At 42.4% G+C, this 72089-nt stretch overlaps 1 protein-coding gene across 1 annotated transcript; it reads right to left on the minus strand.

The window, feature by feature from the left end:
* Positions 1-16902: 16902 nt before the first annotated feature.
* GPR37 (G protein-coupled receptor 37) lies at positions 16903-44505 on the minus strand. Its single transcript, XM_061640173.1, has 2 exons — positions 42062-44505; positions 16903-19452 (listed from the first exon to the last, which is right to left on the minus strand). Exons 1-2 carry the CDS (start codon positions 43145-43147, stop codon positions 18634-18636), a joined length of 1905 nt encoding a protein of 634 aa, XP_061496157.1. The 5' UTR covers positions 43148-44505; the 3' UTR covers positions 16903-18633.
* Positions 44506-72089: the final 27584 nt, after the last annotated feature.

The following is a 72089-nucleotide window of genomic DNA, read 5'->3' on the forward strand; positions in this document are numbered from 1 at the left end:
AGGGACTATCATATGCATTTCTGTATATGTTAGTTGGAGAACTGTATCGTAAAATTTGGAGAAATGCAAATTTCAAAGGATAGCTGTGTATCGGTTTGCATGTTGATACGAGAAATGCAAACTAGGTAGTTCCTCATTAAAATGCAAACAAAATTGATTTTCTTCCCTTTCCCTAGGCTTAAGTAAAGAGTAGCAACTGGAGATGGCTCTGCCATGAAGAAGAGGCAGCTGCATCAGGTAGCAAATTCTGAGGCCATTATGGGATGGCACCAGTGCTGATTTATGGGATACAAAACCCACAAGAAAGTTCTCCTGCATGAGACCCAGAGAAATGACTGGAAGCAATCCAAGAGCACCAGAGCACTTTTCATTCATTCATTCATCTCCCATTTATTTCCAGGAGGCTTGCATAGCAGATCCTCCAAGTAGATTGTGCTCCATCTTAATTAGGAGAAGTAGTACAGAATTCACTGGCCAGGGTACTTAGTAGAGTTTCAAGCCATGCACACAGTATATCTATGTAGAAAGAACTGCATTGGCAGCCTTTAGCTACTGAGCCATCTTACAATTATATTTCTACTGTGTAGCTGTCCATTTTTAATACCACATTTTTGCTCTTGGTTACCAGGCATTGAGGTGGGGGGAGGAGGTTGTTTGTATTCCCCAATGCTGACAAATGTCAGGCAATCTGTAGAAAGAACATAACTGCTCAAACAGCACAGCTCTTTAAAGACGATCTCATCTGGCACCTGGGAGGCTGAAAGCAATTTTAAAAAGTGCTTTATCTGTAGAAATGGGTTTACATTCCTGGTAGACTGCTTGGGGGAGGGGGATTGCATCCACACCATGGCTATTAGAATAAATGTGGATCTAAGCGCTTATCTGTGTCTTTTTGAGTGGGAATCTTATTTTGTTTGGTATGCACCTGATGTATTCTCTGCTTATGTAAATGCTTTGAAATATACCTATATCTTTTCCACGTCTTCCATTTTATATTAGAATTCCACAGTCAAAAAGCTGGTTGGTTAATCAAGTATGTGTATATGAAATACAGTGCATCTTTCTTCAACCTCACCCTGGCTAGTGCTTCTTTGCCCTCATTGAGATTAAGATTCTACAATGTTATTGCAGACACATCATGTATCAGGGATAGCCAACATTATATCCTCCATATTCAGATCAGCTAAACTCCCATCAGCTCCAGCCAGCATGGCCAATGGTCAGGGATGATGAGAACAGTAGTCCAACAACATCTGGAGAACATGTATCTATTCCTGATCTTCAGTGCTGTTGGTGTCTCTCCCTTCTGCCTCACTTGTTCCAGTGGGCACCAGCCACCTATGCACTGCACCCTTCCTAGAGTCACCTTGCCTCTGGGGATCTCCATCTCTTTGCATTCCCACTAGGAAAAAGGTGCACAAAAATGCATATGAATATTTATGCAGAGTTGTTTCAAAAAATCACAAACCCATATGGAAGGGTGGTGGAATGAATTTAATATTGGAAAAACAATAGTTGGAGAAAAACCAAGCTTAACAAAATTCATTCCTGGTGATAGACAGATTGAGTAACTTTATATTTGCAGTGAAGCAGTTCAGAGGTTGTTTTTTAAAAACACTATTTTAAAATATATGATCAAGGAAAAGTATATATTCAAAAGTCTGATGAAACTGAAACCTAAGAAGAATAAGGAGAATGATCAGGAAGTGGCAAATGTATGACATTTATTCATCTTCAGGACATTAGTTAGTTTTCAATTACTCCAGCTCTTTCCATTGCAGTGCATAAAAATGTGAAGAAAACAGGATTTCCAAACATAGCACAGAAATAGGAGGGCAGGAAAGGAGGTAGAAGAGGCTCAGTATGGAAGTTTGAGTTCAGTTCCTTTCAACCACATGAGAAGTACATGAATAATTCCTTAAGTGTAGAATCAAAGCAGTGCAGAATCTTGTAACCTTTGGATATGACCAGCATTTATTTTCTACCCCGTAAGACCAGGAGATTTTCCAATATTTATTCATTTATTTACTATATTTGTGCTCTTGAATGTTTCAACAAAGATTGGCTTTCAAAGTAGTTTACAAAATGCATACAAAGATGCCATTATAAAATTAACTACCTGGCTTAGTTCCAGGTCTTGGTACTGGGACCAGGATACCTAAAATATTGTTTCACCCTTTATATATCCAACTGGTCACTGTGCTCTGTAACTTGCTTAGCAGTGGTTAAGTCTGCTGTACTACAGTAACTGCTAGAGCAGGGGTGGGTGACCTGTGGCTCTCCAGACGACTCCCATTATCCCTGACTATTGGCCTTGCTGGCTGGGGCTAATGGGAGCTGGAATCCAACAACTTCTGGAGGGCTAGAGGTTCCACATCCTTGTACTAGAGATATGCAGGAATTTTTTATCGTAAGGCCTCAAAGGAAGCATCTATCTGGAAGAGGATGCAGGAGCAAAACATTTACATTTCCTTCCTATAACTCACAGGCCTTGCAAATTTCTACCTTCTAATTTCCTATGTCAATTTTGATGGATGCATTTAAATTAGGATTCTTCCCTCCATATTGATAAAGCAATGTGTTTATTTTCTCCACAGATTATTTCTCCTAGTTACCTACGAATCTCCAAAATAAACTACTTGGTACTGGTAGCCGTGGCTTCCATTTATTCTACGTTTGGCTGCCTTTGAGAAGCAGTAATTGAAGGTTACAGTGAGAGACATCCACTTCTTTGCAACTCAAGAATCTCCCACAGGACTGGCACACAAAACAACAAAAAGAAATTCAGTTGTTTTGTTATACTGGTCAAATAACCTGAATGTGTGAACTGTTAAGGGAAATGAAAACAAAACCAAAAGAAAGGAGCTGTGACAATATGCCACAGAAATGAAATGGTGAAATTGCCTGAAGCGTAGTGGGGGGGGAAACTGACAAGAGTTGACTTTGACAGTTTTATGCCAGGAAGTATTTGCGTGTCTTAAAATTATTCCACACTAACAAAACATAGAAATGTTTCCATGGGAAAACAGAAAATAAAATGGATTTTTTTTCAGAAAGGGGGAACGACTCAAAATCAAAATAACCTGCTGACCCAGCAGGTTGAATCAGCGGGAAAAGAACCAGACTTCCATCATTGTTCAATATAGGATTAAAAATGTAATCATCAATAACACAAGTGAACAGCGTCCCATATATTTCACTGAGTCCATGCATTCATAGCTTGAAGGGGTCAAAGAGGCAAGCAGCAAAATCAGCCACAGCAAACAAATGCAAAGCGATGAGCCCAGTAGCTTAGCTCAAGGAAGAAATAGATTTGTGTCAAGGCACCTAAACTTCCCCTAAGGTTATCCAAGATAACAAAAATTGAGAGATAGTGAACTGTGTAATAATAGTCTCAAAAAGATTATTTAAAATCAATCTAATAGGCAGTTTGATAGTTGAAGCACACAGTGCCAGATTAAAGAGCCTAGGGGTAGTTTACTGAACCATATGCTAGGGCAGCAATGATACAATTAAAACAATTTTAAAAGTCAGATCCTAAAGGGAGAGAGCTTGCATGGCAACGGGATGAGATCTTAGACTCCTACACAGTGGGGAACAGTGTGCATGGGTGAGGGATGAAAACAAGCCGTGTGAAAGACAGTTGTGTGAAATGCAGTTGTATCGGCTGAAAAAGTTGCTGTTCCTTAACGCAACAGGTACTGCAGTGTGAAAGGGATTTTAGAAATCGGGAAAGAAGCACTACCTTTTTAATCTGTTAAACTAACACAATCAGCCTCATGTGTGAAAGCAGCCTTTTATAGTTGTTTTATCATGATATATTTCATTGTTATGGGATCTTATGGTGGAGGGAAAGTAAGTAATAAATAAATAAATATGTGTGCACATGTGTCTGGGCTATCTAATATTTCTCCCTAAATATTGGAAGTATTTCAATTCAACTTCAAAGTGGCTTACAGATACCAGAAATTAATACAAGAAAAAAATTAAACAGGAAATACATAATAAAAAATAAGGATAAAATGTCAGAAGCTGGATCAGCAATGCAGACAAAATAAATAAGCAAAAGCTCTATTGTCCACTGAAGGTTCCCCTCCCCCTGCAAGTAACATAGTCTTTAAAAGAGATCAAAATACTAACAGAGAAGGGACCAAATGAGCTTCCTGGGCTAGGGAGTTCTTTGATCTGGGTACCATGACCCAAAAAAGATCCTGCCTTACGTAGACATCAGGTGTAGCTCCAATGCCCATGTAAGGCTGACCAGGGCCTCTGTCAGTTACACCAGTGGGTGATCCTTCAATCTGCCTATCTAGTATCTAAGGGGAAAGCTGCAGCACTAGGGGGACTGAAGAAGATCTGTCCTGGGAGGATCTGAGCCTGCTCACTCTAACCCCGGGACAACGGCTAGAGCGCAAGTGGCAAAAGACATGCTGTGAGGCTGATCGAGCACGAGTAAAACATCATAACCATGCCTACTGTGTGGCGCTGTCAGGCCCAGGATGTGACTCAGGAACCAGACCAGCGGTTGTAGTTAATTCGTGTTTTATTAGGGTAATGTCCAAACAAAGACTGCGTTTTCTCATGAAGCAATACAGGGATACAGGTCCTGCGGCATTGGGAGAAAGTTGACAGAGCAAGGGACTTCTTCCCGCCTGTTCTTTAAGAAGGGGCCAAACAGGCGCGCAATCTTTCGCTCCTCCTTAACTGCCCCTCAGGTACTGCCCGCCTTCCCCCCCTTCTCTCCTGTCTTTTCAGCTGTCTGCGTGTGCGCGGTGAGGGGGGAAGCATCACCCCCTCCTCTTCTGAAGTTTCCGATTCCAGGATGGGGGATAGGGGAGGAGCTGATGGTAAACTGCCTCCCTGCTTTTCTGCTGTGAGCAGCCCTCCCTCTTCCCCCTCTTGCTCTGAGCCTGAAAGAGGGGGAGGCGTGAGAATGTCCAGGGAGGGCTCAGGCTCCCCGTTGCTAAGCGACCTTATCACTGGCAGTTCCTCTGTTTCGTCTTCGCTCCAAAGGGGGGAAGTTCCTCCCCCTTCCCTCTGCCATCCATCCGAATACTCTTCTCCCAACTCTCCGGGATCCAGCTCCCCGGGATTGGGACCCCAGCTCTGCCTTCCGACAGGCGCTGAGGGCGGTGAAGAAGGCCCACTTCTCTGTCTCCATCACATGCTGAAGTAGCCGTCCAGTGGAGCTTTTCCATATTGTCAGGGGTCTGTTGACATCAGCTCCAGGAAATGAAGTTTTAGACCCTTCCGAGGCCCACTGTGAATTGTTTGCAAGGCACTTTGAGGATAAAGTTCTTGCCTCCATTGCAGTCTTGCCCCATCCACATCTACTGTAGTCCCCAGTGAGGTGTCCAGTGCAACATCTGCTGCCACGTCTTGGGAACGGTTTCAGTTGATGTGGCCTGATGACACAGACAAGGTGCTTGCGATGATGCAGGCAGCAATGTGACCTCTCGACCCTTGTCCTTCTTGGCTTATTAAAGTTTGCCGAGGGGGTTTGACCAAGTGGATCCAGAGTGTGGTCAATGCATCATTGCAGGAGTGAGTGGTTCCAGCCACCCTGAAAGAGGCGGTGATCCGACCACTCCTGAAAAAGCCCACCCTGGACCCATTGGTCTGCGTCAATTAGTGACCAGTTGCAAATACCCCCTTCTTAGGGAAGGTGATTGAGAGGGTTGTGGTGCAGCAATTGCAAGTACTCTTGGATGAAACAGATTATCTTGACTTGTTCCAGTCTGCGTTCAGGCCTGGTTATGAGACTGAATCGGCCTTGGTTGCCCTGATGGATGATGGATGGCTTTTGATACAATTAAGCATGGTATCTTTCTGCGCCGACTTGGTGAGATGGGTATTGGAGGCACTGTTTTACAGTGGTTCCGATCCTATCTCCAAGGCCTTTTTCAGAGACTAGCATTGGGTGATTTTCTTTCTGCCCCCTGGCTGTTGTGCTGTGGGTGCCGCAGGGTACCATCTTGTCTCCCATGCTGTTTAACATCATAGTCTGGGGGTGCTCATGGATCCATCTTTGTTGCTAGAGTCCCAGGTGACTTCAGTGGCTAGGAGTGCCTTTTACCAGCTTCGGCTGGTAAGACAGCTGTGGCCGTTTCTGGATTGGGATAGCCTGACCACTGTTGTCCATGCACTGGTAACCTCCAAGTTGGATTACTGTAATGCGCTCTATGTGGGGCTGCCCTTGAGGTTGGTCCAGAAGTTGCAGCTGGTGCAAAATGCGGCGGTGAGACTGCTCACTGGGGCAGAGTATCACCAACATGTCAGCCGGCTGCTGAAAGAACTGCATTGGCTGCTCAGTTGCTACTGGGCCAAGGTCAAGGTTCTAGTTTTGCTGTACAAAACCTTATACAGCTTGGGAGCAGGATACCTGAAAGACCATCTTATCCCTTATATACCCAGTCGATCACTGTGCTCTGCAGGTAAGGGCCTCCTGCAGATACCATCTTATCAGGAGGTCCGTTCTGCACAACACAGGATACGGACGTTTAGTGTGGCGGCACCTACCCTGTAGAATTCCCTCCCCTTAAATATTAGACAGGCGCCATCTCTATTATCTTTTTGGCGCCTATTGAAGACCTTCCTCTTTCAACAAGCTTGTCTGAGTCTGTGTTGGAATTGCTTTTTAATATGTTTTTTAAACCTTTTTTTTAAAACTATGTTTTAAACTTTTTTCTTTTTTAAGATGTCTTCAAAGGTTTTTAAAAAATGGTTTTAAAGATGTTTTGTTTTAATGTATTTTAAAATTTGCTTTTATGGTGTTTTAAAGTGTTTTTAGTGCTTTTGTTTACTGCCCTGGGCTCCTGCTGGGAGGAAGGGCAGGATTTAAATCAAATAATAAATAAACAAACAAATAAATAAATAAATAAATAAATAAAAATAGTATCCAGGAATTCCATGCATGGACAAGCGTACTTGTTCCTTTCTCACCCCGAATGAAACTTTGTCAGATGGCACAATGTCAGCAGAAACATGCACTTTTCCAGTGCTTATATCCTCCAGTATATAATTTATACACTCTAAAAAAGCTATGAAGTCTTTGGATAAAATAGTCACCATTCAAGAGCAAACATCTATCCATAATTCTTTCCTTGGGGTCAGCCAATAATCATGGAGTGTTTTTTTTAAGTAAGATTTACACCTGCATTATCAAGAGCCCATAATGTCCAATGTTTCCAGTTCTGAACAATGTTTTCCATTTGAAACAGATACACATTTACATTTTAAAAGCTATTTAAGATAGAAATGAATTTCTAAAGATATTAAATGTATATGATGTATTTAACTTGTTTATTGACAGATGGATTTTTATGCCAGGAGCCTTCAGGAAAATAATCTTACTAAAGAAAAATGGTTATATTTTACATTTAAGCTATTACTAGAAATAAGACTGCAGTCCTAACCCCACTTACCTGGAAGTAAGCATCATTGAATTCAACAGGAATGACCAGACAAGGTTAGGATTGTTTAAATTGCCATCTTACATACAACACAAAGACTAACAGCATGATGTTGTATATATCTATTCAGAAGTAAGTTCCACTTATTTCAATAGGTTTCACTCCCAGGCCATGTAAATAAGTGCAGGATTTAAGCCTTGGATTTCACACAGAGCAATCCAAAGAGGGGCTGGGGAGGTGCAGAGTGGTAGATCCTCTGCCACATCCACTACCATGCCAGCTCCTGCTGGCCAAGGTGAAAGGCATGAAAGGACTAGCACAGCTGAGGGAACCAAGACTGGATTCCTGGGGATCCATAGTGCTTTGGATCCCATGGATGCAAAGCCTCTGGTGCCCTGTCCCTAGTTCCAAAGCATCTTGTTTCGGTCTTTCTGCTGGCTACCACTATTGGTAGCTTACTGCCTGCTTGGGCAAAGCTTAGGCATCTCCTACATCCTAACCCCCTCCCCCAACCATCAGCACCAGAGAATTAGAACTGCAGCCTTACGTGGAATAAATCTTTACCGAAACCAATAGGACTTACTTCTGAATAAACATGCATCACATCAGGTTGCATGTATGTGAAACTGCATTTAGTTACAGCATACAGTAAGGCAGGAGACGGCTTTCTCCATTGCTGCGCCCCAGCTCTGGTGCAGCTTTCCCTCTTGGCTTTGTTTTGGCACCAGGTTATTTTCTCAGACATTTATGAATGGTTAACTCTGCAGTGGAATAACATGGTAAATCAGCCACTTTGGCTTTCCGGTTTATTTTTAAATTTATGTATTTATTTCAAAAGTCATTTCATCAAATACCCAAGTGGTGTACAAAATAGAATTACAAAATATGGTATCAAGATGGTTTGTTTGTTGCTTTATTCGTTCCTTGTTTTATTAATGGAGCAATCATTCGGAATGTACCCTTGTGATAAAGGGTGGGTTGTTAATATTTTGAATAAATAAACCCTAAGATATACACAAGTACAATAACATAAAATAAAGCCAGATCTCTCTGAAAAGGAAATCCCCCCAACCCCCGGTTAGTAGACAACTGTACATACATGATGCACACGCCTGATTCACTCTGCCACGATAACTTCCTTCTGTTATAAGCAGAGCTCACACAACAGGCTTTCAAAAGCCACTTGTGCCAGCTCTTGGCTATATTTGTGCAGCCAAGAGGGGCAAGAAGAAGGTAAGGAGAGAAAGGGCATAAGCAAAGATGAGTTAGAAGACCGGGCATAGAGGAGACAAGAACAGAGGCCAAGGGGAGAGTAGAGAGGAAGAAAATGGGAGGTGCAGCAGGAAGCGAGGAAGAGAAAGCCAGAAACAGAGTGAGATGTGGGGAACAGAAAGTGACAGGTAAGGTAGCGAGAGGTTATGTAGAGGTCAGGGGATCAGTGCAACATTTTGTTATGGCTCCCACATGTAATAATCATAGCGTCAGGAGGAGGAGTATTAATATGTACTAGCTAGCAACCACATTTGCTCTTTTGAGCAGATATTTATTATTGTTGTTGTTGTTGTTGTTTTTTATTGTTATTGTTATTATTATAATCCTGCCCTTCCTCCCAGAAGGAGCCCGGGACAGCAAACAAAAACACTAAAAACACTCTATATCCCACCATCCTCCCAGAAGGCACCCTAAAACATCTTAAAAATAGACTTTAATATATATATTAAAACAAAACATCTTTTAGAAAAACACTGTAAAAACATGTTAAAAACCAATTCCATCACAGATGGAGACTGGCAGCAAACCTCTCCAGATCAACAAAAGTTAAGAGTAGATACTTCTCTAGGGACTCCTTCAGACTGGTGTAGTTTTTTGGGGGGGTAGGGGAGTCTTCAGCAACATGTTATTGACCCAATAACAATGCATTAGTTGGGGATTTATACCGGACTGTCCATATATTATTTGGTTCTAATCATTGTTCTGCAATGCTTCCCCGGGTTATCACATTATTGCCGTCTGAAGGGGTACTTTCGTGCTATAGCAGAACAAACTTGTCCACTCCCTGAACATTTGTGGTATGAAAATTTACAGGATTTTAGCAGGAAACTATGGGGCATGCACTGATTGGAAGCAAAATTATCTGCCCTAAAACTATTGCAGACACACACAGTACTGAAAGTGGGATTACATGTAACCATCCTGATGCCACTATGAACACAAATCATAATAAATGCACACAAAAAAGGACATCAGAGATAAAAGATAAAAGTTTACACTATTTACTTTACACTAAAAAGACACTATTGCCTCTTACATACTATGTTTATTATATAGGTTTTTAATTCAATTCCCTATTTGCAAAATAAATTTTGATGACGTGGTTACAGAAGTGATCTGAAGAACTTATGAGGCAATTATTAGAAACAAAAATAACCATCTTGAGTTCACAAGATGCTTAGCATACAGACAATGAAAACTAGTAATTTATGACAGGTACTCAAAAATGTAAAATGTTGTGCGGATTCACAGTCCTTTTTCTAAAGAAAAATAGGCTAGAGAATGGATAACTATTGGCAACAGGATTCCAGGACAGGGACATGTCTAGGAAGAGTTAATAAAAGCAAGAGAACAGATATCTATTAAAACAGGCAAAATGCCTATTTCTTATGGTCCTTTAAAGATGGGGCCCTCCAAATATTGCTGGACTACAACTCACATAATCCTTGACCTCTGGTCTTGCTGCTTGGGTATGATGGAAGTCCAACAACACCTGGAAGGCTACAGGTTTCCCATTCTTGTTTTAAGATGACAGGAAGTGGAAAACTTATGAGATGGCATCTATTGACCACTGAAATTCCTGGGATGGGGAGAAAGCATGGCAAGATGTTGCCATGGTAGATGAGCAAAGGAACTGCCTCAGAAATGGCAAGGTGATGGTTAGAGTACTGCAAGGCTTATGTGTTTTGAGATGCTCATTTATTCTGTAATCCAAGCTGCAATCCCCCTTTGATGGGAGTAAGTCCATTGAACTCAGTGGGGCTTCTGAGTAAACATATAGTATTGGACTCTTAGGTACACAAACATCATGAGAATTACATTCGATTGCTCTGACCTCACAAGCTTAGTGTGAACTTGAATGAGGATTGGCCGAAATACCACTGTGGCCCATCTTTCATTTTTGGGCCATTCTAGGAAACAAAAAACTCACCCTTAAGTGTGGTCAAGGTATTAAAATGTGGTTTCTGTCTAACTCAATCTGCTGGCTTTAGGTTTTGTACTACAGTTGGGGTCCAGAAACATGGCACAACTTGGAGTGCATGCTCTCCAATGAAAATGTACCACTAGCTCTGGGGTAGTTGTAATGAGCAGTAGAATATAGATTTCCTAAACAAATTAAGTGGCCACATGATTACATTGAACTGATAAAATTGATACAAATTCACATATGTTAAATAGCACAGTTTTCTCAGGGGAAAAAATAAAATCATAGAATAGTAGAGTTGGAAGGGGCTGGAAGTGCAGGAATCCAAATCAAAGCATTCCCGACAGATGGCTGTGCAGCTGCCTCTTGAATATCTCCAGTGTCAGAGAGCCCACTACCTCTCTAGGTAATTGGTTCCATTGTCATATGGCTCTAAGAGTTACGAAGTTTTTCCTGATGTCCAGTCGAAATCTGGCTTCCTCCAAATTGAGCCCATTATTCCGTGTCCTGCACTCTGGGACGATCGAGAAGAGATCCCAGCTCTCCTCTATGTGACAACCTTTCATGTACTTGAAGAGTGCTATCATATCTCCCCTCAGTCTTATCTTCTCCAGGCTAAACATGCCCAGTTCTTTCAGTCTCTCCTCATAGGGCTTTGTTTCCAGTCCCCTGATTATCTTTGTTACCCTCCTCTGAACCTGTTCCACTTAGCTTTACCCCCTCCCCCAAAAAACATCATTCAGTTGCCAGGGCTCTGTGCTGTTCATAATGTTGCCTTGAGCCTGGAAGAGAGAGAGAATAGGACTGAGTCATGAATTACTCTCATTCATCTGTAAATGTCAGGGGTACCAGTAGTAAATGCTAGCATTGTTAACTACTTTGTTGCCAGTAATCACTGAGGAAGCAAGTCTTGTAATTATTGATGTTTGTCTCAAATACCTTTTTCTTTTAACAGAGAACCAAATGACCCCAGAATGAGCTCCCTCACCCTCAGGTGTTTATTTAGTTATTTATTTACTATGGAGGGAAGCAAACAACAAAGTAGTAAAACAATGCGATTAAAATAAAATAGAAACTTATTCAAAACATTTCTAAGTATTAAGTACATTTTAAAACATTGTGAACACTAAAAAGCATTTTAAAAGTCACATATCATCACAGTTAACAATTTCAAGGTTGCTGGGAACAGCATCATTTGGCCGTCAAATGCCTAGGTAAACAGGAATGTTTTTACATCTCCCCTGAATGTTATACAAAGCCCTGAACAACTTGGATCCAGGATACTTTAAGGACCGCCTGAGCCCTTATATCTCAGTCCAATCACTGAGATCATCTGGAGGAGCACTGCTAGTTGTTCCTTGTACTACAGAAGCCCAACCGGCCTCCACTAAAGTCAGACATTTAGCGTCATTAGTCCCATGCTGTGGAACATTTCCAGCAGAGATTCGCCAGGCATTCCTGCTTTAGACTTTCAGGCATCTCTTGAACACCTTTTTATGCAGTCAGGCCTTTGCAGCCGTTTAATTTTTAGTTTTGATTAGCCAGTCACCTTAATCTTTATCTGTATTTTTATCATCTGAATGGTGTTTTATGTTTTAACAGTGTATACCACACCGATAATTCATGATATGGTGCTACAGAAATGCTTTAATAAATACATAAATAAATAATGAAGGAGCAGACACACCTCACCAGCAAATGGGGAACCACAACCAAAAAGGTCCTGTCACAAATCAGCACCAACCAGCCTCCACCATTGCCAAGGCCTCCCTTTCTTATTGTGGGGCCCGAGAAGCTTGATATTAGGGGAGGTGTTCTTTTAGAAGGGAGATTCTTCCTTGGCCAAGACCTTTTTTGTATATCCCCCCCCCAAAAAAGAACCTTCTGCCATGTCCATCTAACTTGGAGTTTCTGAATCCTAATATCCTTGACCCCTCCAGCCCAGCTCTAGGAAAAAAATAACAAGGTAAGCTTTAGATTTGCTTCCCCAAACATCAAATTGTACAGAAGGGTGGGAACTATCTTAAATATAAAAGTACAGCTTATGTAGTTGGAGGAAGCGTTTTAGCGAGAAATTCTGGAGAACTGCCTTTGAAAACCAATAAAGTCAAATGTCAAAATACAAAGGGATTTTATTAGAGGGAAAGGGAAACCAAAATCAATGAAGTCAATCGCACTTGGTTACATATTACCTGACTGAGTAGAGTCTTTGGTTTGAGAGCAGGTGCAGGCTTCCTTGCAGAAGAGAGATTCTGAGAGAGAAAATCTTTGGTCTCCTGAACAGAGATGTTTCCAGAAATATAAAAACTGAGGGTGAAGTCTCTCAGGTTTTGGGGGGAATCTGAGACAAGTAAAAGCCAGCTTCCTTCATAAAAGCAGTTGTTTGGACGAGTCATGAAATCTGCTAGGTTTCCGTGATGCCCGTAGTCAACCAGAATATTACTGAGGCTAGTTCCACCTACATAATAATACGTTATTTGCATGTCAAAAGAGTTAGCTGGTTCTGGCTAGTTAGCCTTTGTGAAAAAAGGATTAACTTCAAAAATGTTTATTCAACAAGGAAATATGTTTATTCGTCTTCACAACAGGAGTCCAAAATCCCCAGACGTTCTAGGTTGCACTGTTAAGCTACATTAGAATACAGGGGTTCATAATAAATACCTTTAGTGGAACCAGTGATGGGAAAACACCCTTTGGCCTGAATGACCAAATATCCAATTCACTTGGAATGATCTGCATAGAAAAGTTAAACCAATGTATGTGCTGCCATATTTAATTTTTCTGAGCATGTGCAACAGCACTATTCGGCATAGTTGGAATCTTCCAGAACTGGGTGAATATGGATACTGTTTTCTTAGATTCTTTGTTGGATAAGTGGTAATTCTTCCTTCTCCTGAAAGACAGTAGATAATTAATGGGAGTTATCTAGGCCATAACCTAGTTATGCACACCATACTGCTATGCACGTTCTGCCTGGGTTATTGTTGCAATAATGATCAAGTGATGAACATAAGAGGTGTGATGTGCCATAGCTTTCAGATGACTGGATATCATACCACAAAAGTGAGTAACATTTTGCTCACACTCTTGAATTGTATCATTAACTATACAGAAATCCAATAGATAATAGTTTTATCCTATTATATTCACCGGTCAATTTTGACCTGTTACCGGAAGGCAGTATTTCCTTAATAGTTTAGTTTCTGCTCTTGACACTCAGGCAAGGCTATAGAATTCATCTATGGTACACACACTGCATGGTGCTACACTTTCCAAACATTTATGTGCTCCCTTGACAGCAGAGAAAATCAGAAACAATTTAGAGAGCACTTGAGATTTGCAGTGCCTTTGTAACAATGTTTGTTGACATATAGTCAGACCAAGTATGCTTGGTACAAACATGCAGGCACTGCTAGTCCCAGAGCCAATATCAATACAATATATCAAAGTCTCTGACCATAACCCAAATATAAAGCTGTCCAGGGAGTTGCACACTCTACCATTCTTAGGCTGTACAAACCAGCCTGAGTCCTCTATAAAGGGCAGCATTAGCCAATGTGGTGCCCTCCAGATGTTGCATAGCCAGCATCAGGAATGGTGGAAGTTGTAGTCTAATAACATATGGAGGGCACATCTTGACTACCCGAGTAAGGTTGAAGGTAGATTCCAAGTAACTTCAGAGAGCAAACTGCTAAATCTCCCATTAATTGTAGACCATGAATACAAAATAGATACCCATCACTGAATTAATGGACAGCTTGGTTCAGCAATATTCAATCGATTCACACATTCCATTTTTTTAAGGTGGAAACTATATGGCCACTGATGTAACTACATTTGATAATGAGCAGAAATTCTTAGCTTTGTGCATTTTTTGATTAATGGACAGTGCTAAAGTGGAAAAGTTTCTCATTTCAATTTTTTAAAAGCACCATGTGCTACAGGGGAGAAAAAAGAAAATATTTTCACCTGGAACAAATCAAAGGCGCTCAAGGAAGCAAGAAAAACAAATTGTGCATGCAGACTCCCAACACAAATATTTTTAGTTGACAAAATGTTGGTATTAACAGCTCACAGCAGTTTGGTGATGTATCTTCTTGTTTTTCAAGAGTGGGGCCCCATTATAAAGCTTAAAAAGTAATAAATTTTAATTCGAGGTACAAATGGTTATATCCAACTAAGTTCTACTCAGGGTAGACCCATTCAAATTAACAGAGCTAAGTTTGTATTTATTTATTTTTACATTTATATCCCACCTTTCTTTCCAAAAGGAGCCTAAGGTGGCATACAAGTTGTAAACTTTTTGCTCATCATGTCTAATCATCTCAACAGGTCTTCTCTGAGTATCACTAGCATTTGAGACAACCCCAAAATCTGATAAAATAAGCCAGGAGCTAATCACACATATTAAGTGATATAACTCTTAGAAACTACAGAATGTAGCAGGTACAAAAAATATACCCCACCCACATAAAAAAAATAACAACAACATTAATAATGACATTAATAATAATAATCACATCCATGGACAATAGCAAGGTTTTGCTTAGGAAAAGGAAATGGCACAATTTTTTTTAAAAAAAAATCCTTTAAAAATGTGAGCAAAATAGCACTGGGGAACTGACATAAATCTCAAGACTTTATTACAGAGAACAAATAGGAACTAGAGTAAAACATCCTTAAACTTTATTTTAAAAAGGACAAGAGGAAATAGAAGGTTGTGTGTGACCTGTATGCTTCATCTGTGTGGAGGACACATGTATACATACTGGTTCTAAACAACCTAATTGCCAGTTTGGTATGCTAAAGGTGTTTTCTGAATAACATGAACAGATTGAAGAATGTATAGCTATGTTTCCCCTACACAATGACTTCTATGTGATGGCCCCCTACTCCAGGAGCCCATAATATCCCAAAAGAAATTCAGAGGATGAGGGATAGGCTGGTCCACTGAGAACACCTTCAGTATTCTCACATTCCCTCCCTGCTGGAGGACATAGCTCTACCCTTGTCTTTGGACTCAGGAGATGATTCCCAACCACCTCCATCCAGCACCTCCATCTCTTCAACCTTGCAGAAGCCAATGGATACAATATCAGGCAAAGGCCCATTATAAATAGAGGCAGCTCCTCCAGGAAGGTAGGGACAACTATTGGCCTTGGCAGCCAATCTAATATTTTAGATTGCTTCAGCTCCCCGCAAAGACAACATTCATCTATAGCTGCAATAGGACCCAGAACTTCAGCCAGCAGGATCTGCCAAGAGCTGTCTACACTTCTGACTTCCTTGACCTGTGCTTAAAGAGACATGACATAGGAACATGGAAAGCTGCTTTATACTGAGTAAGACCATTAGTCCATCCAGTTTAGTATTATCTATGCTGACTGGCAGTGGCTCTCAAGGATTTCAGACAGGAGACATTCCCAGCCCTACCTGGAGATGCCAGGGATTGAAACTGGGACCTTCTGCATGCAAAGCAGATGCTCTACCACTGAGCTACGACCTGACTTGGCTTGCCCAGAAGAGAGTCGGATTGACTATATTCACTTCACCTGTGAGCCTCAAGTTCCACAGAACCTGATACTATGCTTCAGCTGTGTCCTGAAGACTTCTTCCTGACTTCGCAGTCACACCAATTTTTATCTTGCTCCAGTACTAATCAGTCTCCAATATGTGGCCTTAATTCTTTTCCTTTGACAGTAAAGTGGCACTCTGAGCCTTTTCCAGTATGGGTTTAACTGGTAAATGCCTGGCTGTGTTTAAAAATAAACAGGAACAGGATTGGGGCCTGCAGCAAATAAAAATCGTCAATCCTCTGTAAAACATTGGACCTCCTAACCACCCAGCTTAGTGTGAAAGCCAGATTTTGACTAATGTGGACTCACGTAATTTTGCCTTCCTAGCTCTGTTATTTAACCAGGCTCTTTTATTTTTGTAGTAAATTGGGAAGAAATAACAAATCTGTGAATAAAGTGGGAGGAAAACATAAATATAAAAAAATAATCCTTGCATTGCTAATCTTAAATGGCAAGGGCAATGCATTTTTATTCCTTGTCCAGACAAATATTAAATGTAGCTCGCTGAAAAGATAAATCTGTTTTTCATAGATCCAGTTATGTTTGGCAAAATATTTCAAGATTACCTGAATACAAGTTGTCTCCAACTATTGAAAGAAAAAAACTCACTTTTTCCACTTCTCATTAGTAGTAGTAGTAGAAGTAAATAAATAATGCCAGCTTAGTAGAGATTTTGCATAGGACACAAGACAGACAGCAAAATAAATAGTCTATCAAGTTTGCTGAAATTTGACTCCCCAACATATGTTTTTAATAAACAAAAAATCATGCAATTTTTGTAACAAATTGTAAGCCTTCAAATTTATTGTCACCAATCCCGTGGAAAATCTTACACCCCACCCCCTACCATGTCACTGTCACTTACAGCAGGAGTTATACACACAGACTGAGGATATACCCTTAGTGGAGAAAATGTTATAAAAAGAAACAAAGAGAATTACATGTAATACACCCTGACGTGAGCGGAAATCCCATGGATCAAACACAATAACTTAGCATACAACTACATGTTAAAAAAGGAAGTATCCATTACAGAAAGATCAACTCTTCCAACTGTATATTGTACACTGAAAAATTATGAGATTTATTTTACCAACACAGGTATTTCCTTTAGATGTAGAATAATGGGAAGCCATTGTGCAGATATGTCCTTTCAATTCAGTGCAATAATGTACAGTTAAAAGTGCCCAATAAAGGGCAGACACCAAGACGCCAGCCATATAGCTGTGAATATAGCCTGCACTATCCTGAAATTGTTGAAACTGCTGAAATTGTTTTTGTTATCCACATGGGAAGAGAAAATCAGCTTTATGTAAACGTGCACATGGATTGCAGCATTTTGATGCATAAGGCATATGCTTTCAATCCTGCAACAGCACATTATGAAGTCACATTATCTCCAAGGGTGATTTACAATTATGAATAATTCAATTTTAGTCAGGTTATACTAGTTAATGTAAAGAAACAAAGGATTGCTTTCCTTATTGTGTAAATTATTTGGTGTGACTGTTAAAATGCTGGTCAACAAAGAATAAAAACTCAAGTTATTTTATGCTAGTTTTTTTTAAAAAAATATCAACTGATGTCACAATAATTCCCATAAAATGGGCTTCATACTATTTTTAAACACTTCAAACCATATATTTTCATAAAACATTTTTTTGGGGGGGAGTGGAGAAATACAATGAGCATGATTCGGCCTACATTTAGCAATTTCAAGTCCCCACGTTGCACTCTTTCCCACTGAAATCGGTGTAGACCACCCAAAAAACTATAGAGAACAGTCAAAGCAACTGCAGAATCCTATGCAAGTTTACTGAGAATTAGGTCCCACTGAATTCAGTGGGGCTTACTCTCAGGTACCTGTGATTAGGATTGCAGATTTATTTATTTCTTACATCCCATCTTTCTTCCAACATGGAACTCGAAGGCAGCAGACTTGTAGTTCCCAGATGGTCAGCCATTCAGGCCCTGCCAATTCCCAGGCCTGCTTAGCTTCACCAAGGTGGTGACATGTGCCTTCACACCTTATCTTGGGACTTTAGTAATGCTCACTGTAAACTGGATCATTCCCAAGGTGATTTAAAAATGACAACAACCTAGCAGTAAATTAAATACAATAATACAAGGGGAGAGGTCTTCTGCCTTCCCATAATACGTAAAATGCTAGCACCGTATGTGCAATTATTTAAAACTCTGTGTTGGCAGTTTGTCTTTGTTTTTAGTGACTAAAAATTATTTCTTGAAACAAGCATGTTAATATGCAAACTAGTTTACAGTAGTTCTTACAGGACTACTTGCTTCTCCTATTCTTACTATTTGCTTCTCCTTTCTCAACATAAACAAAGTTGAGATAAGATCAAATAGCAAAATCCAGGTTCCTGCTGAAGTCAACAGAAAACTCCAACTGACTTTTTAAGTAGGGCCTGAATGCCAATCAAAGGGTGAACTAACAATGAGTCCCAACAGAGGCAAATGTGGACATTTCACGACGTATAGTACTGAAAGGGGAGAGTTCAAGCTCTGTAGTATATTCATTGTCATTATCATCGCTTGTCACCGTTGAAGACTTCTGAATGCATTCATCACAGCAGCAACAGCAACACTCCATAAAGGCTCGACTGAATGGTTTGCAAAGACAGAAAAGGAGAACTGGAGTCACGCATGATTTGAAGAACAACAGAAACTGACTGATAAGGTGTAGTAGGTCCATAGTCTGCCGAGATACTCCTGTGGACATGTAGGCAGTGACAATATTGCAGATGTTTTCAGGAATGATGCAGAAACCATATAAAATGGTCAAAGCCACTACTGTACAGTTCATCTGGCTTTCTAGCTGAATTTGTCGCTTGTTTCCCCTTGTACAGGCCTTTTCCACCTTTCGGATTTTCCTTGCAGTCACCAATGAGCAAGTAATGGTAAAAAGAGTAGGCAAGCAAAAGTAACAGCCAAAGTACCACCAGAGCCTTGCACCATCATAGGTAAGCGCTAAAACATAGATGGTGTCAGGCAAATGTGGAGAGATCTTCACCACACACCGTTCCACAGGAGGGCCTCCACTGATTTCAGAGTCTTCTTTAGTCAACTGGCGCAGAACCACCTCGGGGAGTGCCAGCAGCAGAGCCCCAACCCATATAACAGCCAGCTTGGCAGTTGTCGATGTACAGTTTTCAATCATCTCATAATACATCTGCACGTTAGTGGCAGCACGGAAACGGTCTATGCAGAGGGCACACAGCGTAAAGGTAGTTACTCCAAGAGATGCCACCTGGACAGGGAAGAAAAAATAAAATAAAACTGAGTCTAAATATGAATGAGGGCCTGAAATACACAGCTTGATATAGATAGCCGAGGTGGTGCCCTCCAGATGTTGTTGGACTACAATTCCTATCAACCTCAATCAGCATGGCCAATGGTCAGGTATGATGCGAGTTGCAGTCCAACGTCATCTGGAGGGCACCACTTTGGCTACCCCTGATATAAAGGCAAGCAATATTCAGTACTAGATTTTGAGAAGGTTAGAAAATGGAAATGGACTGCCTTCCAGTCGATCCCGACTTATGGCCACCCTATGAATAGGGTTTTCATGGTAAGCGGTATTCAGAGGGGGTTTACCATTGCCTCAGAGGCTAGTCCTCCTCAGCTGGCTAGGGCCTGTTCATCTTGCCACAGCTGTACAAGCCAGCCCCTTCCTTGTCCGCAACTGCCAGCTGGGGGGGCAACTGGGCTCCTTGGAACTATGCAGCTTGCCCACAGCTGCACAGGTGGCAGGGCACGTAACCCCTGAGCCACTCACTGTGGGGGTGATCTTTAGCTGGCCCTTTACACCCAGGAGACAAGAACAGGGATTTGAACTCACAGACTCTGGCCTCCAGCCAGGCTCTCCTTCCTACTAGTCCACAAACCAGTTATTTATTTACTTACTTAGTTTAGAAACTTCTACCCCACCCTTCAACAGGTTACTTGTGAGGTGTACCCCCCTAAAAAAAATTCAAAACAATTAACATACAAATGACCGACTAAAAGCAGCAAAATCTAAGAGAGTAGTGTAAAAGCATTCAGGTGGGATAAAACAAATTAGGTTTTAAATCCTGGGCACGAAGAAAAGTCTTCACTCGACAGCCAACTGACATTGAAGTATGAACCAGGCAAGTCTCCTTGGGTAGAGCTTTCCAGAACTGTGGTGTTAGCACAAAAAAGGCCCTTTCTCCACTATCTACCTGCTGTAGCTCAAATGCAGGTGTGGGGCAGGTATCCGGAGAAGATTCTCTGTTGAATATCTTACTATACAGACAGGCACGTATGGAGAACAGGGAGTTAGTTCTTCAGAGGCTCAGGTCCCAATCCATGAAAGGCTTTAAAAGACTGATTAAACTGGGTTACTTGGATTTAAACCAATTTAATGTTATTGCCTTCAGCGAGATTATGTCCTAATCCTAAGGTTTCCTGCACCAGTGACTCTGCGTTCAGTAGAAGACGCATATATTCCTGCCATTGCAAGGCCTGAAACCACAAAGCTACGTTGGTGTATGGCAAGTCTGTTATACAGTCACTGTAGGAAGATATCCAGACAGAGCCCTTTAGGGTCAGGCATAAGCAAACTTCAGGCCAGATATTGCTATTTTTGCTGCCTTATTCAAAGTCAGACCACTGGTATATTTAGTTCGGTATTGTCTACACTCACTGGCAGAGGCTCCCTAGGATTTCCCAGCCCTTCCTGGAGGTGCCGGGGATTGAACCTGGGACCTTTTGCATCTGCTCTTATTCCTTCCAGTTTTCTACTACAAAGTTTCCATTGGTTTTCATAGTGAAAAGCAGCTTTTCTGAAACTTTCTTTTTAATCAATCTACGTCATGGTGCGAGGAATGTGAACAGGAGCTGCTAAAAAAAATCCCACTTTTTTCAGTGGCTTGCCCTAAATGTTTTGCTTACTTCATGTGCAATGAAATAATTAAGATTCTATAATGGGCAGTCTGATTCCCATCATAATTTTGAAATATTCTTGTTTATGTACATCTCATAAAAGGTTCTGCAAGGACAGAGAGTACAATTATATAAATGTATCCTACAAATTGGCCTTCACCATTTAATGGCCATATCTGATTGCTGAAGTCAGTATCACAGCACAATATGAGGTACTTAGGATAAAACCTGTAAGCTCTGCCTTAACTGAATGATTCTCTGAAATGTCTTATTGAGGATCATACAGCCCCTCATTAATCTGCAATAAGAGGCATACGGAATTATGACACAGCTGAAGGTCAGTAAATATTTTTAGGGTAGGCAAACCTATTAATTTAGCGAGTTAAATTGTCAGGGATACAGTCAAAGGAAAAAACCTTAGCAAATACAAACAAAATGTGCAGTTAAATTGAGAGAGAGGAAACACACACATTTTGCAATAGTAAAGCTTAGTGCAAAGGAATAGGCCAGGACTAAAATAGCTAACAAGTAAGCTTTTCACACATCACACAGATACTAAGACATGAAAATGTCTTTTTTTTAATGAAAATTTAAGTCTTGTGACCTTGACTCTAAAACATTTACATCGTTCCTTGCAGTTTCCTAAAGTCACATCCATGCTTTTAACTACGGGCAGGGAAATCCTATTCATGGAAGCCAGTGGCAGGGATGCTGGCGGAGGAGGAGCCGGCAGGAAGGTCCATGGCATCCAATTGCTGTTCAGGAGCCTCCAAGCTGTCTGAACGTGGGCTCAGCTGGCATGAATACCCCTACTTGGGAGTAAGTGCTCTGCATAGACCCATTGTAATTATTTTCTTAGATCAATCTTTTTCTCAGCGTAACTCTGGCCTGGGTTGGGGCCTGCAGGAGCGCTGTGAACAAGAGTTGGATGTTGCATAAGTCTTCCCCTTGGCCCCTCCTCCAACACCTCCCTAGAATGCCCCTGTTTTGGGCCTCCTGCCAGCTTCCACTGGCACCCCTTCCGCTGGGCTGGGCTTCCCGGCTGAGCTGGCAGTGTCTGGGCTCTCAGTTAAGCCAGGGTGAGGAGCTTCTGCCGGCAGAGCCTGGCTTAGCCAGGACCCTGCCAGCTCAGCTGGGGGTCCGCCATATCCAGCTCCCCTCAGCTTGGAGTAAATACATGTTAGATTGAGCCCTAAATCAACCACCATGAATTTTAACCCTCTCTGAGTTTCAGTCTCTGGGTTCCAAAATAGAAATTGCACCATCTTCTATAATCTCACCAAGTAGTAGTTATGAGAATGAATGAGATTATTTTTTTAACCTACTTTAAAAGACACCTTGCGAGTGATGTGCCAATGTCCTGATGTATGTATCAGAGTACAGTAGGGCCCCACTCATACAGCAGGTTACGTTCCAGGCCCCCGCCGAAAAGCAAAAACCGCTGGAAAGTGGGGCCCTACTGTATTCCAGCCACTGCACTCCAGCTAACAGTGATCAGCTGTAGCGTGCAAGCTCCCCACACTACAGCTCATCAGCTGTAGCGCACAATCAGCTGTACTGCGGGAAGATCCAGCTGCCACGCTACAGCTGATCACTGTCAGATGGAGCACGGCAGCTGGAGCTCCTCATGCTACAGCTGATCGCCACGCTGGCACTGCCGTATGAGCAGAATGCCAAAAAGCAGGAAGCTGAAAAGCAGGGCCCTACTGTAATGACATGTACTGTGATGCTATATCCCTTATTAAAGTTTTATGTGGCAGCACAGAAAGTCTCACAAACTGCAGTAAAAATGCTGTATCAATGATAATAACGGTCATTTCATTTATTACTGTATTGTTTCATTATATTGCTTTTTTTTTGCTAAATCCATGAAATCAGACACCCTCAAATGCTATAGTGTGCAGTGACTCCATTCAGCAGTCCCGTATACAGCCTTGTAGGTAAGTTTTGTCCACAAAACTTACCAGCCTTCAAAAAGATTTGACCAACCTTCTGAGGACTGGCAGAAGAGGGTTAGATAGCTTGCTCCCTCTGGCAGTAGCCTGCTAGATTACTAAGCTGGACAGAGAGAGTGCTTCCTCTCCCAGCTCACTCACCTGCATGGAATCCCTTCTTCCTTGTGGCTACCAGGACTGTCCTTGAAAAGCCTGACCTAACATAGTTGGGATTCTAAAATGTTTAGCAATGGTTGGGAGCTTTATTCCCTTTGTTAGAGGGGGACAGAGGGATGGGACTAGGAATCCTAAAAGATTCATAGTCTTCAAGAGATGCATGAAATTCAAAAGTGAGGATGCCTGCCAAATCTCTGCCAGAAGAGTGTTCCACAGCGTGGTACCAGTGACACTAAATGCCCAACTTCTGCCTCTGTAACACAGGGGACAACTAACAGCACTCCTCCGGATGATCTCCATGATTGGGCTGGGATAAAGGGCTTGGCCAGTCCTTAAGATGTAGCCTTAGGAGTGAGGGAGTTGCTTTTCTATGATATAAGGGCACAGAAGGTCCTTTAGTTGGAGCCAGTGATGGAGCTGTTTTTCCATGAATAGAGATACCCTACAGCTGAGAGCTGCATCTGTATGATATAACGCTGTGGGTGGGCCCATTCTTTCTTACAGAATTGAACTGCAGCTCACACACACTGCTGGAGTGACATCTCAAAGGTACCTTACACTGGGAGTTATGTTGGTGTACTGCCTGCATGTAGACACTTAGACCAGCGTTGCCATGTTGGTGCCAGTTGTACTGATCTCTTACAGGCTGTTGGCATATAAATTCCTTCTAACCAGCATCATATCACTATTGATATTGTTGCCTTGTTGTATCCGTGCCACACAACGGGCCATGGCCCAGTGGTACCTCATCTGTTTTCCATGTAGAAGATCCCAGGTTCAATCCCCAATGTTCCCACATAGAGCCAGGAGAGACACCTGTCTGAATCCCTGGGGGAGCTGCTATCAGTCTGTGTAGACAATACTAAGCTCGATGGACCAATGGTCTCACTCTGTATGAGGCAGCTTCCAAGTTCCTTTTCAAATTTAAAGAGCAATCCTATCTTCCTCTGTTGTGTTTACTCAGAAGAGAGCTTAATGCCAAGGCCAGCACAGACAGAACTAATTTGGTAGCACAGAGATAAAAAAGTTAGCTTTTTTTTACCCCCAGAATATTGCTAATCTCTGTTTTCTGCCAAGTCTAAGACAAATCTCTTTCTGTTTTGAAATATCACATTCAGAATTTAAGCCAGATACAAATATTTGTGGCTCATGTACAGTCAGCTCCAAGGTTACTTTTCCCACAACCACATCTTTAAGATGTGGGGAGGGAACTGGGAAATGAACAATGAAAGACAAGCCTTTCTAATATCTCAGTGATCAAAAACAAATCTTAGCTGCTGGTCAAAAGCTTGGCTGGCAGATCATCTGAATGTGTGCCAAGAAGCAAGGATTTAAATGGATCCTAAGGCTGTTTAAGAAAATAAAATACAGGACGTGGAATTAGCAAACTACATTAGTAGTGCATCTATCAGTCTGATGACACACGGAATATGCAGACCTATATTGGAAGCTCCATCCATTTTCTCTGTCAGATCTGTCACTTTGGACCATTTAAACAAATACTTGTGGAATGCTGAGTAACTATGCTTCAGCCCTTTCCACACTGCTAAGGTGCCATGAGAAAGGTTAGAATTTGAATGTGGACCGAGGAAGTGTGCTGTGACCATATCTTTAGCTGGGTAGGTGGAAAGACTAAAGGGCTCCATAGCAGCTTGAGTGGAAGGGATGTGTCCTGACAGCTGGTGACTGAAGGTGGGTGGCCTGATAGCTGCTAAGTGCAACTAGCAGCAGCTGTGTGTGCCGGAAATTTTGTTGTTTCCTGACTCCTAATTGAGCAGAGCAGAGGGAGCTGTCTCAGCTGGTCCAGATGATATATAAGCAAGTCAGCTCTCAGCGAGCGAGCTAACAGAGCAAGTGAACATGGAGAGCTAAAAGGAGTTTTGCAGTAGAATTTGGCAGGGGGAGGTCCCTAATAAAAAAAAATCCTTGCAGCAAACACCACATACCAGTGGGACTGTCCTGTTAACCTCCAAGAAGAACAGGACAAAGCACAGGACATTCCAATACAAGGAGCACCCCCCCCAAAGATAATACCAATTATGGGTGGAAAGGACACTCCAGTGGTGGTGGCCTGCATGTGTGTGCAATGTGTATTTTCTTGCCTGAGAACACGTGGCATACACATGCAACAAGTTTAAGCTGGTGGCGCTGTTAGAAGAAACAGTGAGAGGCCTGAGGTAGCGGGTGGCCACACTAAAGAGTATAAGAGATATGAAGAATTCTTAGACAGAAAGAATGCTGGAATGATAACAGCAAAGAAAAATAAAGGAGATGGAAGAACAACAGTATGTTGAAACAGAAGAGGACAGCGTTGATTGGACGAACAACAAAACAGAAGAAACTCCATGGAAAACAGTGACAGTTCCGAACAGAAGAGCTAGAAGACACCCTGCACCGGTGGAACTATGGAACCGCTTTCAAGCACTTGAAGATGCGACTGGAAGACAGCCTGTCAAGGAAGAATCATAGGAGACCCTACTGCGACAGTGAGCGAGAGACTAGAGTGAGGTGAAGCAGAGGCAATGAAATCACGGCCACAAGAAGAAAAGAGTAGTAGTAGTGGGAGACTCCCTACTACATGGGATTGAATCCCAAATACACCAAGACCCATAGACTCGCCAGATAGCTGTCCGCCTGGAGGATGGATTACAGATGTGACAGAAGGGTTGCCATCACTCAAAAAGCACAGAGACAGATATCCCTTTCTTCTCATCCTTGTGGGAACAAATGATACTGCCAAGCAGAGCTATGAAGAAATCACAGCAGACTTTGAAGCACTGGGAAGGAAACTCAAGGACTCTGGGGCCCAGATAGTCTTCTCATTCATCCTTCCATTACTTGGAAGAGTAGAAAGAAAAATATTCCATGTGAATGACTAGCTATAAAGGTGGTGCTGCCATGAGAGATTTGGATTCTGGGACCATGGGCTACACCAAGATGGAACTACTGAAGATGGGTTGCTCCTCACAAGGACTGCAAAGAATGTGTTTGGCCACAGCATGGAGAACATCATCAGGAGGGCTTTAAACTGAATCCTCCAAGGGAGGGAGATGTAAACTTAGCAGTAATGATTGGCGCAGGCTTATGCACAGGAAATGTGAGAGCAACTCTAATATGGCCCAATAATAGTTTTCATAAAAATGTAGGAGGGAAGCCAGACTGTAAATCACATGGTCTTCGATGTCTGTATACTAATGCCCAGAGTATGGGAAACAAACAAGACAAACTTGAATTCTTAATACATGAGGGTAAATACTACTTGATAGGTATAACTGAAACTTGGTGGGATGACTCCCATGACTGCAATTGAAAGATTTATTCAAAAAGAACAGAAATAGAAAGGGAGGCAGAGTTGCACTATACAGTAGGGCCCCACTCATACGGCAGGTTACATTCCAGACCCCCGCTGAAAAGCGAAACCCGCTGAAAAGCGGAACTCTGTCAATAAAATGGTGCCTGACGCCCGAAAAACACCATAAAAGCGGAACAAGTGCAGTATGAGTGGGGCCTTACTCTAATTGAAAGCCGCCGTATTAGTGGAACGCCAAAAAGCAGGGCCCTACTGTATGTTAAAAATATATATCCCTGCACAGAAATACAGGAGGATGAGCTTGGTAGCCCCACCAAGAGTATTAAAATAAATGGGGCAAGGAATGAAAGGAACATGGTGGTTATTTATTTATTTATTGCACTTGTATACCGCCCCATAGCCGAAGCTCTCTGGGCGGTTTACAGCAATCAAAAACATTAAAACAAATATACAATTTAAAACACATATTTTAAAAACAATTTAAAACACATGGTTACAATCTATGACCAACCACACAATCAAAGAGAAGATGAGGATGAAACGTTTGAAAAGCAAATTGCCAATGTTTTGAGGAGGCATGATGTAGAAGTAATGGGGGACTTAAATCACCCCGATATCGGTTGAGAGACAATTCTTTTGCCAAAGATCGCCCCTCCAAGAAATTCCTGACTTGTGTGGGAGATAACTTTGTCCTACAGAAAGTGAAGGAAGCAACCAGAGGATCAGCTATCCTTGACTTGATTCTAACCAACAGAGATGACTTAGTGGATGGAATTGCAGTTATGGGAACTCTGGGGAAAAGTGACCATGTTATACTTGTGTTCTTGATTTTAAAGGAAGCAAAAACTGAGAGTAGCCATACGCGCACCCTGGACTTCAGGAAAGCCAATTTTAATAAACTCAGAACAATGATAAATAAAGTTTTATGGCAAGCTAATGAGAAAAGGAGTCCCAGATGGGTGGGAGTTTCTAAAAAAGGAAATTCTAAAGGCACAATGGCAAACTATTCAAACAAGTAAAAAAGGGGGAAGACAGCAGTAGAAGCCAAAAAGAGATGATCTGAAAACAAAAAAGGACACATCTAGGAAGTGGAAGGAAGGCCAGGCCACAAAAGAAGAGTACAGACAGGAAGCATGGAATTGCACGGATGGCATCAGGAAGGTTAAAGCTGACAGTAAGCTGATGTTAGTGAGGGATGCTAAAGCAACAAAAAACTTTATTCACGTACACCCACAGTAAAAGACAAAGAAAAGAAATAGTGGTTCAACTACTCAATGATGATGGCAAAATGGTAACAGATGACAAAGAAAAGGCAGACATGCTCAGTTCTTACTTTGGCTCAGTCTTCTCCCAAAAGAGGGTCTATGACCCTCCCGGAAAACATGAAGTAGAAGGGGCAGGATTGGAGCTAGGATTGGAGCTTGAGATTGATAGACAAACGGTCAAGGAATACCTAATTACTTTGAACAAGTTCAAATCTCCAGGGCCTGAGTAACTGTATCCTACAGTATTGAGGGAACTGGCTGAAGGTCTCTTAGAACCACTGTCTATTATCTTTGCAAAATCATGGAGGATGGATGAAGTGCCAGATGATTACAGGAGGGCTAATGTTGTCCCTATCTTCAAAACGGAGGAACCTGGGAGCCTGACATCAATCCCTAGGAAAATTCTCAAGCAGATTACAAAGCAGCCAATCTATAACCACCTTGAAAACAATGCCATGATTACTAGAAGCCAACATGGATTTGTTAAGAACAAATCCTGCCTGACTAATCTTATCTCACTTTTGATCGGGTAACCTCCCTCGTAGACTGTGGAAATGCGGTGGACATAATATATCTCTACTTCAGCAAAGCTTTTAACAAAGTGTCCCATGATATTCTGATCAGCAAGCTAGCTAAATGTGGGCTGGATGGAACCACTATCAGGGGGACCACTTTGGTTACAGAATCATACAGTGCTTGCCAGTAGTTCCTTCTCAAACTGGAGGGAGGTAATGAGCGGGGTACTGCAGGGCTCAGTCCTGAGTCCAGTGCTCTTCAACTTTTTTATTAATGACTTGGATGAGGAGATGCAGGGAAAGCTTATCAAACTTGCAGATGATACAAAATTGGGAGGGATAGCTAATACCCTGAAGGACAGAAATAACATTCAAAGTGATCTTGATAGGCTGAAGCATTCGCCTGAAAACAGAATGAAATTTAACAAGGATAAGTGTAAAATTCTACACCTAGGAAAAAGAAACCAAGTGCACAGATGGGGGATACTTGGCTCAGCAATACTACACGCAAGAAGGATCTTGGAATTATTGTTGATCACAAGCTAAATATGAGCCAACAGTGTGATGTGGCTACAAAAAAGGCAAATGCTATTTTAGGCTACCTTAACAGAAGCATAGTTTCCAAATCACGTGAAGTACTAGTTCCTCTCTATTTGGCACTGGTTAGGCCTCAGTTCTGGACACCGCACTTTAAGAAGGATGCAGACAAACTGGGACAGGTTTATAGGAAGGCAGCAAGAATGATCAGGAGACTGGAAACAAAGTCCCATGAGGAGAGACTGAAATAATTGGGCATGTTTAGCCTTGAGAAGAGAAGACTGAGGGGAGAGATGATAGCACTCTTCAAGTACTTGAAAGATAGTCACACAAAGGAGGGCCAGGATCTGTTCTTGGTTGTTCCAGACTGCAGGACATGGAATAATAGGCTCAAGTTGCAGGAAGCCAGATTTTGACTGAACATCAGGGAAAACTTCCTAACTGTTGGAGCGGTACAACAATGGAACAAATTACCTAGGGGGGTGTTGGGCTCTCCACACTGGAGGCGTTCAAGAGGCAGCTGGACAGCCACCTGTCGGGTATGTTTTAAGTTGGATTCCTGCATTGAGCAGGGGGTTGGACTCAATTGCCTTTCCAACTCAACTATTCTATGATTGTCCCTATTTGTATACCTGATTATAACGAGCTGCCTTAGACCCAAGAACATCATGTCTCTATAATTGTCATCATTTACAAATGCCTATTTTATGACAGGCCAGGTTCCTGTGTGTGTAGGGAAGGCCTGTTTACTGCAAAACTCTCTCATCAAGACTTCTTCTGTGAAGGCTTTGTCTGTTCTGAATAGAAAGCAAATAGATTTAGCCAGCCCTGTTCAAAAGTTCTAGCCATCATTGCATGATGCGGGAGCGGTATGCACTAGCTGATAATGCCTGCTCTGTCAGATCTCTGCCGTCTTCTATGTATTAGAGAAGGAAGGTGGGTGGCTTGCTCTACATACAGGGGCTCCCCATGTGATTTCAAACCCTGCATGGCCAGTGTTCTAAATCAGATGAGAAGCTGACTTGTGGAGAGGGCTTCCTCTTAGACCTTCTTTTCCAATGTGTAGGGTGGATGGGGGGTGCAACTGGCTGTGACAGAGGGGGTGGGGCACAACTCGCTAGCTTACTCCAAAGTAAGTTTTATAGGACCGCAGCCTTAAAACACTGCAGTCCTAAAAACATACTTTACAATGGCATAAATGCCACAGAACACAGTGGGACTTACTTGTAAGTTAACATGCTGAGGATTGCACTGTGAGTGTTTATTTATTATTATTATTATTATTATTATTATTATTATTATTATTATTAAATTTATTTATACCCCGTCTTTTGGCCAAAGGCCCTCAAGGCGGCTTACAAAGTGTATTGGCCCATGGGCAAGCTCAGCAGCTATATCAGCAGAATAGCTGCCTGTAGGCAAGGGGGGCTTGTATTCCCCCCCCAGTCTTAGTTCTCGTTAGTTTAGCATTCAGCATCTAAGCATGCAGGGAGATGGGTCAAGGACGGCCAATGTGAGATCAGAGCCACTTGGAGTCTAATCTGGGGTTAGAGCTAGAGACAAATGATACAAGGCCTATCTTCCTAGAATTGCTGGTTGGCTAGCTAAAGGGTCCTTGTCTCGTTTTGTAGCTTTTGACGTCTGCGAGGCTGGGGAGAAGGAGGCACAGCAGGGGACTCATCCTCTGAGGCAGAGGACGGTGGCAGGCCTGTGTCCTCTGGCTGCGAGGGCTCATAATAAGATACTGGCGTTTCTGCCCCGAAGACGTAACTTGAACCGTATCCTCATAAGTGTCCTCTGTCACACACTGCATGCTCCCCGGGTTGTGGCTCATGACAATATCTCTGTATATTATAGAGGTAACTATAACTTCCTAAAGGTGTGTGAACAATTCAGAAATTCTGTACTCTCTTAAGTAACGCCCCCCCCCCCAAGAAGCATCTACTACCATTTGCCTTTGTTCATGTGATATAGGCTGTTTGAGAAGACCTGAAAAGAGAAATGTAAGGAATATATTACAATATATTATAGAGGGGAGGTGGTGGTGAGGAGAGCTCAATACCAAAGGGGGGGACACTGAGTACTATTGCTACTATGAATGCCACCTAACATTCATATATGGCCAATTCAAGGGTGTGCAACGCACTTACACAGAGGTTAAATGATTTATTCATAGAGGCAGCCTATATTTTAAATATTTTAAATTTTTTAAAAATGTAGCTTCAAAAAATAATAATCACAAAGCACAGTTAAAAAATATATGCCACAAAAAGATATGTGAAATTTGATAATTTCTTATAAGTTTCTTCTACCGATTTTCTGCATGATTAGCACCTACTCAGCTGCGCTGGTGAAAAATTAAAACACAAATAGCTGCATTGGGGAAAATGCAATATTGTTGATTTGGATTACTGAACACCTCTCAGTAAAATACATCTATTTATTATGTAATTATTTGGTTAACCTGCAGGCTCATAAACTGATCTGCCTTGTAAGAAATATGCCTCTTAACAAGTACCATTAGGGATTTATCATCAATAATACTCTCACCAGAGGAGCCATTTATAGACACTTATGTTAGTGTGGCTATGAGCCTAGGGGGCTGTAGCAGTGTAAGTGGCCTGTAAGTAATTACCTTATCAAACACTATTTTTATTAGAACACTATACCATTACACTATGCTGGTGTAATACCTGTTGAGTGAGAACTTGTCACAACGTATTTTACTTGTTTAAGATTGCAATCCATAATGTGGAGACTTAGTGGATCTACTCTACAGCAAGTGGATTACAGCTTAGATGTCACATATTGGGGGGTTGCTTCTATTTCAGGTTGCAAGTTTCATTCCACAAGAATAGTCCCAATAAAATCAAGGACACTACTCTGGAGACAATGTATTGAAGTTGCAGCCAGGAAAAGCAATTTCTTATAATCTTTTACTAATTTACTGTAAATGCTTCTGAATTACTACAAACTGGACAACACAAACAACGTTTTCCAAAAAAACACTGCTATTTCACTTGGTACATACAATTTAAACTATATACAGTTTTCAGTTTTTGTTTTTCAGCAGACTTACTATTATAACAAACTAAAAGAGATTTCAAATGAAAAATGCAAATGCAGCATATGAATAATATTGTTGCCATACAAATTAAAGTTTTGGAATGCTTTCAGGAGGCGTGACTAGAAATTAAATAGCTACTACCCATCCTTCTTTATGTGCTAGAAGCAAATTAACAAAACAAATTGATTTTAAAACTTTAAAGCAACTCTCCCAACAAAATGCTTTTGTTTATGGTATAGAGCCCCCTCTAGGATGCACACCTTAATGTGGTGAGGGGGTTTGAGTGTTGAAGAAGCTAAGAGCAATGCCATCAGGAGTCTAGACCCAGAGGCTAGACTCCTAGCAGGGGCACCCAAGGCGGAATGGTCAAAGTTGAGACACCAGACTAAGATGCATCCAAACTCAGAGGAAGGCAATGGTAAACCACCTCTGAATATCTTTTACCACGAAACCCCTATGAACAGAGTATCCAAAATGCAACATGAGACAGTGTTGGAAGATGAGACCCCCAGGCCAGAAGGCACTCAGCGAGCTACTGGGGAAGAACAAAGGACAAATACGAGTAGCGCTGTGACTAATGACGCAGCTGGGTCAAAGCTGAAAGGAAGCCCAGAGACTGATGCGCACAGATGCGAAAGGAGAGAACCAGGGAAAGTTAGAAATTGTCAAGCAAGAAATGGAACGCATCAACATTACAATACTTGGTGTGAGCGAACTAAAATGGATGGGAATGAGACATTTTCAATCAGGCAACTACAAAATATTTTATGCAGGAAATGAGAAATTAAGAAGAAATGGGGTTGCTTTAATAGGGAGAAGTGATGTAGCAAAAGCAATTAGGAGCTACAATGCAAGGTCTGAGCGAGTGATATCAATGAGATTAAACAGGAAACCTATTAACATAACCATCATCCAAGTCTACGCTCCAACAGCAAATGCAGAACATGAGGAATTGGAGAGATTTTACACAGAAGTACAGGAAGAAATTGATCACACATCGAAACAAGATGTGCTGATAATCATGGGAGATTGGAATGCAAAAGGACGGAACAGAGAAGAATTAGGAATTGTGGGGAAATGGGGTTTAGGAGACACAAATGAAGCAGGAGAAAGACTTATTGAATTCTGTGAAGCCAATTATTTGTTTCATGCAAAAAACATTTTTGAGCAACCGAAAAGACGACTGTACACATGGACATCACCAAATGGTCAAGATAGGAATCAAATTGATTATATAATTGGTAGCAGAAGATTGAGAAGTTCCATACCTTCTGCGAAAACAAGACCAGGAGCAGACTGTGGTACAGATCATGAACTGGTCGTATCGAAAATCAGAGTAAAGCTAAAGAAGACCAACAAAGCAATCATAATGCCAAAATACAATTTAAATAACATCCCAGAAGCATATAAAGATCAAATGAGGAACAGGTTTGAGGCTTTAAACTTAGTTGACAGAGAACCAGAAGAACTATGGAATGAAGTCAGAGACGTTATCAGGGAAGAATGCAAAAAGACAATACCTCTCGTTAAAAAGAGAGAAAGACCTCAATGGATGACTGAAGAAACTCTTAAAATGGTTAAAGAGAGAAGGAAAGCGAAAGCAAAAGGAGATAGTAACACGGTCAGAACCCTAAATGCAACTATACAACAACTAGTACGTAGGGACAAAGAAAACTATTACAATAGTTATTGTATAGAAATAGAAAAGGACAACAAAATGGGAAGAACAAGAGCCTATTCCAAAAGATTAAAGAAATGAAAGGCAAATTTAAACCAAGAGTAGGGATGTTGAATAATCAACAGGGGAACACAATGACTGACCAAGATGAAATAAAAGGAAGATGAAAGCAATACACTGAAGAACTCTATAAAAGAGATGTCAGGATGACAGATTCCTTCACGGAGGAACTGCAGGATAAAGAACCAGAAATTTTAGAATGTGAGGTGAAAGCTGCTCTTAAAATACTTGGAAGAAACAAATCACCAGAAATAGATGGCATACCAATAGAGTTGCTACAAGCTACTGAGACTGAATCTGTCCAAATTTTGACAAAAATCTGTCAAGAAATATGGAAAACTAAACAATGGCACACAGACTGGAAGTGTTCCATATACATCCCAATTCCAAAGAAAGGGGATCCCAGGGAAAGCAGTAATTATCGAACTATTGCCTTAATATCCCATGCAAGTCAAGTAATGCTCAAGATTCTACAACAAAGGCTCTTGCCATATATGGAGTGAGAAATGCCAGTCGTCCAAGCTGGACTTAGAAAGGGAAGAGGCACCAGAGATCATATCGCAAACATACGTTGGATAATGGAACGGAGCAAGGAATTTCAGAAGAAAATCACCCTGTGCTTTATAGATTACAGCAAAGCCTTTGATTGTGTAGATCATGAAAAACTATGGAATGCTTTAAAAGAAATGGGGGTGCCACAGCATCTGATTGTCCTGATGCGCAACCTGTACTCTGCACAAGAGGCTACTGTAAGGACAGAATATGGAGAAATTGAATGGTTCCCCATCGGAAAGTGTGTGAGACAGGGGGGTATTTTATCACTCTATTTATTTAATCTATACACAGAACATATCATACAGAAAGCAGGACTGGACCAAGATGAAGGAGGTGTGAAAATTGGAGTGAGAAATATCAATAATTTAAGATATGCAGACGATACCATACTACTACCAGAAGAAACCAGTAATGACTACTAGGCAAAAAACCATGTGGTTTAAGAACACAGCTATAGCCCTCAGCTATTTCTATCAAACTTTAAAAAGCAGAGAAATTGGGCAGCTATAGTGAATGCACCAGGGGAGCAGGAGACCTGACCTCCTCTCTGAGATACTGGACTGCCCTACAAATTGGTCACAATGCAAACACCATTTGGGTTGGTCTTTCACAGTCCAATCCACTTGCTGTGTAGCTTGCAAGAATTTGGTAACAACCGCAAGGTTTTTTGCCTATTAGTGAATTTCCCTGCTTTTTAATCCAGGAGGTAAGAAATGGGAACCTGTGCAAGTTTGCTGAGAATGGATTGACCATTTGCATGCTTATTGAGTTCAGTGGGATTTACTCCCCTGCAATCATGCTTAGGATAGGGGAAACTAACCACAGGGGATGGGGAGGGGAGGAGGAAGGAGGGGAGGAAATGCAGAGGGGAGGAGGACAGGTTTGATTATTTGCATGTTTACTGAATTCAGTGCAATTTACTCCCACACAATCATGCTTAGGATAGGTAAAACTGACTGGGGGGGAGGGCGGGAGTGGGCAAAGGAGGAGGAACAAGGAAGAGGAGAGGGGAAGGGAGAGGAGAGGGGAAGGGGGAAATCAGATCTGATCATTTGCATGCTTATTGAGTTCAATGGGATTTACTCCTATGCAATCATGCTTAGGATAGGAAAAACTGACCATGGGGGAGGAGGAAGGAGCATATTGGAGGGGGGCAAAGGAAGGCAAAAGAAGGGGGAGGGAAGGGGATAGGAGGGAGGAGAAGGAAGGATGAGTTTGATCGTTTGCATACTTTTCGAGTTCAATGAGATTTATTTCTGTGCAATATGTTTGAAAATGGAAATGGACTGCCTTCAAGTCGATCCCGACTTATGTTGACCCTGAGGCTGCGAGGCAGTGACTGGCCCAAGGTCACCCAATGAGCTTCATGGCTCTGTAGGGATTCGAACCCTGGTCTCTCAGGTCATAGTCCAACACTGACCTGGGGGAGGGGCAGGGAGGGGATTGGGTGGGTGGGCACTGGGCAGAAAGGAAGCCCCTTTCCAAAAGGAAAACATTGTGAACAGTATCATTCTTTTTCAGCGTTTTCCTCACCTTTTTATTCTACAGCAGGCACATGTAGCCTCCCACCCAAATTTAAACCAAAACTGTCCCTGGCAACATCCACACCAGGCCTTTATTTCACTTTGGACAGTCATGGCTTCTCCCAAATAATCCTGGGAAGTGTAGTTAGTGAAGGGTGCTGAGAGTTGCTAGGAGATGCACTGTTCCCCTCACAGACCTTCAATCGGAGTGGCTGACTGTTAAACCACTCTGGCCAGTGAAGCACTCTCAGTGGAACAGGAGTCTCCTCTCAACACCCTTCACAAACTACACTTCCCAGGATTCTCTGAGGGAAGCCATGACTGTCTCAAGTGAAATCAAAGTCTGGTGTGGGTGGGGCCCCCTGATTAGGCAAACCCAGCAGCTGTGAGTCTGGCGTTTAGAATTCTGACAGTTGGTTCTTACTGAGCATGCACCATGTTATCATAGGCTGCCAGCCAAAATTTATTAAATTTATTAAAAATCAGCCGGGCATTTTTTTAACTTTTAAACTGCAGAAGATGAAGGTCAGAGTATGGGGCAAGGTCAGTATTAGGATTACAGGTACTCTGTGAATATGGCTGATTTTTAATGAATTTCAACAGATTATGAGAACTCTCAGAGAAAAAACTCCAAAAGGGCTGTGGGTTTTTTTCTCTCTCTTTTTAGACTTTGAACTCTTGATTCTCTCTGACTGTTTTATGTATCGCCATGAAAATTGAGAGTGTTGTTAAGCAAGCGTTTCTGAGTTCAGGATTATAACAATTGTAAGGTTTTGTTTTGAAATGAGCTTATGGGAAGCATCAGAATGGCTTGGGGGGTATTTTCAATTTAACATTGCGGAATGTGAAAAATCCACGTTGGCTATAGTATACACCACTCTTGTGGCTGTATAATTTGAAACGAATGCTGATGAAAGTTAAAGAGGAAAGCACAAAAGCAGGACTACAGCTGAACGTCAAAAAGACTAAAGTAATGACAACAGAAGATTTATGTAACTTTAAATTTGACAATGTGGACATTGAACTTGTCAAGGATTATCAATACCTTGGCACAGTCATTAACCAAAATGGAGACAATAGTCAAGAAATCAGAAGAAGGCTAGGACTGGGGAGGGCAGCTGTGAGAGAACTAGAAAAGGTCCTCAAACGTAAAGATGTATCACTGAACACTAAAGTCAGGATCATTCAGAGCATGGTATTCCCGATCTCTATGTATGGATGTGAAAGTTGGACAGTGAAAAAAGTGGGTAAGAGAAAAATCAACTCATTTGAAATGTGGTGTTGGACGAGAGCTTTGTGGATACCATGGACTGCAAAAAAGACAAATGATTGGGTGTTAGAACAAATTAAACCAGAACTATCACTAGAAGCTAAAATGATGAAACTGAGGTTATCCTACTTTGGACACATCATGAGAAGACATGATTCACTAGAAAATACCATAATGCTGGGAAAAACAGAAGGGAGTAGAAAAAGAGGAAGGCCAAAGAAGAGCTGGATTGATTCCATAAAGGAAGCCACAGACCTGAACTTACAAGATCTGAACAGGGTGGTTCATGACAGCTGCTCTTGGAGGTCGTTGATTCATAGGGTTGCCATAAGTCGCAGTCGACTTGGAGGCACATAACAACAACAACATGGTATAGAGACTTACCAGAACCAATGAAGCAGAATTAACCACATCCAAATATTCCTAAGAATTTAGCCCAGATGGGGCTTAAGAGAGTCATACTAGAAACATGCCACAAACCTAACGGCCTTAATAAATCTTCAGTATTTCATGGCATGAAATTAACATGAAATTCATGTTGTCTTTCTCATGAGTAAAGCAAGAGGCGAAGGCATAATTGGTTCAGCTCTTCCAAGATCTTTGTTTAGACTTTCACAAGCATGCCATTTCACCCTCATTTGGGCTATATTTTAGTTGTCTCTTCTTTTACACAAGGTATGGGGAACCATTGACTCTCCAGATGTTGCTGAACTACAACTCCCATCATCCCTACCCATTAGCTATGCTTGCTGGGGCTGATGGAAGTTGTGATTCAGCAACATTTGGAGGGCCAAAGGTTCCCCACACCTATTTAATAAGAGCTGATGCAGGCCAACTGATACCATTTATTTATTAAATTTATATCCCGCCCTTCCTCCCAGAAGGAGCCCAGGGTGGCATGATATGAAGATCCAAGTGTGGTTCTCACCACAAAGCTTCTCCTTTCAGCCAGCATCCATACCAGTAATACATGAATTTTTTGAGCACAGACATAGGCAAGAGTTCTTCCCACATCAGCATTCTTTTCCCATCAGGGCCACCAGTGAGGCTTGCGTGGGAAGTTTTCATGTGATTGAGCCTACCTATATGATATAAGCCTCCATATATTACTGATGGCATGGGAACTAGCCAGAAGGGAAAAGTGCCAATCATACCACAAAGATGATATATGAATTTGGCTGCAGACATCAAGAGTTTCAGCACAGCAGGATGAAAACTGCTGGACTCAGGGCAACAGTTAAATTGCTAGCAATAACCCAATTGCTTCACCTGGACAGTCCCAGATTATGATTAAGCATGTACCAACATGACAATGGATTGAGCAATAGTGTGCTAAGTTACTGCCTTTGTACACTGTGGAAGGTATAGAACATAGATCATTTATGGGAGAGTTCTATGAATGAACATAGATCTTTCCCACCAAGCAGAATGGAAACATAGCTAACTTAGATTGAGAGGGCAAAAGTTGACAATTTGTCTTTTTATTTATTACAGCACATGTAAAAACTAGAAATGCAAGACCAACATGTTGTCCTTCCCTGAAAGGTTATTTATTTGCATTTATACTTAGCAATTACAATGACTAGTCATCCTTATGAGACTTTCTGCCTTAACTCACCAACATTTTTCATCATTTTGTTTCCAGTATATATACAGAATATATGCCCTGGAGTGAAGTTAAAAAATCACTCTTCGGGAAAACCTAGCTGCATGACTCCACTCTCAATGTCACTAAAGATAGGCTACAATCTTACATATAGTTATAAACCTGTACATGTGTGTGTACTGCCTTCAAGTCGATTCCAACTTATGGTGGTTTTCACAATGCTGAGAGGCAGTGACTGGCCCAAGGTCACCCAGTGAGCTTCATGACTATGTGGGGATTTGAACCCTGATCTCCCAGGTTGTAGTCCAATACCTTCACCACTACACCACACTGGCTCTCCTAGGAATAAGTCCCATTTTCACTTATTTTGCTTTGTAAAGTACTATGTACACTAGGAATGGGGAATACGAGGCCTTCCAGATATTATTGGACTACAACTCCCATGATCCCTAACTATTGTCCATGCTGGCTGGGATGCATGGGAGTTGGAGTACAATAGAGTGCCACCGCTGACATGCACTGCTAGGACAATATATACAACCGCATTTGCATGACATCTTCACAAGAGGTTGCCTACAGCTCTTTATGTGAAAATGCTCATATTGTACTCAACAAGAATATTCTTGTCAAGTATTTCTCTCTAGATCACATATAGCAGATTTAGTCCTGGAAACATCAGACTGCTCCTTTAACTGGTTGCTCAGAAACACTGCTGTAAGTATACCAGATTCACCACTATCATGGGGAAACTCTAATATTTAAATGTGGTAGAACATTCCCAGTATTGCTCCAATGTGGAAGTTACCCTTCCCCCCACAAACCTGATTTAGAAAAACAGAAGACTTGGAGGGGATATGATATAATGCAGAGGAAGTTAATAGGAAAAAAATAGTTTGCTCTCTCCTGCGACACTAAAACTTGGGTCATCCAATGAAAATTGACTGGCAGTAGATTCAAGATGAATAAATACAGTAGGGCCCCACTCATATGACGGGTTACATTCCAGACCCCTGCCGAAAAGCGAAAACCACTGAAAAGTGGAACTCATTGAATAGAATGGTGCGCGAAGCCCCAAAACCGCCGTAAAAGCAGAACAAGCGCTGTACGAGTGGGGCTTTAATCTAATTGCAAACGTCGCATTAGTGAAGCGCAGTAAGGCAAGGCCCTACTGTATGGTAGTAGTCACACAACATATACAGTTGCCTTCATGTTCAGTAGGTGGATTCCATGAAGACAGCTGGTTGAATACTGCTGGAAAAAGGGTGCTGGATTATATGAGCCCTGGGTGCAACCCCATAGGGTCTTTCTAGATCTCCAGATGTTGCTGGACTCCTATTATCCTTGACCATTGGCTGTGCTGATTGAATTGATGGAAGATGGATTATATTCTTAATACCACAAATTCACCTTTTTAAAAAAGTGTAAGAGCCACCTTGCAACCAAAGAGAATCCACCCACATCTTCACAATTTAATTCCACTTTTTTATTTAAGTAATTTCTAGTCTGCTTTTCAGGATTGCAGATCCTCTCAAAGTGGCTTGTAGTGAAGAAGTCACAACAAAACAATAAAATGTAGAAACTACACAGTTAAAATGAAGATACTGATTTTATTGACTATTGCCTGTCAATGACTAAATCTACAGCAAAGGAACACTGGCAATTGTTATAGTGGCATCTAAACTTATAATCATATCTGGTCCTGTGGCGAAAAGGTGGAGGTTTACTCAATACAGCTGTGTTGTATGGAAAATCCTACAGTAGGGGCATCTCCTAAGAAGAGCATTTAAATGCCACAAATGAAAGATGTGACAGTTACATGCTGGGCAATGTATTTTCATGCCAATGTCCCTCCCACTACAAGAGGATTGGGAGGAAGCAGACAAGTTCACACTCACTCCTCCATCTTCATGCCAGTCAGGGTAGTCCCTAGCCCACATGTAATTTAAATGCAGTCCAATGGAGTTTCCTGCCTAACAATCATAATGTCCTTCTCAAAAGATAATGAAAAATGTTTTCCCTTCACTTACTCCTCTGGTGATAGTTAAATGAATGACATTAAGCACATTCATTCTCTCTCTCTCTCTCTTATACACATAGATACACACACAGAGTAGTACAGCCTGCCAGAATCTGTACACTATCAAGCAGCTTTAGTGTCCCCTCCCCCAGTAAATAAATAAAACAGGCAACCTGAATGGTGGTAGGAAATCTGTGCACTTGCCAGAAGCACAGATTTAAATGGAACCAGAGGCATTTAAAGGGGGAAAAATACTTAAGTGTAGGATTTGAAACTAACCAGTTACATGAATAAATATCAAGTTTCATGATTTTCTGACTCTTAAGCCATATCCTTCAATCCATCATCTTCTAACTGTAGAAGAAGAAAGGGAATATTTCTCTTCTTCAATAAATCTGGCCACAGTAGTATGGAACTTCACTCCCTTCCACTTGTGTGACTTCTCAAGTATTACATACTTTAATATATTATTATTTATTGGATTTATATCCCGCCCTTCCTCCCAAAGGAGCCCCTACTACGTACTAACATGTGAATGCATGCATGAATTTGAATTAGATGTACCCTCACCTAAAATAAGCTAACTTCTATGTAACATAAAATTTCTGGTCCCTGATTAGAAGTTCCTTTTTGTTGTGGGTATAGGATTTGCCTCTTTTAAGCATGATTTATTATGGTAGCCTGGTCCACTAATTAAACAGGAATACTTGGATTCAACCAATTTAACACTGATCCTAAATGCATTAACTTGGGAAGTTGGAAATACGTTTTACTGCTTTCAATTAAACTATTTCCAAGTATGGTTTATTTAAATTGCTTTCTAATCTGCTTTTAAAATCAAAAGGCAAAGGGATGTGCAGGAACACAACTTTTAGCCTAAGTTTTACTAGACCCCATTCCAAAAAATGTTATCCAGTCTTCCAAGCACAGCTTGTCTTACTTAATGTTCTACGGTAAACGCAGACAGAGATCCTTAAATGTAGCAGAACAGAAAGTTCCTGTGCATAAGGGTCAGAGGCAAGATGTAAAAGGAAATCCCACTTGCTTCAATCAACTTACATTCACATGATGTGCTTACAATTAGAGTGCTAGTCTTATTGAAGCCAATGGGACTAAATCAGCTCAAAACAAACAGTCAGAGATGGAAGATTGAATTATGCAGCCTCTAAGCACCATCCAGGGCCAAATAAATAAATAAGCTGAAATATTTCATGTCTTGAAATGAATGTGACAAAATCCAAGAACGAGACAATGAAGAAAAAGTGAACATGCAGAACAACAGATGGAAGTGAACTGAATATTCCAAACTACTTCTTGTAAGAAGTCTTGTCCTGGACAATGACTGGACAATTAGTTGAAATTATCAGCAAATACGGAAGATAAGACAGCAACAGGACAAATGATCCCAGACTGTGAAAGCTACTCCGACATCGTGCTTACCTCAATGTATGGTACAATTTTGCAGGAGAAATCCTCCAACAGCCACTTTTTGGTGAGCTCTTGAAAGATCACCAGAGGCAAGCAGAAAAAAATGATGAGAAAATCCCAGAAGGCTAGATTGGCCAGCAGGGAGTTGGAGATGCTCCTCATGTAGTAGTTGTGGCACACAATGCACATCACTGCCATGTTACCCATTATCCCAATGCCAAAGATCACAATCGACAGGCACATGACTGCATAGGCACCATATGACTCTTCAGTCAGCGGGTAGAAAGGGTTCTTGACCCGGGCTGGTCGAAACGTCCCATTCCGAAAGGAGCCAGCATCCCTTTCTCCCCCACGACCTGTGGAGCCATTCAAGGGCAATGCGTGGTGGGTATCCTTTTCTGCTGCAGGAGTCGTTTGGCTGTCCATTGAGTTACTGAAGTTTCTAACAAGGTGGCTATTCTTGATAGCCTTGACTTTTCCTGCTCTCCTTCTGTCCTGGGGCTCCCCTGCTCCCCGTTTGCTTCTGGCATGTCTTTGGGGGCTAATGCTTGCTGAGTCTCTGCTGCTTTCCCTCTGGCGCACTTGAGCCTTGGGGAGATTAGAGTATCTTCCAGTCTCCAGGACTTCAGAAGTGTCTTCATTCAACTGGTTCTCACTACCTCCTTCCAAAGGACCTTCAGACTGATGCGCAGCTTTCAGAGGGTGAGCTCTATGACGGGTTATTTGTGTAACAGTCCAGCCCCTGGCATGATCATGATCCTCCAATGGACCCCAGTCTTCCAGAGCTCTAGCTTTAGGCTTGGATTTGACAAAATGCTCTTTTGGCAAGGAAGTCCGAGCAACACTCCCCAAAGGGAAACCACCCATAGTCCAGACAACTTCTTGTCTGGATGCCACTTGCCGGGGCACTGGAGGAGAAGCCTGGCACCACGATCCACACTCCCTGCCCTCCCTGCTAACATCAAGGCCATCTCCTTTAAATGACGCCAGTGGCAATGTTGCTTGGGCAAAAGCAGAGAGAGTGCCCAGGAGCCACGCCAAGCCAAAAGGCACCTTGACAAGTTGCATGGTGAGGAATTGAGCTGAGTGCCCACCCATGCTCCTTTACTAACGGCTGCTGCCCAAACTGGTGGGGCTGCCAGCTGCACTCGTTTGCCCCATAAGCTGACCTACCCCGAGCAGAAGAAAGGTGAGAGGTGATCCGGAAAATGGGGATTCATAAATAATACGGTTTATTCCCTCGATGGGCTTCAAGTTCGACTCATGTCCTCAGCAAGTGTTTCCACGATTTGAAGAAAGAAAGAAAGAAAGCTCCTTGCCCAGCTGAGAGGTTTTTTCTCTCTCCTGCAGCCAATTCAGCCTCTCGGGCCAGACCTCGAAAAGTTGCATCAACCACAGCTCCGATCATGAATGTAGCAAGTGGAAACGGTCCTGCTGGGACTGCATCCACGCACCCGCCTACCCCGGCCAGCGCTCCGCCTCTCCCGGCGACTGTTGCCTTGGGGTTGCCTGTCTCGCATCCTCTCGAGATTGCCATTAGCCGCTCGCCTGTTTGCAACGAACGACCTCGGGGGAAAAGACAGGAAAGCGCTCCATCGCCTCTCCGAACGGCACAAGGCGAAATGCCCCTCGCAGTAAACAGGTTGCTGCACGCAAGCGAGGCTTTGAAACTGCCTTTGCAAAAGCAAAACAAAACCAGCCCTGAGGCTGAGGATCGCAGTTCGCGGATCGGGGTCACAAGCAAGGATAGGCTGAACAAGTCTATATATATTTAAAGGGGAGCCTCCTTCCTCCAAAATCAGCAGCTGTAAAGTTGCCTCCAAGTTGGCTGGGAGCAGCGTCCAGAGAGTCCCCCGCTAACAACGTGTTGCTCCCTCCTCCCTTTGCAAGCCCGACGGCCACGGAAGAGCAGCCTCTGCACAGAGCAGACACTGAGGTGGGGAAAGAAGGGAGAGGCAGATAGGAGAGAGAGCTGCTGCCGCTGCTCGGGTCTGGGAGGCTAGTAAGGAAGACACTGCTTGCTTTGCTCGGTTACCTTTGGCTCATCCCTCCCGCTCGCGCTCTCTCCCCCGGGCTCCAGACGTTAGCAAACGGCTTCCCCTGGCGGCTTTACGCTTCGCTATGCCCTCACGCAACATCCACTCACGCTTTGTGGCGGCTTCTAGTAAGAAGGAAAAAAGGGAGGGGGAGCTGGAAGAGCCGGGTAGTAGTGCGCAGGCGCCACTCTTGAGGGTTTCACACGGAGCGGCGCTTCTTCCTCTCAGTGCCTGCTCTGAGGGGGAATGAGGTGAGGGCTCCATCCTCTTCTCCGATGAAACAAAGCACTTTCTCCCCCCTTTTTTGCTTTCACGTTAGTCGGGAGGGCAGCTCCTCTCCTGATAATAGGGGTAGGTGGGTGGGGTAGACAGTCGAGGACAAGCAGAGCCGACAAGCCTGGCTGGGGGCGTAAATATTTGAGCCAAACCCAGGAATAAATGTTCAAAATTGGTGCTGTCGTCGGCCCCAATTGCTCTGATATATTATCCCCCAAGGATTAGGGACTGTATAGCAATGTACACACCCACCACAGTCTTAAGAGGGGAATGGGTGTCGCCGGCTACTCTTCGGAAGGTGACCCAAATCGTAACTTTTCAGTAAAGCATACGTACGTTGCAACCGCAAGCCCTTCAGGATCACTTACGGCACAATCATACGTGTGTAAGTAAGTCCAACTGTTTAGGGGGAGTTACTCCCAGGTAAGCCTTCGTAGGTTTGCAGCTTTAAGTCTTTTTCCCATTTTTCTTTGATAGCTGCCATTCATGCTATGTCACTTCTCCCGCTCTTGCTACCGTTTTTTTAATTTTAGAAGTTTTTCGTATAAAAGCAAAGAAAAGCACAATTCACATGGCATGAATTCAGCCAGCGATTCATACATTTTCTCACTTCCTTTTGCAGTCTATGTTTTTACCCTTTTTGCAGCATTACGCCTTCAACCTTACTACTTCCTGGCCTTTTTTATTTTTTAGCAAAAAATATCCCAATGTCCCCACAGTTTCTCATAATCTTTACACCAGTTCTTACTTAGGGCTTATCTAAAGGGAGCGGGATAATCCACGGTTTCCATATTAGGTTTGTCATCTGATAGTCCTCACTTTGCCTTTTAGTTCAATCTTTCCCAATTAAAAATAACGCTTGTTTGCACCCACACAGCAGCGGTAAGACCCCTACATTCTTTTCGCTTTTTCCAAGCTCCGCCTCTAAAACCTCCCCCTATCAACCAATTGGTCAGCAAAAAAATTACATATGCTCCTCTCCCCCTTTGCAAGGAAGCACAATATGGCTGTAAAGTTCTGGCCTGGGAAGGAAAGGCTGCTGGTCGGTTTCTCGCCTGCCTTCCCACCAGAATGAAATTGACCAAGCTTTCCAGAGCAGGCTTGAAACCACCAGAAGCCCTTTTCTTCTTTGCATTTGCGATATTACACTTAAACAAATGTATGCTTTTCTGATTTGAAGCAAAACCCCCAGCAAGTACAATGAAACTGACAAAGCTTTCCGAACCGACCACCCCCCCCTTTCTCGCTTGCTGTGCATTGCAGATCTCACCCAGAGCGGCCACCCAATTTGCAGGCTGGCAAAAAATAAAATGCATCTGCGCAGTAGTTGCAGACACCCCCCCCCAACACCCCACCATTGCGATGATTGGTTCAATTTTCCCGGGCTTATTCTGGCACATGCACAAAAGTGCAGATACGTGATTGGCTGGAATGAGGAGAAGGGGCAAGGGGAAACGCCCAAGAACCGCTCATCAGCTGTAAAGTCTGCGGTATTGCATCCTAACTCCTGAAGGCACAGCGGATGATTCCCGATTTTAAACAGCAAATCGCATTTTTGCTGGTATTGCAAGGAGCGGATTTAACCCGCGAAAATGCGTAACAGTGCGAGACGTCATTTGGATGACCGAAAAATAATGAACACACATAGCGGGTGTGTCACACATTTTGCAGTCGTCTGGATGAGCCCTTAATTTATTCTATTGCTTCCCAACTGTCCAGAAATTAATAAGCATGCAATCTTAATCTCTTTCTCTATGTGTTCAGAAGTAAATCCTACTGAGCTGAACAGAATTTAGTCTTTAGTAGCTGTGAAAGGCTGTGATCCTGTATTCACTTGGAAGTAGGGACCTACTCCTGAGCAAACATACTTAAGATTGGGTATACACAGTGAGATTTCCACTTCAAGGACATTTCAAACCCATTGCAAGTTTTTCTTTTTAAAAAATACACTAGAATGCTTGCTCCATAAATTAGTCATTTTCCTTTCCTTTTTCCTGAGTTATTTTATGCTGCCCCTCCTCAGCCCCACTACTGGACATTAAATGCCCCCAGAAGTGTACCCATCAATGCAGTTTCTCTGAGCTAGGTAATGCCAAATGCTGTACCAGTACTGCATGACTCAAAGACCAAAGCATCACCCCTGGTGCCACATGACCCAGAAGTGCCATTTCCAGTTCCTCTCATCATGACCATGTTTTGTCTGTACAACAGGCTCATGGCTAGGCTATAGCGGATAACTATATGTGAGATAAATATAGGATTATGATTTATTATGTTAGTTATTTTAGTTTCTTTTAACATTTAAGATTTTTAAAAAATGTTTTGTATTTTAAATGTGTAATTTGGTTTGCATGATGTTTGTCATTAATGTTTAAGAAGGTTTCTTTTAAATGTTTGGATTGTTTTAAATGTGAAATTTTGTTTTGACTTTTTACAACACTGCAAACTGCATAGAGGCTTCTTTTCAAGTATGAAGCAGTATACAAATTAAATGAATAAATAAAGACAGCTTTGGCCATTTTTCTGTCAGCAGGGTATCAGTGTTGAAAACACTACATTTTGTCAAAACTTTCTGGGTGTTACGTCAGTGCTCTATTACTATGCAGTATCATGCTTTCTTGGAGGCATCAAAATGTATAGGATTGACTGGGAAATAGTATACAGTACATCAGATAAGATAGGATTTTGTTCATGAAATCTCATTCCTTAAAAAGGTGTCAGTATTATGCATACTTACCTAGGAATAATTCCATTGAGTAATGTAGGGCTTACTTCCGAGTGGACCTATATAGAATTGCACTATAAATGTATTAGTCTGTGGGTGCCATGTGACAGCTTTATGTGTGTACCATGTACATACTTGAAAGAAACACCTCTATTTGCATTTAAAAGGCCAGCAAGAAGGAAAGGGAAACAAATATATACAGTGTGATGTGTGTTGCCTCGGATTTCTCTGCGCTCAGCTGGTATGAAAGAAGGTAATGATCATAATGAGCTTATGATGCCGCTCTTCCCCCAGGCTCCCAAAGGGGCTTTACAAATATACATGATAAATGTGTATCTCCTTCCTAAAGATGTTCTCCCAATCCAGCAAGACAGAATTTCAGACATAAGCAGCCTTCCACATCTAGATGCACACCTCCGCCTGCAAGGGGTTGTTCATCCGACCACTCCAGAGGCTGGATGATCCTTTGATGTGAATGGAGATGCAGCTCTGACACTACCAATAGTTATGCACAAGACGTTTCCCATGACAGTAGCAGGATCAGGATCATTGATATTAAACTGGTTGGGTTCTGATTAATTGTTGCAGGGTGTCTCCTGCAGGCAAAGTTTAAGTGCCCGAGTGCCCAAAATTTAAGGTTTCAAACATTCAAAATTTTAAGGTTACCTGGCGATTTCCAGATTCATGGCAGACCACCCATTCCAAGAAGATGCTGAATGACTCGAATGCTGCAAAGGCAATGGAACATCCCACAGGCATGGCCTTGTCTATATACCAGCTATCCTCAAACTTAAACTCCAAGGAGGTTATAATCCTGAGGATGCACTGGGAGGAGCCGGCAGGATGACTGGATGTCACACTTAGCCATGAGTGCACCGGGCCTACAATTGCTCACTATCTGGACTGCCCAGTCACAGGAAGCATAGCGTAGCAGACATAACTCTGGAGGGATTGAGTCATTGACCAAGGAGCCCCTTGGGAATGACATTTTGTGTATGAGATGGAACTCTCCAGGAGTCTTCATGGGCACTATGCCCAGAGGGGACATCTGGAGGTTCAGTAAAGGAGGTGATGAGAATGGCCCAGCTATTCTTCCTAGTGCACATTTGTTTGCAAATTTGTTGGCTGCTATCTCAAGAGAACTCAGTAACAGACTTTTGGTTGAGGGCACTTGATGCCTCTCAGCAACCAAAAGTGGAAATGCAGAAACCCGCTGTAAAACGTTGACAGATGTGTTTTGCTGCCCTGTGGTCAGGTAGATGTCAAGAAGAGGGTGAAGGGCCCATGGTTGAATAGAAATGGGGCCCTATGCTAAAGGCCTGAATCTCCCCAGATACTCACTTTACTGGGGGGGGGGGGCTGTGGAGGTGGGGTTGCCTCTTGTATAGTAAAGAGAACTGACAAAACCTTCGAAAGGACCCCTGCCCAGACTTGGGGCTGGGGCATGCAATGCTGGAATGCGAGCCAGAACAGACTCACACTCATGAGCGTACCTGCACCTGGATTGATTACACCTGCCCTGATTCAACTCACAACAAATCTTCCTAGCTCAATCTGTTCGGGGGTGGTGGTGGAATTCTTCCTGCTCTCGTCAGACTCAGGCCTTTTCCTACTGACTTCTTCGATCCATAGCTTGTTGCAAATTAAATCCCATTCCATGCACTTAGTAGTAGTCACTTTGCAGTGGAAGTTTACATCATATGGTATTGTGGCCTCCTTCACAGCCCAGGACTGTGCCCTGTAAACAGAACTCATATGGTTGGAGAGGTGCCAGCCTCGCTTAGGGTAGGCCACCTGCACCACTTGCATGAAAATCAACTATCCCTCTGCCCAATTGTTGAAGTTCTTTTGATGTATCATCTGTGTCCTGTTTTGTGCCGGGTCCAATTGGTTCACCTCCTTGGATCTCAGGAGGAAGAATACATATACATAGTGGCCCTCCAAAATCTTTTTTCTAATCCTGAAAGACAGGTGCTCACCTGGAAGGTCATTGCTGTCCTTGACATACTAACCCTGAATCTTCTGGGCCAAAGCGTCTAGGTTGCCTCTCCCTCAACACCTCCCTGGGGGAAGCCATTGACCTAGTCCTTACACCTATGCAAAGCCCATTCTGGAAGCCAAGGAATGGAGTTCTTGGACTGCCAGTATGTTTAGCCTCTCATGGGGGAATTCCTTGTCCAAGGAAAATGACTCACTTGACAATCCCTCATTGTCTTGGGTTAGTCCCGTCCCTGTGAGTTTGCCTGTAGCTGTGTTGTCTGGAATGCGATGAAGATCTGCACCATCATGGCTCCTTAGCAGTTGATGGTTTTACTAATTCTGGGATGCTGGTAGAGATGGGTGCAGCTGGTTACATGGCCCCTTGCATGCCGGAGGACCCTTCACCTCCCGCAGCAGGTACCTATTGGTGGTCCCCAGCCTGCAGCTGCCCCACTGTCTCCCCGATCTCCTTCATGATGTGCCGCATGATTGCATTGTCTGGCACATCAGTGGGGTTTGCCACTTTGGTTTGATGGTGTTGGTCAGGTGTGTGTGAGGGGTTGCTTGTCCTCCTTCATCCCCCCCACCCAGCAGTCAAATTGGCATGCTAGGGGGGAAGTAAGTGGGCTCATATGGCCCTATGGCAGCCCGCTTCAAACTTGCAAAAGGGAGTGCCTCAACCAGACCTCCTGGCTCACTAGGTCATGTGAGAAGGAGAGAGCCCACCATGGGCTGAGAGGAGCTGGAAGAAAGTGCAGACGCAGCTGGGAGCAATAAGTAATGAGTGGATCACACCATTCATGCTACTCCCGCCAGTGGTCTCCTCACTCACCCAGGTCGGAGGGAGCATCAGGCAAATCCTACCACCACCACCCCATCTGGAGTCTCCAAAGGTGCGCTGGACCCATGAAGGAGGAGGTTGCAAGGCGGCTGCCAGAGAACCTGATACCAGCCTTTTGTTAACAACGTGGGTCTCTGACAGTTGAATCCTGCCGCTCCTCCTTCAAAGCTGGTGCATGAAGAAACAAGTTGGTGTCAGTCAGACCAAGGCCTTTTAAAGGCCTGGCCTTATCTCCACCCCTCTGAGGCTCTCACAGGGTCACCCACAATTCCGAGCGGTCCTGCGAGAGCAAGAGTGGGTGGGAGGAGGAATCTCCTCTCCCATTGCTCCCGGGGGGCTTGTGTCACCACAAGGGGCCCCATGCCAATGGCATGAAGCTGTTCTTCTATTTGGAAGAGAGAAGAAACCATCAGCATAAATTTTAAACTGAATGTGAAGGGAGCTGCTATTCATCCCATCCCTTACAGAAGAGCAGGTTAACAAATTCCAAATTTAGGTAGAAAATCTTGGTCGAAAGGGTTGTTTAGAAAGATAGCAAATCTTATGGGTGATCAGAATTCCCACTCCATTCCCACTATTCCCAGCAAGGGATGTCAGAGAATCCCAGTGGAAATAGGAGCAGAAATGTTTGCTCATTTATCCCGTGTCCAGAACAGAAATCAATCCAACGAATATGATCAGCATTTGCTGCTGCTGTTTTCAGTTCTCAGATAATACCTGATAGATGACTTTCCCCCCCATTTGTGTTGCATTTCCTTTGCACTGAAATGGATGGTGTGGAATAATGCAATAATAGCATAATAGATTATGTAATTAGTTAGTAATTAATTATGTAAATTTCTGCCACAGCAGACAATGAAAAGAAAAGCATAGTTTTTGTCGGAAGCCGAACTGCAGTGAAACAGGAACAGTGCTGCAGTGAACAAAGGTTGGAATAGAAATCGGTGCCTTCTTACATCCCTGTTCCAAGGTCATGCAGTTATTATGTCTTGAAGGTCACCTTGCAGGTTTATTCTAGCTGTTTGCTTGGGTTTCTCTCTCTCACTGCTAGAAGGAATAATATTTTACCCATTGCTGATCATAGGAGTCCCCTTTTATAATGTTCAAAAGAGGAATATGTTGTATTATTCTCTGGGAGTTCCACTCACTGTGACTTCCTGTGAACTTAAAAGTTGTCTGCTAGGGTACTGTGGTATCCTATATATTTTAAACTGTAACACAGAAATGCTTTTACAGTCAACTATTGACCTAAAAAAAGAAAGAGAGAAATAGCTTGCCCTAAGAGGCATGTATCTATGAAAAAACAAATGTGATTAAAAAAAAGATTTACATCAAGACCCCTTTATCTCAGTATTTAATTGAATTTCAGCCACTGTCTAGATTGAACATTAAGGTTTTTGGCATTTTAGTTGTTCACTTGAGTAATGATTGTATCAAGCTACAAGAAACCTTTTATATTCTCCACTAAAATCTGCTATGTTTCCATCCAGGAACTAAAAGGAGAGAAGATAAAGGAAGATAAGTAAAATTTATCTGGCATAATAATCCATGTTCTCCTTTGGTTACACATTCAGACAAACTGACCCTGCTAGCTTTGTTTACTAGATCCCTTCTTGTTAACATCTATCTATCACATGCATGTCACTTTTTCCTTTGTTATATAAATCAAATTATCACAGAAATCACCCTCATCTCTTTCCAGAACTGAAATGTTAAGCCTATTGTCCTGCACAGTAATTTCACTGATTTTCACAGGGTTGATTCAGTTGACAATTGCTCTGTATGGTGTCAAAGGTATGATCATATCATTTCTCTTGATTAAGCTCACTAATTTAACATTCACATAGGTCTTCTGGTAAAATCCCATGAACAATGTATGTTAAGGATGTAACTACGCATCTTGAGATGTCTTTCATGGGAAGATTCTTAATAAATTACAAACTTGAGTGCTTGAGCTCTGTGTGGAGAAAATTCTAGATAAACACCAAGTACATTAATCATAGATCATAACTGAAGCTAAAATCCATTTCTCTCTCTGTATGAAGTACGCTGTAATTCAGATTGCATAGACTGATTGGGAAAAAGATAATAGATTGTACAGATTTATTGACTGGATGGTCTTACCTATTGCATCATATTCAGATTATCCTAGAAAAATCCATTAGTAGTTTTGTTAATCTCAAAGTGGCAATTAGTCTTTGGGACAATCCAGATTTTACTAGTTCCAACCAGCATGAAAGTCGATCCCATGTTGTCTCCTCTATAGTTCCAGTTCTTGCTGTGGTAACCTAGCGGCCCTCCATCCAATAATTCCATCAATGATTGGGGTTTTTTTAATGCCTGTTTTAAAAACTATTGGAAAATGACGAGGGTTCCATATTCATAGCAGACACTTCTGTAGTTCAGGTACAGGTAGGATTGCCACATTGCAGCTCCCAAATCCATATAATCTAATTGGCATATTATGCAAATTAAGGACATGGATTTGGTAATTTCTACCAATTGCTTTATGTTTTGCAGGAAAAATGGAAATGGACTGCCTCCAAGTCGATTCTGACTTATGGCAACCCTATGAATAGGGTTTTTATGGTAAGTGGTATTCAGAGGTGGTTTACCATTGCCTTCATCTGAGGCTAAGAGACAGTGACTGGCCCAAGGTCACCCAGTGAGCTGTGTGGGGATTCGAACCCTGGTCTCCCAGGTCGTAGTCCGACACTCTAACGTTGAATAACATTCTTTAGAACTTTTGTTTTTCCTCATATTTAAATTTAATAAATTAAGTAAAACTAATACAATATTTCTTTAATCAGTGTATTTCTCTGGATTTAATCAGTGTGGTGTGGCTTGTGAGATCTACTGCATTTGATCTGAGCAGAAGAATTCTTGGAATATGGATGAAGAATGAACATTCTCTATAATGTTTTCCTTCCATATCCTGTGGAAGGTGGAAAAGTAAGGCTGCAGTCCCAGACACACTTGCCTGAGAGTAAGTCCAATTGAATTAATTGGGACTTAGTTCTGAGCAAACATTCCAAGTATGAGAAAAAAAATTTGTTTTCTCCCAAATCAGATGTATACTGAAAACAAAGCATTTTCCTTGAGTTTGTAAAGTAACTATTTGCTGATGCTGAAAGACAAAAAGAAAGAAGGAAATGAAAAGGCCTTATAATCAGCAGTAGATTTAGGCTGCAGTCTAGCTCTTTGGGAGTATAAATAGGTTTCAATGTAGTTTCAAAACAATTGCAAAACATTTATAATAGATTTTTAAGTAAGCCAAGTTCCTTTCATTCCTATTATGGTGATACAGATCAAGTTGGACTTTACGTTAATCAGGTTTACTTAGAAGAAAGACCAATGGAACTTACTGTGCATAGGATTGTGATCCAGTGTAAGGTTCACACTGAACTGTGATTGTACAGAATCTGCAGATGGGGAACATACATACTACGTTATGCACAGAGCTTGGAAGTAACTAGTTACAAAAAAATTACTTGTAATTTATTACTTTTTTGAGGAGCGAGTGGGTAATTCCTTTACATTTTGATTGTAATAGAATGAAGAGTAATTTTATTACTTTTGAGGGGTAATTGTAATGTTTCCAGCGTTACTTTGGGGCATTACTTGGGGGGAGGGAGCAGGGGAAGTCTTCTGCTTCTCTGATTTGTGGATAAAAATCATGTGCCTCAAACTGGGCTTCTGTGCAGCATCACTCTTCCCTCGTGTTCTATGGGTGGGTAGGAGGCGATGAAGGAGGAGGTGGAGAGTGAGACGGAGTAGAGTGGAGAAAACAATTGTTTACAAAAATGGATGGTGGTGAAGAATGGAGTGGAGGGAGAAAGGAGCTGGAGGGCAAGAACATGGATAAAGGAGGAAAAGGAGGCAGCAGCAGAATGGAGATAACTGTGGAGGTGAAATTGACAAAGTGTGAGTGTGTGAATACTGTGTTTGCACTTGGCACACAAGGTGGCCTCAGCCACTCTTACTGGCTAATTTGCTGCATTTGCAGTGTTTTAACTTTTTTGCATCTCGGGGAAAATGTTTGCTTGGGTTGGGTGTGCCTTAGTTGGTGGCAGGGCAGAGTCAGGGAGCTGGTTAAGTGAGAGTGGTCATGCTTGCTGTCTGAGAGAGAGAGAGAGAGAGAGAGAGAGAGAGAGTTGCACTTGGTCTGACATGCAATAATCTGAGTAGTGGCCTCTGTCTCCCTTACCAGCGGAGAGACCACCATTGCTGTCTTATGGATAAAAAGAATTATTCTACTACCTCTGTGTGTGTGTGTTTATTTTTAATGTTGTTTTCTGCGATTTAGGTGTGCAGCAGCCAAGGCTAGCACCTTGTAGGCACTCTAGGTTTTTTTTAAAGTAACTTAAGTGTAACTGTAGTGATACTTTTGAATAACAATAAAGTAATCAATTCCTTTCAGAACAATTGTAATTGTAATGGTAATTTATTCCTTTTTGGGGCCATGTAACAGTAATTGTAATTTATTCATTTTATAGGTAATCTTCCAAGATCTGGTTATGCAATAATCTAGAGTAGAATGTGCCATAAAGAAATGTATACACTAGCATTGTTACACTGCTTGGTGTCAGTGTAAAGAAGCCACATACACAATATACATACATTTCATTTTTAATTTATATGCTGCCTTTCTACCTTACTTTACTCAAGGCGGTTTACAACCCCTGGAAATAATAAAATATATAACCAGAAATCACATTGTTACTCTATAACACTTCAGTGTAAAACTAAGCAATTAACAGAATTCAGGAATCCATTTTGCATATCGTATTATGAGCTATGCTAACAAAAATATTAGCAAATGACAAAACAAAACCATCCCCATCAATTGAAACAAATCATTAAGTGATTACAAACAGCCAGGACCACCCTATCAACAACCTGTCCCCCTCATGCATTTGTGTATGGGTGTGTGTGCTTGTCTGAACCTTCCTAATGGCTTCTACAGGTTGGCTAGAATTTTTGATGGCAAAAGCAGGCTCGCTTCTTATTTACTGAATAGTTGGCCAGAATAGTACTACCTGCATATTTTTCCTAGTACCTCTGGAACTACAAAGAGAATAATGAGAAGAGAAAGCTAAGAATTCAGCCTACTGGCTGGTCTACCAAACATATATGTGTGGAATGCCTGGAATCCAGACAAAACCCAGCTATCTAGGCAGCACGGCAAACCCAAGAAAAGAAAATGTTACTCATCTCCATGTCTTTCCACAAGTCTTTTGAACCACCTTTATAGCCTTTCAAGCTGGCATTATGCAATGCTTGCACACATGTCAATTTATCTCATGTCATTAATCTCAGCATAGTTCTCAGGTGTAGATTATCTCCTGCTGTCTTCTATTTTTAAAATCTACATGGAATATCTTGTTCTTGTTTCCTGTCTGCGTTACTAATCTATAACCAACTGATATTTTAGCATTAACTGATTTATTTTAAGACTCAAGTTACATTTTCACCTTTTAATACCAATGATTTCCCATCCACCCCCTCCTTTCATCCTTTCCCCCCCTTTCTTACAAACTCACCCTGGAATTGCATAGCACTATAACAATCTTTCCTAAACTGCACACAGTGTTCTTATTTATCAACACCTTTTGTTTATGATATTCTTATCTGCCTACATGATGGCTCTTGTGTGCAATTTGAATTCATTTTGTAGAATGCTGCATCAAATCCTTTATTAAAATCACACTGCTTTTCTCATTTGTTGATTCTGGGACTCTTTTTTTTAAGGCAATCATGCTTGTCTGCCCTATATAAATCCCTGCTGCCTATACTCATCGTTCCATTGTCCTTTGGATGGATAAAAGCAGTTTCCTTCTCTTCCTGCTTTCTATTCATTCCAGAGAAATTGCAGTTAAGCCCAGGGATTGGTTATATATTTATTTTAATGCATCTCTATCCCACCTTTCCTCACAGTATAATTCACAGCAACATACATAGGATTCCCATCCCAGGTGGTCTCTTATCCAGAATGTGACCAGACCCAGATCTACTTAGCATCAGGAATTGGTTACAGAAAGAACCCTTCTGTTCTTTATAGTAGGGCCCCACTCATACAGCAGGTTACGTTCCGGACCCCTGCTGTAAAGCGAAAACCACTGAAAAGTGGAACTCATTGAATAGAATGGTGTGTGACGCCTGAAAACCACCGTAAAAGCAGAACAAGCGCCGTACGAGTGGGGCTTTATTCTAATTGCATCTAATTGAGACCGCTGCATTAGTGAAGCGCCGTAAACCGGGGCCCTACTATATTGGAAGCCACATTAATTTCTTCACAGAATTCATTGCTACATAAATGGGGAACACCCTTTGATTAGTCTTATCAGAGCTTTTCTTAGTATTTTCTAATTAATATTTAAGTGTCAGAATTTTTATTCTGCTGTTGAAGGCAAACCTTTAAAAGATGTTTATTTCATTTTCAGCTATTACTGTGCCTCCTTCCCCCACTTTCTTCTGTTCCTGTTTGGTTTGTTCTTCTGGCCAAGATATGGTTACAGTACATTGTTAGTACATATATCCACCTATCTACTCACTAGAGCAGCCTTTCCCAACCAGTGTGCCTCCAGATGTTGTTGGACCACAATTCCCATCTTTTTTGACCATTGGCAATGCTGACTGAGGCTGATGGGAGTTGTGGTCCAACAACATCTGGAGGCACACTGGTCGGGAAAGGCTGCACTAGAGACTTACATTTCCAGATTGTTCTTATTTAAACAGAGTGCACCAGCTTCCTGCAATGCCTCTTAGCCCGTTCTACTGATCTGCCCCATGAGAAACTTGTACAGGAATCTGATATAGTAAGAAACCCTCTTCCTCAACTCTTAGGATGGGGAATAGCAGGAAGAGAGAAGAAAACTTCCATTATTAATATACTAGTAATGAAACAGCTACATAAGAGTCTGCAAAACCATCCACCTGTCTTTTATTAAAATGTTTTTTGTGAAGAAGATTGAAAAACATTGCTTGAGCAACATGCTCTTCTGTGACAGAAAATGACCTTGAGAAGAGACCGTTATCTCCTGTGGGGCATCAGATGGGTTTAAAAGTGCATGAAAGCAAACATTAGATGTATACATTAAATTTATTGGTAGAAATGAATGTCCTGACTTTGCTAAAGGTTTTTTAATTAATGACTTCTGACAGGCAGATGCTAAGTACCTAGGGCATGTGTTGAGGAAGGTATTCCTTGTCTAGAGCGCTGTTGCATGAACAACTTTCCTTGAAAAATGGAAGGGCTGTAGCTGGAGAAAACAACATGTGAAAAAAGGAAGAAACCAAAATTTCTATTAACTTCCCAATTTGCATCTTTGCAGCATATCCTTTGAGATATTTAAAATAGAAATAAAAATAATTTCTAAACCAAATGTCTGTATTCACAAATGTGTACCACTGCATGGTTGCTAATGGCAATGATCTGAATATCCCATGAGCCACCAGTGCAGGAGTGCTGATTTCTTGGGATAGAGTATTGTATACACCGCCTAATCTGTCAAAGCAAATCCATCAAGATTATCCCCTGCAAGCTAGATATTCTACCTTGGTGTTAAAAAAATATAAACAGCTCTCTCCATCGGATGTTAATAAATTATGAAATGCTCTCATAAATTGAATATGCAGGCATACTGTGACTCTTCCTCTCACTCACTGAACCCTGGTGCCCTGGCAGATTACATGGTACACAGAATGTTCAAAGAAGGTGTACCATTAGAGAAAATACTGTTGCGTGCCACTCAAATCTCTGAGGGGTGACAGATTTCCAGGGGGCCCTGCACTTACCCAGGGGGTTGGTTTCCTTGGAAAGAAGATCAGCAGAGACAATGATGCCTTTATGAAATATGGATTATTTATTTACACACATTCCAACCTGATCTTAAGATGGAGGGGTTCAGACCAATGGATCTTGCATTTTCCATCAGGTTTACAGGAGGCACCTTAAAGCCCTAGGGCTGAGAGCCAGCCTCTCAGCCTGCCTCCAGTTCCCAGCCTTTCCTCAGACTCAACTCAAAACACAAGCCTCTCCCTGGCCTCAGGAAGGGGGGACTCTCCTGAAGAGTTTCAATAACAATAGGATCTCCCTGGCTCATTCGCCAGTTAATGGGCACTTGATAGACCTATTAACTCATCTGGCCAGCAGAGAGGGTTTCTCACCGCCAGGTGCAGGGTTTAGCGTTGCCAGGTCTCCGGCAAACTGCCAGAGACTCCAGCCCCACCCTTGCTTTTCTTGCCTCTGGTCAGAATCGCCCCCATGTTGTTTAATCTCCGATTTGTGGACTCCCAAGAGCCAGGAGCCAGACATGCAGACACCAATTTTCCCCTTCTATCTGCTTTGCCTCCTCTCTCTCTCTCTCTCTCTCTCTCTCTCTGTCTGTCTCCTTTGCCTGCAGACATGTACACCTGCAGGGGAAGAACTCCATTTGCCTTCCCAAACACTATCTCACATTCTCATTGGCTGCCCCTGAGGCCCAATGAGAGCATAGTGAGGGAGGAAATTGGAGCAAGTAGGAGGTGAGTTGGCTGGCTGGCATGGTGGGAAAGGCCCCAGCTTCGAGGGTTTTAAGGAGCTCTAGCCACTCTAGAGCTGATGAGCAGCTGTGGCCAGGGAGCAGTGGCATTCCAAGTGCAAGCAATAAGAGGATGACACATCGGGCGCTGCCTCTTTTCCGGCTCCAGCTCACCCAAGATAGCGTCCCATCTCCCCCCCCCCCGCATTTAGAGGCATCCTCTCTCCCTGTCCCTGACTCCCCTCCCTTTTCTCCCCTCCCCCTTTGATTTCTTTATTTTTATTTTGCGTGAGAAACATTGGTATTTCTCTCCCTCCTCCTTCTCTACCCCCCCTTCCGCTTCTTTCCCTCGCTGATCCCAGGGCTCCCTCACCTCTTCTCTTGCATGCTTGGGAGCCTTTTTCTCCCAAGCACCGGCAGCCTGTAGCAGACTCACTCTCTGCTTAGGGTGGAGATACGTGGGCTGGTGAAACCAGAAATTGCTCTGCATCCCTTTCTTTCTTTCTTTCTTTCTTTCTTTCTTTCTTTCTTTCTTTCTTTCTTTCTTTCTTTCTTTCTTTCTTTCTTTCTTTCTTTCTTTCTTTCTTTCTTTCTTTCTTTTTCTTTCTTTCTTTCTTTCTTTCTTTCTTTCTTTGTAAGTGTTCATTTACTCAGAAAAACCTGCTGCAGCCTTGTGCCCCCTTTGGGAACCCTCCTACGATAGTTACTTCCAAGAAACCATGTTCTTCCTCCAGGATGAAGACTGCAATCCTGAACATGCTTGGGTGGGAGAAAGCCCACTGAATTCTGTGAGGATTGCTTTGGAGTAACTAGGCTTGGGATGGGCTTTAGAGTCTTTTCCTCTAAAACGAATTGGTCAACCAGAAAAAAGACTTCATCTTATTTTTCTGTTCTAAACATCTCAGGGCAGAGACCCGTCTTTTTTGCTTGCCATACACTGCATTAATTATTATTTATAATAATCTGCAATTGCTAGGGGCATTATCAGGGGAGGTTGAGCCCTGGGTCTTTTCTGCTAGACCCAGATCTACTGCTCCCCACTTTTTAAAAACACATGTTTATTTTTATTTTGCTCATGGGGCAGCAAACTGCAGTGTGAGTGAGATCCCAGGCTGCATACACACCATTTAAAGTGTGCGGCTTCCCGCAAAGAATTATGGGAAATGTAGTTTACCCCTCACAGCTAGAATTTCAAGCACCCTTAACAAACAACAGTTCCCAGGATTCTTTGGGGAAGGAGAAACATGCTTTAAATATATTGTGTGTACACACACTATTTTAATTTGCCCAGAAGCACTGTATGCATTTATGCAGATTGTTGCCCAGAGTCTTTCAAGAACCTAGCGACCAGAGGTGTAGTTGTCCAGGGTCTCAGGGAGTCTTAGATGCCTTACTTTTTTGGGAGCAGGGTCTCAGCAGAATCCCTGTATTTCCAGCATTCTATGAGCCAATCAACATGACAGGGGAGTGTGTTAGCCACTTAGAAGAGTCTTCTAACATGCATCCTTGTCCTTTCCTGCTGATTGGAGCCAATCAGAGTAAAAGGAGGTAAGTCACTGAGCAGACTCTTCTCAGTAGCTAATACTCCCCTTTCATGCCTGTAGGCTCCTAGGGACCTCTGTTGTGGAAGACTGCATTAGCAAGGATCTCATTCTCAACCCAGCAGCAGAAGGGGGAAAGGTGGCAGGGGTGTGGCTGTGACTATCATGAAGGGACCCTGCACTCCTGAATTTGCCATTGCATTACTGCTAGCAACACCCTTGGCCACTATACAGCAGGCGCAAGTAACAGTCTCCCAGCTCTTTTGGCTAAAGGGTGGGGTATAAATGCCTTAAATAAATAAACACGGGAAGTAGCTACTCAGAGGAAAGCTTCAGCAAAGGATTAAGGGTTGTTTTCACCGCTGCCATCCAATTTAATCATCCCCCACTTCTTGCTACAAACCAATATATGTCTACTCAGAAGTAAGCTCCATTGGGTTCAATGGGACTTACTTCCAGGTAAGTGTGTATTGGGCTGTAGCTTAGTTACAAGCTTTGAACTAACTTCAGGTATTTAATTGTTTACACATGATCAGGTGTGTAGGTGTATAAATTCCTTTAAAATTTTGTGGTTTTGGCTCTGGTAAGTTTACCACTGGCAACCTTGTGTTCTTTTATTTCAATTAAAAAAAAAAAGTGGTGGTTGCTCTTTTTTTTTTTTTAGGCCTTCTGGATGGTTCTGAATCGCAACTCCCCAGAACCAGAAGCATAAGTGGAAGTCCTATGGTTCCCTATGCCTGGTGTATTCCTTCCATGTGTTAATTTTTATTTTTTTGTTTTGGTACTGGGGCCTTACTTGTTAGCTTCCTGAGGAAACCAAGGCAGCTCACAGCAAGAATTAACACAGATCCATTCAATACATTTAAAGCATATCCAACTCACATTTAAAGTGCATGACTTCCCCCAAAGAATCCTTGGAAGTGTAGTTTCACCCTCGCAGTTAGAGTTCCCGCCACCCATGACAAACTGCAGTTCCATGACTCTGTGGTGGGATTCATGTGCTTCAAATGTGTGTTGGATGTGCATTAAATGCATAGTGGGGGTTCAGCCTAGGTATGCTGTTTATTCATTAGTGAGTTGAAAAGAACAATGTTAAAATAGTGTGTACTTTTTAAAATGGAAAGGGCTATAGGTCAGTGGTAGGGCACATGCTTTGTAAGCAAAAGTCCAGTGCTTGACAGGGTCTCCCTCATGTCACCAGTTGTGCTGCAGCATTCTGCACTAGCCTCCAGGTCAGGTTGTACTGCATGACAATTTCTGTTACCTTGGCTGACTGGCTTCTAGGACTGTGGGATGCTGAGTTTTCTGTCTTACTCATAGGAATCTTGTTGTGGTTGGTATGGCATTGCATTTAGGAAATCATCACTGTTTTTGGTTCTCTTTTTTATTTGCATTTCATTTACCTTTATCCTCACTCCCTTTCATCCATAGAAGCCACAACAGTGGTTCCATGCCCTCCCTTGTCCTTAACATGGCTGCAACCATATCCACTCAGAAGTAAGTCCTATTGAGTTCTATGGGGCTTAGTTCCTTAATAAGCATGTTTAGAATTGCTGCCTTCAGGAGCATCCATCTGTGCTCCCATCTAACATCTCTGCAACACTAGACTCCCTGGGAGATCAGGGTTCGAATCCCCACACAGCCATGAAGCTCATTGGGTGACCTTGGGCCAGTCACTGCCTCTCAGCCTCAGAGGAAGGCAATGGTAAACCACCTCTGTATACTGCTTACCATGAAAACCCTATTCATAGGGTCACCGTAAGTTGGGATTGACTTGAAGGCAGTCCATTTCCATTTTCCATCCATGATCCCTAAGACAGTGAGAAGGAATGACATTGTCACTTCAGCTGGACCTGGGAACACCCTCTTTTAGGTAAGATTTCTATTTTAATTTCCAATCAGAGAATTTTTTTTGGAATGGTATGCTCCAAGCAACTGTGGTTGATATTTAATGTATCATGCTTAATGACATAATTAGGCCCCACCCCATGACATCACTAGGGCCCCGCCTTGTGATGTCACTAGGGCCCACCCCCATTTTCTCAGGTTTTTGGATGGTTCCGACCTGGCAACCCTAGCAGGGTTCCAAATCAGAGGCTGGAAGGGGACTCATAGAAATCATCCATCTCAACCCCAAACCCATAACAATATGTTGCAGGTTCAGTAGTTATAATGCTCGTAGATTTTCCTTTGTTTCTCCAAGGTGCTCATATGAGTTACTTAGGCCGCAATGTTATGTACAAGTCCTGGGAGTAAGCTCCCATGAACATCATGGAACCTATTTATGAGTAAACATGCTTAAGATTATGTTGCACATATGCCGGATCTTTGTTTTAATTTGATATTGTTTTAATTGTTAGCTGCCCTGGAAAGCCTTTTAAAAGTTTAATAGTGAAGTGTAAATTCATGTAAACAAATATCAAAACATAATACACAAAATGTGAAATAATTAGAGATTATATATCAAAATCCCCTTAAAATTTTTGCTAATCCTTTCAACACTATTTTAACTTTCCTTGAAATCCTTACTCATGTTTTGCCTACACAGCACTCACAACATTTGCTGTAAATTTTACTTGGATGAAATTAATATTATTTGTACAAAGAATGTATATACTGCCTTTCATTTTGAGAAGAACTTCAGTAACTCTATTAAACATCATTTATTCTTGTATGTAGCAAATTGAACTCTCATACTAGCATTCTGATTCTAAATGAATTAGAAATAGACAGATCCTTCCCACATCTTCTGTACAAATAATATGCCTGTGGACCAGGTGCTAAGTGATGATGTTATCACCACGTATCATGCTGCAGGTTTCCACTGTATCATTTATATAGGACAAGTGGCAACATTCCCTTATCATAATAGGGAGCAATCCTAACTCCTGACCAAGGGCAGTAGGGCTGAAATGAGAGGTGGAGACACTGCCACATACTGGCCAGGAAGGGGTAGAGTGGGGCAAAAAAGCTGGTTTTCCTGTGCCAGCTCCAGTCTGGCATAGCAGACAGACCTGAACTGAGCCCTGTACTGATAGTTGGAGCAGCTTAGGATCCAGAGGATCCTTGGCCAGACTAGCTCTGTCACTTCCCCAGTCCCAAACACCCCATTATGAAGGTATCTGCTGGCTACTGCCAGCATGGATACAACTTTTGCCCTCCTGTACTTTCAGTGAGCTCTGCTGAGGGGGTTCAGTGGAACCTCTGCTGCATCATCCAACGTAGCAGGTTGCTCTGTTAAGATGTGAGAAGTAGAGCACACACAGTGCATGGACTAAAGCAGCAGTGGGGAACCTTCTGTTCGCAGCCCAAATTAGGACCAATGGCATCCTAACATTGCCTGTGAGGCCATATTCACCTGCCCCACATCTGACTTCATTTGTGATGTCATGGCTGAAAATTGAAAAAGGCTATGATATATGGTAATTTAGCTGAAGCTGTGCTGTTCTAGGTCTGGCCAGTGCCTGGGTGGGGGACTGCCTGGGAATCTTATGCATACCACCCGAGTGCTATCATAGAAGAAAGGTGGGATATAAATAAATGTATCACTTTTTTTTACAAATGAAAAAAATATGAAGCTAATCCGAGATTCAAGACAGTTTATGGAGGAGGAATAATTTGAACACAGGTATCCCAAGTTTGAATGCTACAAAGTGGGACTGCGTCTCTACATTTGAGCCAGGGGAAGCTTCTGTCTCTTAGTCTCATCCCCTCCATATATAATTTTGGGACAATAATATTTGCCTATTCTAGGATTGTTAACAAGGTTAATCTGAGATAATATCGTTATTAGTATATGATACATTTTCAAGGACGTGAATTGCAAACTCTCAGTATTCCCTGGTGTATAGTTTCAAGGGGGGATTTCACTGATCAACAGTACTGTTGAAATCCTTACATCCAGCTCCCAATGTCTGGCACATTTTCTTATATTTATACTGTCGTTAAATAAAAAGGGCTCTTTGCTGCCGCAAGAACAATTTTCTTCCATTGTTCCTTTTCCAGGCTTTTCTCCCCTCCGAGTCTTTAACAGTGCCAGCAGTTTTTAAATCAGTTTCTTATTTCAGAGGACAAATATGTTCTCTCAAGGCACTGAGTCCTTGCAACATACATGGTCAAAGTATTTCAGCTTGTGCTGGCTCTCCCACCCATCTAAATGGCTGACCAAACTGATTGTGGGACTAGTAACAACTGTGCTGTATGCAAGGCTGGTTTTTCAGTGTCAGCACTAGTCAGTACTGGGGATGGGAGAATATGTCAGTTTCTCATTTTTCCAGTCATCAGTTCTCCACAATTCCACATCTGTTTGCAAATTCTTTTTTTAAAAGTTATGAACATTCATCAGGATTTTAGTGTGAATTTTCCCTGATACATATTTTTGTATTCATTTTTGTCTAATGTGCACATTTTGCAAGCCGTTTTGCATTTTTATAAGTTATTTGCACAAATATATGCATGTTATGCACACTCTACCTAATATATGCATTTTTGTACGCATTATACTTGGTTGGAGAACTGCATTGCAAAATTTGGAGAAGCATGACTTTCGAAGGATGACGGTGTTTCGGTTTGGGTATTGTTTGGGAAAGTGCAAACTAGGTACATTTGCCTTTAAATGTGAATTGAATTGAATTTCTTCCCCATCCCAAGACAGTATTTATCTTCTTCAGGGACATTTAGTGTTGCTAGGCTGTTTAATTTAGAATCCACACCCCGGTGTCTCATAATTTGTCAGTTTTTACTCAGAATTCTCATCTGGGATGGTGGGGTTGGGATGGGAGGAGGAACACAGCTAACCAATTTCCTCAGCAATGCCCTCTCACAGCAGGCAACAGTAACTCTTAGGCTTAGCCCTCAGTCCTTGCGTCATTTTGAAGGGATGTAGTCCTCAAGATAAAACCAAAATAAAACCATCATCCTTTCCTACTTTCCTTTTCACAGGACAGCAGCCCATAATATATCTAACCAAACTGAGAAGGCAACTCTGCTACTGTTGCTGCTAAGACAGGGAACACAGTGCAGACCATCCCTTTTGGGGAGTAAACTGCACAAGAACAGAGAAAGCCCATCTTCTCCTCAGCCATCCAGCACCCTGTCACACTTATGCTTCTGCTTGAGACTCACTAACCATGCCAGAAACTGCTACTTTGCTGCCCTCCACAAAACAGTTGGCACTAAAGACCTGCATGGAGCAAGCCAGAATAGATAAGATTCACTAATCGGCAAGAAAACCTTGCAGTTTAAGAATGTACCTATAGCCAACAGATATTTCTATCTAAAAAACACGGAAATTGGGCAGCTATAGTGAATGCACAGGGGAGCAGGAGACCTGACCTCCTGTCTGAGATATTGTACTGCCCTACAAATTTGTCAAAATGCAAATACCATTTGGGTTGGTCTTTCACAGCCCAATCCACTTCCTGTGTAACTTGGAAGAATTGGGTAACATGCCTCTGAACATATGGTGAGTGGTGGCAAGTGCAAGTTCCCCCCCCCGATTAGTTAATTTCTATGATTTGTAAGCCAGGAGATAAGAAATGGGATCCTGTGCAAGTTTGCTGAGATCATTTGCATGCTTATTTGGTTCAATGGGATTTACTCCCCTGCAATCATGCTTAGGATAAGTGAAACTGACAATGGGGGGGGAGGATGAGGAGGGCGGGCTGGAGTGGCCAGGGGAGGAGGAAGAAGAGGGTAGGGGAAGAAGGGAGAAGAAAGGGAGAGGACGTGTTTTTGGTCAGTTCAGTCACAGATTTCCATCACCCCAACCCAGCCGTCTATCTTTCTTACTACATTCACACTGGGCAAATTACACTTCAAGGAAGCCTCTGGCACTGCTCTCAGCCTTAATACTCATACATCTAATACTAGAAGGAGTCACATCTTTAATAGTTTGAACATATGAACAGTGAGCTTTGTCAGTGATTCATTTTCACAAGAAGATTCTTACCCATTCATTGTTGTCCTAACAGTATTGTTAAATGCACACATCTGAATGCATTGAATCTGAAGTTTAGAAAAAAGATTAGTCAATTTGTTCATGATGTTTCTAGGACTCCTTATATGGTTGCTGATGGTTATCTTTCTGTTTTGGTACCTGGCTAGCAACTTGGCAAAAGCCATCTGTTTCCATGGAGACCAGGCACACACCCTGCTATCCTTACCGCTGGCTGAATAGTTCAATAATTTGCAACCTTGGATCTCTCTCTCTCTCTCTCTCTCTCTCTCTCTCTCTCTCACACACACACACACACACACACACACACACACACACACACACACACACACACACACACACACCCTACTCTCTCCTGCAGTCTTTTCTGCAGCATCCGAGGTTCTGTATGTCTGTTGTTGCTTGAGCCTTTAATATCCATAAGACACTTTTTGGTCTATTTATAACATTTACATTGCATCAACAAACTGCTGGGATTTACATCTCCTGTTTGGCTATTGTTATGCTGGATGACTCCTTGGATACCAAAGTGTGTGGGGCCATAAGATTTTCCTTAGCCAATGAGACAATTTTTCCATTCAAGCCAATATTGTTTTTGTTTTTGTTTTGTTTTTGTTCATCCTAGATTGTACAGGCAACTAATTAACAATTCAAGAAGCAATCTGACAAATTCTTAATTGGCTGCAACCTCCAGACAAAGGGAAGTTTTTGTACATCCCAACCAAGCTATTAAGTACTAGTTTGTGGTATTAGGGATACTTCAATTTTTTTAAAAAAAACTCTTAGGATCTCTTTTCATGCACACCAAATGCATCGCTGAAGGGTTGTGTAGTCAGTGTGCATGACAGGACTACATGACCCACTTGCACCGCAATGTGTGAGGGATGTTTATCTGGACACTCCTACTATAAACATTTATTAAACATCCATTTACAAGGCTGAAGAACATCTTTAATTCTCTGACTCTCATAGTCGTAGAAATTCGATCTTGACAATGTAACTGAACAGCAGTAGAGTTCTCTCCATAACTTTTATGCAGTGTTAATAACCACATAACATCATTATGATAGTAAAACTGAGTTGAAAATCTCTGTCCTTTTAAAACAGTTTTAACACTGTTTCTTATAGAATCAAACAGCTTCTTGAGCAGTCAAAGGTTTGCTCTTCTCAGGGGTATTAATCTGAAAAAATAATGAAAACTTTGCCAACAGTTTCAGTATCTAGAAGATCAAACCTCAAAATAAATTTGTTGAGACCTTTCAATTCTATGTATGCTTTATTGTGGGCTTATGATTCTGCAGTACAGAGACCAAGCACGTATGAGGTCACATTATCATACTTACCATGTGGCAGTGGCAAAAGCCTATTTCTTCACCACCATTGCATCCACAAAGAGCCACCTAGCAGAGTGCTGAATGGGCTTTTGTCATCTGACCAAGACAGCTTTGCTCTGATACTCTTGACAGCCTGCTGTAACAACTTTGAGAGGCACTTTAGGGACAAAATTGTGCAGAGTTGGACTGAGCTGGATGCCACTTTTAGAGCAAATCCAGTGGAGGTATCCAGTGCACTCTGTCCCATCGGTACTGGATCAGTTTCAATTATTGCAGCCTGAGGATGTGGACAAGCTGCTTGAAGAAGTGTGGCCAATCACTTGCCCCCTTGACCCTTGCCCATCTTGGCTTTTTAAATCTAGCTATGGGGGGGTTGACTGGAAGAGGGTAGAGTAACACCCACCTTGAAGGAGGCAATGATACATCCCCTCCTTAAGAAGACCTTCTTGGACCCAGAAGTGTTAAATAATTATTGCCCAGTGGCAAATATCCCTTTTTAGGGCAAAGGGCTTGAGAAGGTAGTGGTGGTCCAACTTCAAGCATTTTTGGAAGAGGCTGAATATTTGGATCCATTTCAGTCTGGCTTCAGGCCCAGTCATGGCACTGAAGCTGCCTTCGTCACCCTGGTTGATGACATTTGTCAAGAGAGAGATGCGGGGAGTGCAACCCTGTTTGTTCTTCTTGATCTCTCAGTGGCTTTTGATACCAATGACCACAGTATCCTTTTGGATTGGCTCAGGGAGGTTGGGATTGGTGGCACTGTACTTCAGTGGTTCTGCTCCGACCTTCAGGAAAGTTTCCACAAAGTAGTTACGGGAGGCTCCTGTTTGACTCCATGGGAGCTTTCCTGTGGTGTCCCGCAGAGTTCCATCTTTTCCCCAATGCTATGCAACATCTATATGAAGCCTCTGGGAGCAGTCATCAGGAGTTTTGGAGTGAAGTGTTACCAATATGCAGATGACATAGAAAGGGAGAGGGGAGGGGGAAGGAGAGGAGGGGGAGGGGAAAGGCAGGTCTGATCAATTGCATGCTTATTGAGTTCAATGGGATTTACCCCCATGCAATCATGCTTAGAATAGGTAAAACTGACCATGGAGGAGGGGGAGGGGACAGGAGAGGAAAGGAGGAAGGGAGGGAAGGAGGGTGAAGGGATTGGCAGGGGAGGGGAAGGGAGAGGGTGAAGGAGGGGGCAAAAGGGAGAGGATAGGAGGGAGGAGGAGGGGAGGGCCGGTTTGATCATTTACATGCTTTGTGAGTTCAGTGGGATTTACTGCTGTACAATCATGCTTAGGACAGGTGAAACTGACTTGGAGGAGGGGCAGGGATGGTGGAGAGGGAAGGGGAGGAAGGGAGAGGGAAGAGTGAGGGAGAGGATATTGGGTGGGTGGGCACTGGGCAGAGGAAAGCCCCTTGTCTTTCTAAAAGGAAAGCATTGTGAACAGTATCTTTGTTTTTCAGGGTTTTCCTCTCGTTTTTATTCTACAGCCGGCACATGTAGTCTCCCACCCAAATTTAAACCAAAGCTATCACTGGCCATATCCACACCAGACTGTTATTCCACTTTCGACAATGATAGCTTCACCCAAACAAGCATGGGAAGTATAGTTTGTAAAGGGTGCTGAGAGTTGCTAGGTGAGGCCCTCTTCCCTCACAGAGCTACAATCCCCAGAAGAGGGGCTGTTCAACCACTGTGGCCACTGGAGCTCTGTCAGGGGAATAGTCTCCTAATGTAATGCTAATTTCTGGCAGTATGGCATGCCCATTCCCCCTGTCCCATAATTCTTGCCTCCCAACCCCTTCTTTATGGGGTGCTTATTGCTTTTGCACACTGTCATTGCATAGTATTGGAGTCTAGATTGCTCTAAGCACAGGCGTTCTGACATTTATAATATTATAATAAGCTGAGAAAGAAGTTTTCACTCTGTCTATGTTCATAAGAACATAAGAACATAAGAAGAGCCTGCTGGATCAGGCCAGTGGCCCATCTAGTCCAGCATCCTGTTCTCACAGTGGCCAACCAGGTGCCTGGGGGAAGCCCGCAAGCAGGACCCGAGTGCAAAAACACTCTCCCCTCCTGAGGCTTCCGGCAACTGGTTTTCAGAAGCATGCTGCCTCTGACTAGGGTGGCACAGCACAGCCATCATGGCAGGGCTTGGGAAAAGTTGTTTAGTTTAACCAAAACAATCAAGATGAGCTAGTCTCACACCACTGCTTGCCCAGGTGGGCTTGTTTATGGTTTTTCCAAGCTGAGAAGGGACAGTGAGCTTAATTGGTTTGCAAATGTTCTCACCCTGCTTATGTAAACAAGAGTCAGAGAAAGACTCTTGTTAGTCAAAATAAAGCAGCTATGTCCATGGAGGAAGGGCACAGGCAAAAGCTGGGAATGAGTGTCACAGCTGTATTCTCAGCCCAGGTTGTAGTAAATTCAGGCTCAGAAGAGATAAAGTCACCTGCGTGAGAACCCAGCAACCTGGGTGCTGGGAAGATAATGATCTTATAGGTGTAAGGTGCCTCCTCCCAGAGGGTCTTTTGGGTATAAATAGAAGACCTCTCAATCGGGGACAGAAGCCTCCTTAACACCGGCCTGAAGCCTCAAGATTCCCCAAAGAAGAGAAACCAGCTTGAATAAAGAAGGAGCCGTATCCTCCCAGACAAGAGATCCCTTGCTCCAGCTGTTCAAAGGCTTCTAGCTCGCAGGGCAAATGTAAGGGAAAAGGGGGGGAGGTCCAGTAGTATGGCAGCTTAGAGCAGGTGCATTCATTACTTGGACTACTTTGATCCCTGTTTTATTTCTTTACTACCTGTAACTCAGTGTAAACATCATTATAGCCAGCCAGCCAACACTGTTTAGCTTTATTGCAATAATGTTGCAATAAATTAGTTAACCTTTTCATCACCAGTGTGTTCACTGCCTTCTGAAATGTCGAACTAATTTGTCAAGTGCGCTTGCTGGGGGCAATACACGTAACAACTCTTAGCACGCTTCAGAAATTACACTTCCCAGGATACTTTGGGGGAAGCCATGACTATCTAAAGTGAAATAAATGTCTGGCTTGGGTGTGGTCCCAATTAGCAAAGCCAAACAGCTGTGAATCTGGCTTTTAGAACACTGACTGTTGGTTCTTACTGAGCATGCCCGCACTTCTCATTGACTTCAATGTTAAATTTCTAAAATTAATTAAAAATCAGCCAGGTATTTTTTTAAACTTTTAAACTGCACAAGATGGTCAGAGTATAGGTAAAGGTCAATAATAGGATTACAGGTACTCTGTGAACGTGGCTGATTTTTAATTAATTTCAACAAATTATGAGACCACTGACAGAAAAAAGTCCCAACAGGGTCTGGATTTTTTTCTCTTGTTTTACATTTTGAACTCTCAATACTCTCTGAGTGTTTTGTGTATTGCTATGAAAACTTAGGGAAGTTGTTAAGCAAACATTTCTGAGTTCAGGACTATATGTTTTGTAAGGTTTTATTTTGAAATAAGCTTATGGGAAGCAGCAGAATGGCATGGGGGGTATCTTCAATTAACATTGCAGAATGCAAAAAATCTATGCTGGCCAGGGCCAGTTCTAAAGAGCGGCCAAGTGGAGCATTGGCCAGGTGGAGCATTGGCCAGGGCCCCCTGCGCTCCCCTTCTGCAATCTGCAGCAGCAATCTTCCCGCGGATAGCAAGGCAGGAGCTTCAGAGTTGCCCGCCATTCCCCCACTTCACCTACTTTTCTCTGCTGTTTTTTGTGGCTACGCGCGCAGGTTTGCCATCAATCAAGATGGCGGCTGAGGTTTCTCTAAGGGGTTGAAGCCTCTGCTGCTATCTTAGTTGATGGCAGCAACGTGCACGTGTAGCACACATGTGAGCCATCACCCAAGATGGCGGCAGAGGCTTCAGCCCCTTAGGGAAACCTTGGCTGCCATCTTGATCGATGGCAAACCTGAGTGTGCAGTGTGCACAGGACTGCATTATTACTTTTGTGGGCCCTAGGCACTTTTGCCTTTGTGGACCCCTTCCTCCATAATAATATCAATATTAAAAATTATTTTTGATATAACTTTAAATACTTCCAACATTTTATTCTTTTTCTGTTTTAGGCAAAATTTAAGAGATTTTTGTGGGCCCTAAAAATTTCATTTTTTTCTGATGGGAGAAGAAAATTAAAAGATTTTCTTCGACCCTAAAAGTTCATTTTTTTCTTCCGATTTTAAAAGAAATTAAAACATTTTTGTGGGCCCCTAAAAGTATCATGGGCCCTAGGCACTGTGCCTACTGTGCCTAATGGATAAGTTGGCCCTGAGTGTGCACCACCGAAAAAACAGCACAGAGAAAGGTAAGTAGAACGGGGAAATGGCGGGCTGCTTGGGATCTGCCCTACAATCCACGGTACCAATCCTGCCGCAAAGCACAGAAGGGGAGTGCAAGGGCCTGGGGCAGGCTGGTGCCCAAGGGCCCTGGGATGCCTGGGGCCAGCCCTGATGCTGGCTATAGTATACAGCCAGTCTCATAGCTGTGTAATATCTGTCAAGAAGCCTAAGAAGCTTCAGAGCAGGATGGTGTGTAGTTAAGTAGCAATGAAAAATGTAAGGAAAGACAAACAATCTCAAGGATCTTCCTTATGATTGCAGTGATATGAGAACTCTGTTAGGTCTTTGCCTTCACTGTGCTGAAAAGAAACCCTTCGCTAATAAATTATACTTGTATAATATTTTCAGACAAGACACAGCAGGTGGGTTATATAAATAGTTGAGCCCTAAAGGGAAGGAGGAGAAAGAACATAATGATCAAAGATTAAGAAATAAATATATTTTATTTCCTTCTCAGAGAAGAGCTATC

This window comes from Rhineura floridana, chromosome 8, assembly GCF_030035675.1.
Source record: "Rhineura floridana isolate rRhiFlo1 chromosome 8, rRhiFlo1.hap2, whole genome shotgun sequence".
Taxonomy (NCBI): Eukaryota; Metazoa; Chordata; class Lepidosauria; order Squamata; family Rhineuridae; genus Rhineura; species Rhineura floridana.

What these genes read in the sequence shown, in the direction of transcription:
- GPR37 (XM_061640173.1), bottom strand. Translation starts at nt 43,147, where the DNA reads ATGGGTGGGCACTCAGCTCAATTCCTCACCATGCAACTTGTCAAGGTG. An exon ending in AAATTGTACCATACATTGAG is followed by an intron (nt 19,453 to 42,061) that starts GTAAGCACGATG and finishes TTCCCTGTCCAG; the next exon opens with GTGGCATCTCTTGGAGTAAC.